The 71,631-nt window shown below is 43.1% G+C and overlaps 1 protein-coding gene and 2 long non-coding RNA genes across 13 annotated transcripts; 2 read left to right on the forward strand and 1 right to left on the reverse strand.

The window, feature by feature from the left end:
* Positions 1–4,587: 4,587 nt before the first annotated feature.
* Positions 4,588–14,983, reverse strand: NR2F2 (nuclear receptor subfamily 2 group F member 2). Of its 2 annotated transcripts, none has more exons than XM_072345411.1 (3): positions 14,807–14,983; positions 7,927–8,454; positions 4,588–4,887 (listed from the first exon to the last, which is right to left on the reverse strand). In XM_072345411.1, exons 1-3 carry the CDS (start codon positions 14,847–14,849, stop codon positions 4,613–4,615), a joined length of 846 nt encoding a protein of 281 aa, XP_072201512.1. In that variant the 5' UTR covers positions 14,850–14,983; the 3' UTR covers positions 4,588–4,612. The 2 variants fall into 2 exon arrangements, with proteins under 2 accessions (XP_072201512.1, XP_072201511.1); XM_072345410.1 differs by lacking the exon at positions 14,807–14,983 and adding an exon at positions 9,803–10,374.
* Positions 10,600–13,216, forward strand: LOC140256690 (uncharacterized). 2 transcript variants are annotated; one of them, XR_011904838.1, is made up of 2 exons: positions 10,600–11,254; positions 12,149–13,216. It is a non-coding gene; the product is annotated as an uncharacterized lncRNA (long non-coding RNA). The 2 variants fall into 2 exon arrangements; XR_011904839.1 differs by having other exon boundaries at positions 10,600–11,229.
* Positions 13,726–54,106, forward strand: LOC140256688 (uncharacterized). Of its 9 annotated transcripts, none has more exons than XR_011904830.1 (12): positions 13,738–13,970; positions 14,056–14,194; positions 21,945–21,992; positions 30,298–30,483; positions 33,064–33,306; positions 35,215–35,530; positions 36,589–36,683; positions 37,266–37,374; positions 37,996–38,128; positions 44,370–44,515; positions 47,054–47,245; positions 52,820–54,106. It is a non-coding gene; the product is annotated as an uncharacterized lncRNA (long non-coding RNA). The 9 variants fall into 9 exon arrangements; XR_011904832.1 differs by having other exon boundaries at positions 44,370–44,489; XR_011904829.1 differs by having other exon boundaries at positions 13,726–13,970; positions 44,370–47,245.
* Positions 54,107–71,631: the final 17,525 nt, after the last annotated feature.

Here is a 71,631-nt window from a genome sequence, read left to right on the forward strand (position 1 = left end):
GGAAAAATCATCTGAAGCACGTTTTTTAAACCCGACTTCAATAAATCCTGACAAGGCCTGCATTGCTCCGTGTATCTCTTTCCACCCTACAAAGCAAAGCGGAGCGAGCACGATCCCCGGGACCCACGAAAGTTTTAATTAAAATAAAAAGAACCCCCCAGCCGGCTTCCCACCGCCGGAGCGCCTCGCAGCGGCTCCGTTCCCCTTCTATCCGCAACCCCCCCCCCCCCATCCCCTTATTTTGTCGCATCTGCCGGTGACTCCCCGAGCCCACAGTGGGTCCGACCCGGGTGGGTCGCGCTCGCACGGGGGAGTCGCTTCCCCGGCTCATCGCCGCGGTCCGCGAGCGGCGCAGCTCCGCGGGGCTCCGCGCCCTCCGTCCCCGCCATTCCGCCACCCGCGGCCGCCCCCGCGCGGGTCTCGGGCCCCCCGCACTGCCGCTGGAAGCGACGGATCCGCGCGGCGCGCAAGCCAAGGCCGGGGCCGCCATGTTGTGGGTTGCAGCTCATCGCAATGCCCGGCGCAGGGCTTTTCCCACGCGCTTCCCACCGCGGGTTTTCCCTCCCCGCCGCGCGGAGCGGGGGGTTCTCCACCTCCCCCCACCCCTTCCCCAACCCCCCGGGTGGGAGCCCAGCGGGGCCGCGAGCTGCTCCCGGCCCCGGCAGCCCCACGGGCGGGCTGGCACCGCCCGCCAGGCGCCTCCTCTCGCCCCAGCCCTCCGCTTTTGTCTGAACTTGGGAGAGCCGCCTCCCCTCCGCGCCCCCTCCGCGCCCCCTCCGCGCCCGCGCAGCCGCCTCCCCCCCCAACCCCCCCCCCCGCCGGCGGGGCCGGGGAAGCTTCGGGCGAGCGGCGGCGCGGAGGAAGAGGAGGAGGAGGAAGAGGAGGAGGAGGGGAGGCGAATCCCGGTGCCCGAGCTGCTCTCTGCAGCTCTCGTTCCGGGTCGCCTTCGGGTCTCTCCCCGCCAGTCCCCGCGCCCGTAGTGGGGAAGGAATCGAGATTTAAAACCCAAACAAAAACAGAAAAAATGAGAGGAAAAAACAAAAAAAGGGAGAAAAAAAGAGAGGGAGGGTTGGGGGGGGACGGCAAGGGAAGAAAAAAATAGAGACTTAAAGGGAAAGAGTCGCCATGTTTAGCAGCTTTCTTTTTTTTTTCCCCCCTTCCCTCTTTAAAAGAAGATCTCCTCAGTTCCACATAGAACCAGCTTCTCGATCCCAACCCTCCCCTTTTGTCCAATTCAATCTTTGGGTAGATCTTTTGTTCTAACTCAGCATGAAAAGAAAAACTTTCTTTAAATGCTATAAACTTAAAACTAACTGCAGTCCCTAAACAAATCCCTCTCGGAGCACTGCAGACCCATATAGGTCTGCATATCCATGGGGCTCGTGCGTGCGGGTGTGCGTGCGGGTGTGCTCTGATTGAACCCTGGTGCTTTTCTGTTTACTATTATTCTCAGCGAACCAAAGCTTGCTGCGAGGAACTTATAAATACAGAGAGAGCTTACAGGCTTTACGACATAAAAAGCGGAGAATGTTTTGGATTTGAAAATCATAAATTATAATTTAATGCCAATAACAATTTACAACAAATGGTTGTTTACAATAAACTAACACAAAACAAACAAGTCAAGATCCTGTGTTCTTAGTAAGCATAAAAACTTCACACACACACACTCACATGGATAGCACTTGCAATAGAAAAAGCTAAATCTAGAGGTCAGCAATCCCCTGCAATAATAGTATATTTATATATTTATAGATATTTATATATTTATAGGAAAGGAGCCATGATTCAGATGGAGAGCCCAGCTCGGCTCACAGCCCTGCACCCTCGGCCCCAGCGGCCACAGCCCGGGCTGGAGTCCACTTTACGGAACGAGCCCTCTCCCTCCCCCGTCTGCGAGACCACAGCACGGTGTGGCCAAAGCGTGGCAAAGGGGAGAAGGGGAATCCTCAGCCGGGAAACAAAATTGCGAGCTTTCGCATCCAGAGCATCCGCCACAGAGCAACGGGAGGGCGGCCGGGGAGGGGAGGGGAGGTGAGGGAGGGGAGAGAGAGGAGAAAATAAAAATGACCCGCAGACGCACAAAACCAAAGAGCAAAGCCCTTCCTTCCGAACCACCTCGCGTCGCCCCGAGCGCTGCCCGGCTGCGGCTCTGCCCGCTGGGTGAGCGGCGCTGCGGGAGGCCCTGCGGGACGGGGCTGCGTGGCCGCCCGCGCGTGGCCGTGTACGGGGAGCGACCCGTGGGGAGCGTTCGTACAGTCCGAGGGCAAAAGCAAAAAGACCGATCCGCTGGAGGGGATATATACATGAAAAACCGACTCCTCAGTGCTAGAAGCTACAGCCACTCCAATTGAAGACCTCTCAATGACAACGATAGATGGCAACTACAGAGCGTTGTAAAAAAATCACACGTACTTCAAGAAAACTCATTGCAAACAACTGACCTATATTTACAATACTGCTATTACCTTGCTTGAATGATCTTGTGCGCGTATGTCAGACATTTACAAAAGATTTTCGCCCCATTCTGATCATAAAATAGATACCGATCTCCAGATTTCTAATACTTCTTCACAACAATACCTTTCCTACGCAGGCACTTCAGGGTGACAAAAATAAGGGCCTTTTTTTTTGTGTGTGTTTTTTTTCTTTTTTTTTTTTTTTTCTTTTTTCTTTTCCTTTTTTTTTTTTTTTTTTTTTTTCCTTTTCCTTCCAGAAAATCCATTTTTAATTACCAGGAGGATTGGATGAATGGGGGGTTGTTGGCTCACCGTTTCAGAACGGTGCTTCCTCAAACCACAGATCAACCACCAACTTCAGTCCTCCGCCCCCAGCCCGGAATTAAACAGGTAAATACACTACAATACATCTGCTACAAACTTACTGTGACAAGTAAACAAATCAATCGCCTATGGGCCTAAATGACTGCAAACTATAGAGAAGTAATGCGGTTTCTGAAAGACATTTATGACAGCCAAACAGGTTTCAGATATCAAATAATATTTTAATTTCTGAATACTTTCAATTTTCCTTGGAATATAACACACAAAGACTCGACCAAACAGTTCAGTTATTATAACTTTTACAGTATACAGAAATGTTGCACTTAAAAAACAACAAAAAAAACCCAACAACAAAAAAAAAGAAACAAAAATAAAACAAAAAAAAACCTTCAGTTTTTTTTTTTTTTAAACACAAAACTGTAAACTCTAAGATACTGAATCAATCACGTTATCTATAAGTGCCAACAGTGTTATTTTGTCATGCTGATTTCAATGGTATTTTTTAAAAAGGGAAAATATCAACAATTATTATAATACAAAGGGCTTGCAAATATACAAACAGATAGAGGAGTTTAATAACAATTCATGATGAACTATGTGGAACCCAATTCGAATTACAAAAGTTCACTTCGCTTGTTTGTTTGCTTTTAAATCAAAACCGCAGTGTGTCTTGGACACAGTTCCTTCTACCTAGAATATAATCCCCACAGTTCATTTTCTGTCCGAAATATCAAAAAACCGAGATTTGGGGGGAGCTGTATGACACGTGTGGTTCATTCGGGTCTCTATAATTATAGCTCTCTCAGCTTCAAGCTTAGATTTTGGGTCACCACCTTAAGTGCGCTTCCATCACCGTGATGTTGAGTTTGTGTTTCTCTCTCTCTCTCTCTCAATCTCTCTCTTTTCCTTCCTTCCTATACGATACGTTCGTGGACTCAGTTTTAATTCTTTCAGAACATATATTTTAAAGGATACACAGTTTTTTTTTTTGTTTTTTTTTTTTGTTTTTTTTTTAAAGAAGCCAAGATTATATAAAAAAAAAAATATTATAGAACCACAGAATAAACTGGTTTGAAACCAGAAAAATACATTAAAAAAAAAAAAAAAAAGAAAAAAGAAAAAAAGAACAGCTATAGGTACATAGACACATAGGACAATTCATCATTTGGAAAAAAAAAAAAAAAAAAAAAAAGACTTTCCTTCCTTCCGTTCTGCTCATTTTCTCCAAATTTCCTTTAAATGCACTTTAAGCGAGAATTGTTTCAAAAGTCGACCCCCCTCCCCTCCCCCCCACCAAAAAAAAAAAAGGAAGAAAAAAAAAAAAAAGAAGAAAAAAGAAAAAAAGAAAAAGCCCAACGCATCTCCTTCCTTCTTCTTCCTCCTTTTTTCCCCCTTTTCTTTCTTTCTTTCTTTCTTTTTTCTCTCTTTTTTTTTTTTTAGTTTTTTTTTTTTTTGTATTTTTTTAATTATTTTTTTTTTTTTGTACAAAAGAAACGATAAGAAGCAACTCTTATTTTCGGAGCGACACGGGAGTTTTTAATGCGTTCTGTAAAAGTTCACGTGACAGTCTCTCTCTCTCTCTTTTTTTTTTCCCTTTAATTCACAGTCCATTAATTATTTCCCTCCCTCCCCCCCCACCCCCCACCCCCAACCCCGTCTTCACAAACTTTGTAACATCCTTTTACATCCTTTCTTAGCAGAAGGAAATTTAAGAAACAACCAGAACCCAAATGTCATTTGCTTTCCTTTCACTCTCATCTCCCTTCTCAATTGTTATTTTATTTTTGTTTTTATTTTCTCTCTCTCTCTCTCTCTCTCTCTCTCATATTTTATTGAATGGACATGTAAGGCCAGTTAAAACTGCTGCCAGACAGTAACATATCCCTGATTAGGGTTTCTATGGGGGTTTTACCTACCAAACGGACGAAAAACAATTGCTCTATGACAGAAGAGGAGACAGTGCGAAGGGAGGGGAGACGTAGTAATAGCTTCCCGAATCGTGTTGGCTGGTTGGGATACTGGCTCCTAACATACTCTTCCAAAGCACACTGTGACTTCTCCTGTAAACTTTCAACATGGGCTACATCAGAGAGACCACAGGCATCTAGAAGAAAGTGTATTAAAAAAAATAAAAAATAAATTAAAAAAAAAATAAAAAGAAAGAAAAGAATAAAGAAAACAATCATCAGATTAAAAAGTTTTCTTTTTGATTTTGATTTTTTTTTTTTCTTTTAATTTCTAGAAAGAAGCGCGCATGGTGCGCCATCACCTCGCCACCCGAGACTCTCCGTGGGTATCACCCATAGGGCCAATGTCTGTCCTTATCCACACCTCTCCCTCCTGGAGGGGCTCCGCAGCAGCAGGAGCGGGGCCGTGTGCTGGGGGGCGCTGCCCGGGTCCCCCCACCTCCGGTGTGCGGGGAAAGGCCGGGGCGGGGCGGGGAGCGAGGGGAGGGGGGAGCCGCTCCATCTCCCCCACTTGGAAAAGAAGCGTGGGGAGCCTAAGCGTGCGATGGGAAGGCGTGCTGATGGCAGTGATGGAAATCATCATCATAACGCTAAAAAACCGGCCCAGCCACAGAGAATGGCGCCCCGGATCCAGCAACAGATTCTCCCCCAGAGAAGACAACGCGTTTTTCTTCAGTCTTTGAAACTGATTTAAGTGGCCCTTTAAAACTGATCTTGTCAGTTTAGCCTATTCAGAGGCAGCCATGCAAACTGTGATCTCTCTGTTCATTTGAGCTGTTTCTTTTCCCCCCTCTTTTCTCTTTCTTTCTTCCCCCCCTCGACTCCCCCTTCTTTTTTTTTTTCTTTTTCTTTTTATTTTATTTTTTTTTTTTTTTCCCCCTCTTCTTCTTCTTTTTAAACCTAAAGGCCCTTACAAGAAGAAAACTCCCTGATAGGGTCTGGACATTTTTTTCCTGATACGCTAAAATACAATAACTTCCCTTTAAATCAGAGACGTCTGTGCTGAAAGAGCACAGGTTGTGACCTGACCTCCCTGTGGCTTTCCTAGGCACAGGGCTAACACATGCATATTCTGCGAGTCATTAGAACCCAGTTGTTGTGTTTTTCCTTTTTTTTTTTTTTTTTTTTTTTTTTCTTTCTGCGTGTAAAAAAAAAAAACAAAAAAGAAGAAGAAGAAGAAGAAGAAAAAAAGAAAAAAAAAATAAATAAAAAGAGGCAGGAGCAAATCCTGTGTGTGTGTATATGTGTGTGTGTGTGTGTGTGTGCATCCCTGTGCATCTGCTTTCCATCAGTGGTGTTATTGGGGAGCCGTGTGCGGAGCCCTCCTTGTGCACGGGGCTATCTCCCCAGCATCGAGATAAGAAGGAGTGTTTATCTCGTTGGGAGGCAATTTACACGCCAGGCCTCACATTTGGAAAATAGCAATAAATTAAACAGTTACGACAGGATCGGACGATTGTTTTCTCAGAAGGCTAAAAATAATAATCATCATCATAATAAAGTGATTTGGGGAGAAAGGAGAGGTTTCGGCTCCGCTCCTTGGGGCGGCCGCAGCCCAGGGGCTGTATGGGGGATCCAAGGGGCGTCCCCAGATGTGCCCGGACCCCAAACAGAGCCGCACAGGCAGCGGTCCCACACTGGACCCCCCCAGTAGGTGCTCGTGGGTCACCCCAGGACCTCAGCACGAGTGGTTGAAGGGGGGAGGGGGGAGATTGGGAGGAGAAGGCTTTTTTTTTTTTTTTTAAATGTGTAAAGCAATAATATATAAAAGGAAGTTTAGGTCACGACCCAGAACCTGGACAAAGTCCAGAAAATGACTTCGTTCCCCAGACCCCCTTTAAGACAACAAGGAGCGGATTGTGAGCCCTCCTTTTCCCACATAAACTACATTTTTTTTTCCTGTTTCCTGATATCAGGCTTTAAAAAACTCCGATGAGTAATTATTTTACAGGTCCTGCTTCCATTCATATGTTTATCGCGTGGCCACTTTCCCAAGCTTCCCAATGAGCTACAGAAGAAATCTAGGGATTTTTAAACTCCATCCCCAAACTGGCAGGGCTGCAGCCTTCAAGTTAGCGATCTGAGATCACGTCTTACGCAAATTAGCGAGCAGATTTAAAAATAATAATAATAAAAATATTTAGCCTCCAGAGTTAATATCAGGTTTATTACTCACCCAGGTTAAACTCTAGTGCAAGCTAATTAGATTTCACAACGCACTCAATTATTGCTTTATAACTCATGCACTATTTCGAGGCAGCAAAAGTTGACACATATTTCCCCCCCCCCACCCCCTCCCCTTCGCTTTGATGATCCCAGCAGCGCCCCGAGCTGCTCTCCTCACATTGTGCCACCCCGGAACTGCTCGGCGGAGCACAGCTCCTGCCCTCTGCTCTGACTTTTTCCTGCTGTCCCCGACTGCTTATGGTAATGATCCCTCCGCACCCTCTCCTCGCTTTGCACTCTGCAGCTCCTGCTGGGTACAAATGCAAACTTTTCCCCTTTAGCTCCAATGACACAGAACTGCTCGCTGCCACGTTCTGTTTCAATCAGAGACAGCTCTTTGGGAAGTTGATTTATTTTATTTTATGGGATGGCAGGGAACGTATTTTAAACTCAGCTTTGCGCATTTAAGTTTTTTTTAATCATTGTTATTATTTTTTAATTCAAGTTTTAATCCTGCAGGGCTTTCCCCCCTCCCTGCCCCCCTTCCTTCCTGGCTGCCCATTAAATGATACTCTTTTTAAAGTGGTTTCACTGATAGGACGCCTTGTATTTAACAACATCAAACAGATTTTTGCTGCTGTTCGGATGCGTGTCATTAAATGCAACAACCCAGAGCTAGACTGTTAAATAAAATATTATTTTCAATGGGAAAAGCGCAGTCTCTTGTGGCGAATGGGTGCCTCCCCCCGAGCCCTCTCTATCCCCCTTCCCCAGCCTGATGCAGCGAGGCTCGGGGTGCGCTTCCCTGCCTATTTCTCATCGTTGTGATGGGTTATTTCCCCCCGCAGCCCACGCTTGAGGGCTGCTGAGAGCCGAGGCCCCGCGAGTAGCCCCCCAGCCCCACTCCTGGCAGGGCAGCGGGGCTGGCAAAGGCAGCAACACTTTGCAAAGAGCAAACACCTCTCAGAGGGGCAGGGGGAGGAAGGGGAGAGCAAAGAAACGCTGCCTACCTGAGGTGAAGAGGACTATGGCCTTTAAACAGCTATATTCTGCGGAGTCGACATGCAACGCTTTCAGTTTTTCTACTTGCTCTTGGAAGATTCGTATGTGGTCCATAAAGGCGACCACTCGGTCAGCAGACATTGGCGAAGCGTGGAGGCCGGCGGCTGCCAGCAGCGGGGCTACATGGAGGGGCATGGAGCACTGGGCGGCGTTGAGCACGAACAACTCGCTCCAGGTCAGCCTGAGTAGGGCCACCTGGTCTGTGATCTGCAGGTCTGGGAAGAAGGGGATATTCCTGGCCCACTCCACCGCGCTGAAGAGCATCCGAGCTGCCAGTTCGCAAATGTTCTCGATGCCCATGATGTTGTTGGGTTGCATGCACTGACTGCCAAAGCGGGAGGTGGGGTAGGGCTCTGCTCTCAGAAGAAGGGAGATATATCCGGATAGATAGGAATGGCAGTTGAGAGGGTCCCCGTTTGTCAAGGCGAACTGACCGTGAGTTGGCTGTGTGGGTGGCATTCTGCCCCTCTGGACCGCTGCAGTGAATAAAGAAGAAACTACAGCTATTAATATCTGAATTGCTCCGAGCGCCGCCAGACCCGAACCCGCTTCGTGCGGCCGTGCCACGGCCCGAGACCAGCGCGTCCCCGGCCCGGCACAGCCTCACCTCCCGCACACGGCAGGACCCAGCGAACCCCCCCCTACACACACACCTTCTACCCCTCCTACGACCACGCTTTGTGTTTTCCTTCATTTCGACCAAAGCAGCTTTATCGATTTGGGGCTGGGGGAGAGGGCCGTCCAGGGGGCAGAGGGCACCGACACTTCGCAACCCCCGAAAAGAATAAAAGAAAAAGCAAGCGAGGAACGAGCAGCCCCAGCATCACCTCCCCCCCAGGGCCAGGCTTTATCCGGCGGCACCTTCCCGTGGAAGCGGGCCTGTGGCGTTTTGTTCAGACATTGACACGGGGAGAGGAAAAAAGGAAAGAGAAAAAGGGGCCGGGGGACAGGGGGACGGCGGCGAGGGGACGGCGGACACCGCGCTCGGGCTCTGCTCGCTGCCGGCCGCGCTCCGAGCCCGGTTCCCCCCCCAGGAACACAAAGAGAAGCCCGGCAAGTCCCGAGCCCCCTCACCCTTAACCTACATAGCAGCGTCCAGACGCGCTGCGGGGCCGCGGGCTCACATTTCCCGGCTAATTTTATAGCACAAAGCCCCCATCGCCCCTCGCTTCCTTCTGGGTGCTGCTCACCCCCGTGGGAAGGACGGGGAGAAGGAAGGAAGGAGAAAAGTGGGGTCAGAGCGAGGGGAGAGGCAGGCACACGGCGATACACACACACACACACACACGGAGGGAGGGATGTGTCTATGTGTTTTTAGAGGAGGGAAAATCCGGTTGGGAATCCACAGTGGAGTGCTGTGGAGCCCTCGGGAGGGTGAGTTCCATTGTAACCGTAATTCGAACCGCCTGGGTTAAGCCGCGGGCCGGGGGCCGAATGCGAGCGGGGAGCCCCGAGCATGCAGGGGGGGAGACCGCGGGGACAGCGAGCGTCCGGCGGAGCCATCGGCTCCGGAGTGGAAATCCGTCCCCGAGCAGCCGCCCCCCGGCACACGGCGACGGCCGCAGTGGGTTCCGGGGCAGCATGCGGGAGCCCCCTCCTCCCCTCCCACGGTTCTTTCTTTCACGAAGAGAAAGTTTATTCGGGAGGGGAGGAGGGTTCTGGTGGGGTTGAGGTTGGGGAGGAGGGGGGGAGGGAAGGAAGGGAGGTTAACAATAAAAGCATAATCGTCATAATTCAAAATAACAACAATAATAATAAAAGCAAACCTAAAAGGCAGCGAGTGAGGAAAAAAATAAAATTGCAAAACAAATGAAATCCCAATACCTTCCCGTCTCATGCCAACTTTGAGGCATTTTTTGAGGCGGCAGTACTGACACTGATTGCGGTGGTGCTGGTCAATGGGACAGTTCCTGTTGGCACGACAAGTGTAGCTGAGATTCCTCCTTACACTCCGCTTGAAGAAACTCTTGCAACCCTCGCAGGTAAACTGGCCGTAGTGTTTGCCACTAGACTTGTCCCCACAAACCACGCACTCAATGTGCTGCTGCTGCTGCTGCTTGTCCCCTTGGCTCTGCTGGCTCGCCGCGTTGCTCTGCGCTGGCGTGCTGGGGGGGCCGCCGGGCCCCGGGGTCTGCGGGGTGTGCGGGGTCCCGGCCGGGGGGCCCTGCACCGGCGGGGCGGGCGCTGGCTGCGTTCCCTGAGCTCCGGGCACATCGTCCTGGGGGTCTCGCCACGCACCGACTACCATTGCCATATCTATTGGACACCGTTGCCAAACTTCCTGTTCCCCCTTTATTTTCAAAGTTTGTTTGCTTTGCTCTGCAGCTCAGCTTTTGCAGCAGTTCGCTTGGTGTTTTTTTTTTCCTCTCCTCCTCCTCTCTTTCTCTTTCCCTCTCTCTCCCTTTTGTTGCTCAAAAAAAAAAATAATATATATATATATCTTTAAAAATGTTTATTATTATTTTTTTTCTCCCCCTTTTTTTTTTGTCTCCGGAGCTCCTCGGCGCCGAGCACGGAGGAGAGAGAAGGGAGAAAAGGGGGAAAAAAAAAAAAAAAAGGGGGGGGGGGGAGGGATGGGGGGGGAGAGAAAAAAGAGAAAGAGAGGAAAAAAAAAAAAAAAAAAAAAAAAATCCCTTCGCCGCTGTGCCCGCTGCTCTCAGCGCCGATCCGCAGCGGAGTTGCCGGCGGAGAGGCGGGTGGTGGTGGTGGTGGTGCCGGGGGGCCAGCTCCAGGGCAGCTCGCCGTCAGCCATTCAGGAAAGCCATCAAGGCGCGGACGAACAGCCGGGGAACGCCGCGGCCGCGGGAGGCGCGGGGCGGCGGCGGGCGGCGGGGCTGCTGGGGGCCGCTCTCGCCGCGAGTCCTGAGCGCCGCAGCCACATCCACCGCCGCGCTCCGCTTTGTGTTGTGTGCGGGCGGCTTTTTTTTTTTTTTTTTCTCTTTCCTCCTCTCTCCGCGCTCCGTCTCTCCTCCTCCCTCCTCCTCCTCCTCCGCCGGCTTTAATTCTTCCTCTCTTTAATTCTTCCTCGCGCCGCGCTCGCTGCTTTCTCTCTCTCTCTGTCTCTGTCTCTTTTTATTATTATTATATATTTTTTTTTTGCTTTTTTTTTTTTTTTTTTTTTTTTTTTTTTTAAATTGGGGGGGGCCGCTTTATTAATTCTCTCCTCCGCCGCTCCGCCGATCGCTCCTCGCTGCCGCCGCCCGGGCTCCGCCGCGCCGCTGCTGCCTTATGCTGCTTGTGCCGCCTCGCAAGTGGGCTCTCGCCTCCGCGCCGCCGGTGCTCACGGCGCGGGCGGGGGGGGGGGGGGGGGGAAGGAGGGAAAGGGGGGCGGCGGGGCGGGGGGGGGGGGGGGAGAGGGGGGGGAGGGAAGGAGTCAACTCGCCAGCCGGGCGGGATGATAAAAGAGGGGAGCGGGAGGAGGAGGAGGAGAGGGAAGGATCACGGCGCGGCGCGCAGCATCGCGCCTCAGCCCGAGGGAGGGGGGAGAGGGAGAGGGAGGGGAGCGCGGGCCCTTCCCCCAGCGCGCCCCCCCCCGGTGGGAGGAGGAGGGAGAGAGGGGAGAGGGAGGGGCGCGGGGGCGCGGCCGGGTGGTGTGCGCGCTCCCCGCCGGCCGCTCGCCCCGCTGGCGGGAGAGTGAACTTTGACACGACTGCTGCAACTTAGCGCACGTCGCCATGGCGACCGCGCGGCCTTATAAGGCGAGCCGGCGGCGTTTGACTGGGCGAAAGCTCCGCGCGCGCCCGCCCCCGTCGGTCCTCATTGGGCCGCGCGCGACGCCCTCTGTGCGCGGCCCCTGCCATGGCCGCCGCCGCGCGCTCGCCCGCCCCGCGCGGTCCTAAAGGCCGCCGCTGTGGGGCCGCGCGCGGAGCTCAGCCCCGCTCCGGGTGCCCGCTTGGGGCTCACCTGGCGGCGGGCGGCGGCGGAGGGAAACGCGGGGGATAAAGCGGAGCGCAGGGACACGAACGCGCGGCGCGGGCCCTCGGGGTCACGCGGCGCGGCCGCGCGGGGCAGGGCGAGGCCAGGCCGGGCCGGGCCGCTTCGCGGCACCTGCGGAGCCCTCCGCGCGGCCCCGGAGCGGCGCTTCTCCCCGCACGCCTCCGCGCCCCGCACCGTCTCCTCGCCCTAACTTTGTGCTCTTTCTATTTCCCTTTCTCTCCTCGCTCCACGCAGTACCGCAGCCCTCAGAGCACCGCCGCGGCGGGAGCCATCCCGCACGGAGCGGAGCTCCGGCTCCGTATCGCGGCCGACGCGGCCGACGGGCGCCGAGAGCGGCGATCGGACCGAGAGAGGGCACGGAACCCGCGTTAGCGCCCAGCGGGCAGCGCGCAGCCGGAGCCGAGCCGCCCGCGGGGCACGGCCGCAGCCCCGCAGGGCTCAGTAGGATCCGAAGGGCTCAGTAGGATCCGAAGGGCTCCGCGCCCCGCGCTCCGTCCCGGTGTCACAAGCAAGAACACGCCTGGCAGCCGCAGGTGCTGCGGAGCGGCGGGCTCACCGGGCACAAAGCCGGGACCCCGCGGGTCGAGATGCTCTGCGGCTCCGTTACACGGAGCTGCCCGAGCACGACGACCCGCGCCCGAGGTCCGGGAAGGGGAAAAGGCGTCTGTCCCCGGTAAAAGGGTGTGAGCGCCTTCTGGTTCGCGAGTGGCCCTAAGGACAGGGGCTGAGCCCCGGGCAGGGATGGAGCACAAGGCGCGGAACGGTCCCACATTGCTGCCGAGGTTGGATTTCCAGAGGAATAAAAACAAAATAAAGGCTTTCCTGCCTCGAACCTGACAAAGTAAACAGGATTAATTCGCCATGTGCAAAAACATTAATACCGTCCTCGGCGCGGAAATCAGAAGGGAAAGCGGTTTTCGCAGCACCCACGATATTAATACACGATCGTAGCAATGCAAAGCCACTGATACACGCTCACACACCGCCGTGCCGCCGACCGCTCGAGCATTAATGAAGAATGCCCCGCATTAACTGTTTGCTCTTCGAGGGATGGAGCGGTGTAACTCTCTATTAGCACCGTTCGCCGCTTTGCCATTTGTTTGTGAGTGGGCTGAGGCAGAGCGGGTGAATGGGAAAATGAACTACGGTTCATTTTGCTAAATCCTATTTGAGACCCGAGCGCCTCGCGAAGAAGGGGACGTTCTCCGCTGTCCTTCTCCGAGCCCCGTCACAATAGAGATGCTCTGTTTAGAAGTAAGGCTCTATTGTTTTTATTCCAAATAAATAAGCGCATCCCTCCTGCCATTTTACTGCAGATGTAAATTTATTGTAATGAGAGGGAGAGGAAGGATTTATTTTGCTAAAATAGAGTTGGGGATAGAGCCGGTGTAAATCTTGGGGTTTTTTAAACAAGGAGGAAGAGAGGGAAGCTGCTTCCCTGGCAGAAAGCTGCCTTGCAGCCCTCTAATTCTTTCTAGATTAAATCGCAATATGAATAGAGCATCGAACAAATACCGAGTTTCGCTCTGAACTCAGTGGAAAGCAGTTACGTCTAACAGAATTCAATGAATTCCTCTTCTCCCTCAATGTAGTATGTGTGTGTTTTTCTCTTCCACCACACTGAAGTTCCATGAATAGGGAAAGTGGCTCCTATTGTGTGCCTCTGAACTTCCAAGTCAATGCAATTTTTAACCACTGGCTTGTGGTACTTTGAAAATCACCAGGGGCTGTCAGAGTTGGGTCCTCTGAAAAATTTACAGTGCTAAATCAGAGCATATGCTGTGAGAGAGGGAAAAAAAATTGCTTAAGATTGGAGCAAGTACAGTATCTGGCTGCCCCCTAGTGTAAGTCTCTTATCTGCCTAAAATTCAACTTTAAAAGAAAAGGATCTCTTAAAGGGAAACGACTTTTGGCTCACGTATGCATACGAGAATGAAACTTCTGTACATTTTAATCTGATTAATTCCTAAGGATTTAAAATTAATTGGCTTGGGCACTCCTAGACCGGACTATAAGATTTCTGCGTCAGGGTTCCTGCCAGCCCTGTGCCGAATAGGTATTTTTAAGGGATAGTGGTCAGGGATGGGGGGTTGGGGGGTGATCCGGTTTTGTGATTTTTTTTTTTCTTTTCTTAAAACGAGGAACCGTGCCTCGCACGCGGCTGTCAGAGCAAAACACTTTTGCTGCTTAAACTCAGATCTGCGCCTTTTTGCCGTAATAAAGCAAGGATAAATAATTGCCATAAAGCCTCCGCCGCGCCGCCAACCACACCTTCGGAGGGTGAGTATATTCCAGCTTCTTTCCATTGTACTTAACCAGGGAAGCTACCGGAGGGGGAGAGAGAGGGGATCTTAGCGCTATACCTTCCCCACCGACCTTTTTCCTTTATTTTATTTATTTATTTATTTCCCCCCCCCCTTCCCCCTTAAATATATCTATATCTGTATCTATAAGCTATGCCAGCCGCAGCCCCGGCGCGGTCCGATCGCGGAGCCCCGTCCCCGCCCGCAGCCCCAGCCCCGGCCCCATCCCCAGCCCCGGCCGCCGCTTTGGGAATGACTTTGAGGCACTTCGCAGCCTCGGACCTGGGAGCCGATCCCGGTCGTTGGGTTTGCTGGCTTGTTTGTTTGTTTGCTGATTTCTTTATTTAGCTAAGGACGTGCTAACTGGCGGTGCTGCGATTACACAGCCTCGGGTCTTCCCCCCCTCCCCTCTTCCCCTCCTTAGAGCAACCCACGTAACCTTAGAAACGATCGTTTAAGACGCACGTTAGCTAACATTTGCTTTTTTGGATTTTTTGTTTTCCTTAAAAGAGAAACACAAGAATCACAACACATTGCCCGCAAAAAAAAAGTGTCAAAGAAGAAGAAAAAAAACTAGAAGTAAACATACCAAAACCATATTTGCCTTGTTCAAGGTCCCAAATCGCTTGCATCTTCCTTTTTCTACCTCTCCTTTAGTTTGGCAGGTGAAACAAACAAACAACAAACAACAACAAAAAAATGATCAGACCGCTGTCTGCCCCCCAGAAAGATGTGCGTTGGGTAATTAAAGAGAAGTCTCCTTCGTGGTGTTTATCTAAGCGATTGTGCAAACTGATAAAAAAAAAGGAAAAAAAAAAAAAAAAAAGGAGGAAAAAAAAAAAAAAAAGTAAAGTTACAGCCTTCAGGGGGAGAAAAAAAAGGAGGCAAGGTGAAGGGAATAGATTTCCCACAACCTAAAGGGAAGTGCTTTCGATGTATTATTAGCGATCAGCCTTGGGAGAGAGGAAAAAAAAAAATCCTGAACACACTCTAACTTTACACAGACAAGGTTTCAGGGGGGGCTTTGTACATAGCTGCTGAGGAATGTGCGCCTCGCCTTTAAGAAAAAATCCCCAAGCCCAAGGTAGGAGATGGCTTTGAGTGATCCTTGTCTCTCATTTCATTCCTTAGAAGGAAGAGCGTCTCGCTACACCTTGTTTGGAGCTGGAAAGGCGAGACTTAGGGGGGTGTGGGGGGGAAAATCACAACCCACCCTTCCAATTGGGGAGGGAAAAAAAAATAATAGAAGAGGGAAATCTCCTAACTTAATGACTGTGGGGGGAGGATGGATGCGGCCGATTTCAGCCCCCCCTTCCTCACCTTCCCCCTCCCCGGCAGGCAGGGGGGAAAAAAAAAGAAAAGAAAAGAAAAAAAGCCAACCGCAAACAACTACAGGCTGAACTATCAACACATGCACCGAAGGGGAAAAAATATATAGTGTCCTGTGTAGGGTCGGCAGGGAACGCAAGCACACGCTACAGCAAGTTGGGAAAGAATCCGAGCTAATCAGCAATCTCTTTCTCTCTCTCTCTCTCTCTCTCTCTCTTTCTCTTCCTCTCCCCCCCTCCCCGCTCTCTTTCACTGCCCCTGAGATCCCAGCTAGAAAGAGGTACTCCACATTTTTTCATTACCAAAAATCCGTTGCAATAATCATTTGTTGCTAATTGAAACCCTTGGAGACATTTTCCCCACCCCCTTCACAAACATGGCAACTTTTAGACATGGCAAGCACGTTTGTTTTATTTTATTAAAAAATACGGTTCGGGGGAGGCTGAATCCTTCACCCACGAGAAATATCAGCTCACAGCCCCTTCCCCAGGGGGGAAACGGGACCCCAGTACAGTGAGGGCTTGGGAAAATTTGGAATACATTACACCGCCTTTGGCAGGAGAATACTCTCCAACTAATGGATTCCTGCTCCTTTTTGTGTGTGTGTGTGTGTGTGTGTGTGTGTGTGTGTCAGTGTGGGGGGTTTTCTGGAAAGAGGGGTGATGGTCATGGTCGTGGGGAGCCGAGCTTTTATTTTAAGAAACTGTTATGGTAAGAAGTGTGTCATACTTGACAAATGGAACAAACGCTCTTCCATTTCTTGCTTGTCCTTGCCTTAAAACGGGAATTAAGTTAACCACAGTGCTGCATGTTAATTGCATGTTTACTGGGCTAATGAAAATTACAATGGGGTTTTGCCACCTCGAACAGTGATGAAAAAGTATGAAGGCAATTGTCATTGCAGCCCTCGGGGAGGGCCGGGGCCGGGCCGGGGGGGCCGGGCACGAACAATATTGATCAGAAGAAGGATAAATCTTTTAACTGCTCGTTAATACCATAAATATGGGCTACACAAGTTTCCACTCCTGTTAAGCCTAATCAGTACATGGAAGATGGAGACGTATCCTGCTCGAATGCATTTTTCTTCTTGCCAGAGGGATGCTCGCAGCTGTGGGTGCCCTCCCCCGGTTCCCCCCGGCCTCCAGATGCCCCCTCGCAGATGATGAGCTTGAAAGGTGTGAGGAGGTGAACCCACACTGCCTGTCCTTTCTCCCCTTTTGCAAATGCTCCTTTCTGCAGAGCTCGACGGCCCGTGGTGGCGGTGGGGATGGACTAAAGGGAGGAGGTCACCCCTCCCCGTGCCCCCCCCCCCCCCCCACTCTTTTATTCCTGAGCTCTGTGGAGAAGAGGAGGATGACCTGGGAACTCAATCTGGGGATGACCATTTTCTTGGTGAAAATCAAACCCAAATGACAAGCGCAGAGGGAAAGGTGGTGGGAGAAGGGCACTTAGAGCTTTCTTCTCCCACACCTCTCCAAAAGAGATTGCTGGAACAGAAAAACAAACAAACAAACAAAAAAACAAACCCCAAAAACGGAGGGGGGAAAGTCAATTAAATAGCCTAAAGATGATTTAAATCCCAACCAAAAATAATGCCAGAGAGAAGTCACCCTTTGGTGCCGCACAGCCGCACATTTGGAAAGTTTGGCCCAACTTGTGGCGATAGCTCCAACTCTGCTCTGCAGGGTCAGAGGTGAGAGCTATTTTAACCCCAAAAGCCTGCGAGTGACCAAGGCTGCGGCCGGGCTCGCAGCACTAATAGCCATAATTACCTCCTCCCTCACAGGGACATTCCTCACAGCAGAAACGTTAGACGCCGAATTGAAGAAAATCCTGGAGCTGAAAATATCTTGGGGGGGAAATAACAGCGATATGAAGGAATTTCAGAGCTCTCCCTTTCGCTTGGGGGGATTGAAGCCTTTTTTTTTCTTTTTCTTTTTCTTTTTTTTTTCTCCTCTTTTTTTCCCCCCCTTTGCCAGCATTCCCAAGGCGCTGGGTCTTTGTCTTAGAAGGAATGGAGTGTCTGAATGGTGTGAAAGGGACAGAGAGGGTCGCTTCAAATCGATTTTACTTGTCCTCTCTGTCTTTTCGGATCAACGCCCTTCAATGGACACATAGGTGCTCTTTCAACCAAAAACTTGTGCAACATTTTCTGCCTGTATTGGTGCTAAATACAATAAATGCTGGGCAGATTTTTTTTCCTTTCTTTCCAAAGCAGAAAGCACCCTAATTAAATTGTTTTATATGGACAGTCGAGACAGACCAATTAAGTATGCATTAGTATAAAGATATATTCGAGAGATAAGCGCTCTATAGGAGCCCTGTCTGGGCAAGGTGTGTAAAGTGTCCTCGCGAGGAGAGCCTGTAAGCAGGTTTTCATATGGATTTTTCCCCTCCATTGACTCCTATACTCGAGTAACGGACTGAATAAGTTAGCGAAAAGCCATTAGTGAAAGTGGTTTCTAAACAAAGTTAACAGGTGGATGTAGCCGGTTTTAGATCTGAATAACAGTCGCACATCTCTAACACACAGCCATGTATTTATGGAGCGTGCATGCACGCAGCGTGCGTTTACACAGAGAAATGCCTCCGACCCGGGGTTGCTGTGTAAATGCACATGAAATAAAGAAAACAGCTGGGCGCTGGCGGGGGCTGCGGCGCGGGGTGCGGGATCGGGGTGCGGGATCGGAGTGCGCAGCCAGCGCGGCGCCAGGGGCGGGCATCGCGCGGCCGGGGCTGCGCTGCGCTCCGCGGACATCCGCGGGCACTGCGCGGCGGCGCGGCGTGACTGCAAGGGGGAAAGATTTCCTATCCGAGGCACGGGCTTTCCCAGGAGTGAAATAACAGATCAGGGTAAAGCACACACACGCGCGCGCTCGCGCGAACTTCTCGCTCTGTCCATTTTATCACCCTGGGAAAGCTCTCGCGTATGGGTAACCACAGGAACTGAGCTTTAAGCTCCTCTACATTTCCATTTTATTTTCTTTGCTGCAGATTTTCCAAGTCGTTACAAATCTCCCCCTCCCAACCCCCCCCAAACCAACCAACCGGAGAAACAAACAAACAGAAAACCCTCAGCCCCAGCTCTGCCTCGGCTGAACCCGGGGCTGCAGAGTTGCGGGAGGGAGAGCGGGGAGAAGTGGAGGGGGAACCTCGTATCCCGCACCCTGCGGACCCCCGCGGGATGCTGCGGGGTGGGAGCGGGTCTCGCCCTGATGTGACACCGCTGTCACTCCAGGGGCCGGGGGAGAGGAGACAGCAGGATGCAGGGATGCGAAGTGCCCGTGCGACGGCTGCCTGCCTTCACATTCATTTGCTAGCAGCGTTCTGGAAGTGCCAGACCATCATGTAGAGATGGGAGATGGGGATGAATAAGGCATTCTTCGCTTAGGTGGCTTAACGCCACGGTAAACAGGTTAGAGACAGAAGCTTTTACAGCCTCAATTTCTCTCTTTGCTTGTTACCTTCGAGGATAAATCATAACAGACGGTATGGGGGCAAGGAATGCATCTGAAGGAGATCTCAGCGAGTCACTGCCCGGACAATAGTCCACCTCCTGTTGGGTTGTGTATTGATCAGGAGAGGAGCTGAAGATGTCGCCACACTAAATATTTACTGATCACACACAAATAGCCGGGACTTGAACGATTTTCTCCTGTGAGGAGAGCAGAGAGAGAAGGGTAAATCATTTTATTAGTGTGTATAAAGCAAAGAGCACACTCTGGCTTGGAGTGTTTTAAGATGTGTCTTCAGCTGGATGAAAAGAGTTAGGGAAATCGATATGGAGTGATTAGATGAGCCAGTCGTGTCAAAGAGAGAGGCTGTGAATTTCATGGATTTGGTTATACCGGGAGGGGGAAAATATATCGAGAGATTAAAGGGAGGAACCCGCTGTAGCGGAGCCAATGAAAAAATAATATCTAATCAGAGCCGGCAAAGGTACGGACAGGATAAGCCCCACATTTCCAAAGAATCGCATCAGCTGGAGGGGAACAGGGGACGCACATGAAAGAGGCAAACGGGGGGTGAGCAGAGCCTAGAAATGCTACAGAGCAAACAGAGGCAGAGAAAAGTCGCCTCTGTAGAGCAATGCTGAGACACTGCGAGCGTGGGGACAAAAGGGACAGGAGCGAGGGGACGGCGGGGCTGTAGCGGGCGCTGGGTGAAGGTGCGGGATCCCAGCCCGTGTCCCCAGGCGGTGACAGCCCAGCTCCGGTGCGAGGGGCTCAAGCCCTCCCCTCCAAGTTTGTTCTCCCCTCCTTCTCTCCCTCCTCAAGCAAAATGTGGTGAGTAAAATGGATTTTAGGGTTTAACCACCTCATTTTATCCATCCCCGTAATGACAAGGCTCGCAGTATATAATCTACAGATTACTACCATTCGAGGGAGACCACAAGTGGCGTAAAAATAATAATATATATATATGTGTGTGTATATATATATATATACTATATATATATATATATATAATCAGTATTTCTGAAAAGGACAAAAAGACAGAATGCAGCCCGTGCCTTCGGGCTGAGAGCGGATTGCCAGGCGCAGGCAGCTCTGCTGTGCTCCAGGTGCCGGGACATTAAGGCACATTAAGGCCAACTTCGAGCAAATGTGAAAGTGCCAAAGGGCACGAAGCAGGGCAGGGCTCTGCTCATCGCCGTTAAAATACGTTCTTAGAAAAGCTGTTTTTTTTTCTTTTTCTATTTTTTTTTCTATTTTTTTTTTTTTTTTCTTTCTCTTTCAATCTCTCTCTCTCTCTCTCTTTTTTTCTTCCCCTTCGAATCAATGATGTTTGGACCATCTTCAAGCGCTGCCTCCTCCCTGGGTGTATTCTCCTGTAGCAGCAATAGGATGCGACTGCAGGGCACTGAGTCAGAGCACCGGGAGAAAGTTGGAACCGTAGTTTAACTGATACTGAATGCTGGGAGGGAAGAAAGGCACCCAAAGAGAGGAAAGAGGAGTAGAACCGATGTGGAAACAGCTTTTCACTTCTCCTCCAAGTGCTAATTTTGCTACTGTAAACAAACACTGAAGTTAGAAACAGCTGCATATAGTCTGCCGGGCACTGGAGGTTGGAAGAGAGGAGAAAATGGCTTTTGTCCCCCCGTGTCCCTCTTTTCATCCATGCATGGCACCCAGCCCCTGCCTTTCCCCAAAGCCGGGGCTGATGCTGCTTTTAGCTGCGGAGAAGGGGACAAATAGAGGCATATGAGGAGCATTTCACATGAGCCTATGGAGCTCAGGCAGCTCTGCTGGATCACCAGTGCAACAGGAAACCTCGGGACAGACACAGCCTAATTAACAGTTTTTCATAGCTGAAGCGATTTTTAAGAATCCCAGTGGATTAGACCAATATGTTCAGGTGTAAGGCTACGAGGGCCTATAACTCCTTTTGCTATAATCTTATAACCTCCTTACCTAATTCCTTAGATTGCAGATAGGAAGAGTCTGACCCTGGAGGTCGGAAGGAGCTGGGTTTCATTAACCCTTCCCTCCTCAGCCTCGCTCCAGGGTTCACTGCACCGAGTGAAGGACTGGGGGCAGAGGGAAGGGTTTGGGATTGGGTTTGGCCCAAAGGGGTGCCAGGGCTTCAGATGATCTCTGCTCCCCCTCCAATCTAAAGGGAAAGGGAAATGAAAAGGGAACTTCTCTGTGTCCTGTGCACTGGGAGGTGCTCTCATGTATGGACATTCGGGAGATAATTCTTTCCCTTTACATCACTTCAGAGCTTTGCTTTTGTTTTTCTTTCTTTCTTTTTTCTTTTTCTTTTTTTTTTTTTTTTTTTTCCTAATTTAAGAATCATTTTATTTATTTATTATTATAATAATTATTATTATTTTTCCCAAATGTGAAGGGAATGAAACATGCTGGATAGATCAGATATTGCAAAAGGCAAAGCAATCTCCATCTCTGGGATCAGCAGCAATCTCTTAGCTTGTCCATAGGCAAGCTGTAATCTTTAAGGGGAAAAATAATAATAAAAGAGAAATCTAGGCTAGCTTCCCAGGCTGTATTTGGCTGCTAACATACCTGGTTTATGTTTTAATAGGTAGTTGCATTGTATTGATTCAGGGTACATCATTGATGTTGAAAGTTAATAACTCTCAAATTATATCTATCTGCCTATGTACGTAATTGCATACACAGTATAACACTGTAAGAATTTGCATTTTGCTGCACATTCTTTGTTCATAAATCTTTTAACACATTGAATTGTTCCTTTGAAGAAAATGCTATTGAACCGCATGTTTAAGGAAAAGATGCTTCTAAACTATATGTTTAAGCAATGAAATTGTTGAGTGAAATACAGGTTTCTTTGTATCTCACACAAACCTTGCCATACGCCAATCTTAACCTGTATATCCGAAATGCCTCTGTGTTTTTTTTTTCCCTTTCTCCCAGTCAGAAGGAAGAAATATGTGACCTGCTGAGCGAGGTGGGTACTTTCTGGTAAGTATGTTTAGATATGATCTTCAGATACATGTACTGTACTTTCAAATTCTTGGGATGCTAATTGAGCTAGCAAACAACATCCCAGCTGAATGTCTCAGCTCCTTCTCTGTTCAACACCCGCTTAATACAGAGTTATATTGTAGCCATCCATCTAGCAAACAATATAGCCGAGGAGTCAACAACAATGTTAAACCCAGATCAAACTTGCTGCCTCCTATCAGACTCCTCTTCCTTTTCACACTTCTGAAAATGAACTCTTTGAAGAGATTTTGTGATTTCCGAGAGTCATAAAAAATAATCAGCAGAATCAGAAGAGGACTGAAAGTTCCAAACAACGGTTCTAAATATTTCATACTCCCACTTACAATTCGAGCCCATCACTTGTAAAAAGGAACTACCCCCTATTTAGTCTTCGGGTTTTTTAAAATACAGAAGGATGGATTATTGAGGCTGGCAGCTCCTATTTTTCCAGGGCCTGCCTTTGAGATGACAGAAATAGAGACTGAACTGTGAGGAAAAAACAAAACAAAATAACCCCAACAGCCCCCTCACCCCCCCAAAGGAAAAACACCCCCCCACCCAAATAAAATCCAAACCCTGGACAGGAATATAGACAGACAGCTATAGAACTGCATCTGAACTGAATCATACGTACTGCAATAGGGGATGAGCAGGAAAAATAGATCGCATATTTATAACCTCATAATTAGAATACATCCTTATCTCTCTCTTTTGAAATGTTGCAGCTTTCTTGGAAATATTTTGAGTGCATATTTTAAGCTCCATTCTCCCAAACTGAATTATGATGAGGTGTTTCACCACGGAGTAAAATACTTGCTTGCAATTTAAGGTTTAAGTTTCAGATCCCAATCCATCTCTGTATCTTTTTTTTTTTCTCCTTGTGTTTGCAGACCTTATGTAAATTGGTGATTGTTTGTATCAAAATCTGATTTATCTATGCAAGAAAACAGTTAATGTTATTCAAAAGAACCCCCTGTGTTTGACTGAGGTAAATTGGATGAGAATTTTTCACGCTCAAAGAGTTAAAGCTGAACCAAAAACTTTAAAGCAAAGGGACAGCAGCAAACAGTGAAAAATGGCACGTCTGCTCCCTCTGACAAGCTTGCGCTACATCACATGTTAGGAAGCACAGTTTTTTGAATCTAAGACCAGTTTTAGTTTTTAATAGGAAATAATTACATGGAACTTTATTTCCAGAGAGAACATCCCTTCCAGCTACAGTGTTTTGCTTTGATCTGAGCATTAACTGGTAATAAAATAACCATATTTTGGATCCTAAGCATATTGATGCTTAAAGGAATGTTATGCTTTCAATCAAACTCTAACGTCAGATTATCCAAAGGTATTCATCCTCCTTTTGTCAGAAACCAATTTGTTCTTTTACTCCCGCAGCCCCTCACACGTGTTTTTATACATTTTGTCATCTCATAGCAGAATTTGCACTGTCGAGGTGGAAAACTTGTGCACGGAGCGAGATCACATTGCAATCTGTGCTGTGTCCCATGCAGCCCCTGGTGTGGCTGTCCCTTACACGTGCACACCTCCAACACACCGCTACTGCGAATGAGTGTTTAGTGTAAAATCCCTCCATTTTTATTGTTTTCATTATTTTTTACCTGGGGAATCAATCACTGGGATCCATCCCAAACAATTAACCTCCCCTTTATATGACAGACCCAAGCGCAGTGCTTCAGAAAGCCATGAAAAGGACATCCCAGATACCAGGACCTGAGCCCAGGCTTGTCACGGAGCATAAAGGGAGAGCCAAGGGGAGGTTTTATCTCTTTGCCCCACCAACTCTCACTAGTTCTAAGTTTCAGTGTGACAATAAACCAGTTTTGATAAGGCAGCTCATGGGTTTCTCTGCCACATAAAGTTTTCTTAATAATAAAAAAGAAGAAACTTTATCCCCTCTAAATTAAAATAGGGCAGATGTTGGATATGGTTCATATTAGCCAGCCCTTCACCCCTTTGCCCCTGGCACTAAAGTCCTGACTCTTGTTTTATTCCATGTCTGTTTCTAACTGGAAGGTATTATTCCTGCCCTCGCTCTCTTCTCGTATTTATTTTTTCAGCGTCTAAAATTAAACCTATTCATTTAGCAACATACGTTCTACTTCGGATTGCTAAACCTGGCCAGAGAGGGGAAACATTTTCCAAAAAGTGATGCACCGCTGACCTTAAAACAAAACATAAGGCAGGGAAAGCTGCTCTTAAAAGGTTTATTTCTAGAGAGTTTTGTAGCTCTGTTGACGTTACAGGGATAATGGCTGTATTGCGACAGGCTTTCAAGGCCCAAGAGGTTTACGTTTGCTTCTGACCATGAATATAATAACATTTTAAAGGTGCAGGAAGTCTCATCACTTTTCAGATATTTAAAACAAGATCGGAAAAGAAACCCTTGGGAAACATAGACGATGGTGGGCGGTCCTGCTGAGAAAGAAGAGAGCAGACAACCTAAAAAAACAACCATCCCCCAAAAAGCCCAAATAAAAATCAATATTAAAAAATCCCTAGCTTTGCCAGCTTTTCCCTGCTAGCTATATGAAAATCCTGGCTATTAAGCTCCTAGGATAGTAAAGCTCTTTTCTCTAGGCTTGCAAAGATAGAATTTATTGTCCATTTGGAGAGCTCAAGTTTAGGCTAATAAAAGGCCCTCTGTAAGCAGAAATGCCAAAGTTGATGTTTGGCGTAGTTCTCAATGGTGGAGTTTATATAGGATGGGGCTCTGTGCTATTTAGAATTACTCATATCTCAGCAGCTGAAGATGATTTGACATACAGGAGTAAATGATGGTAGGCAACGGCTGGAGGTTAATCAGCCCGCCTTTCTGAACTGGGCATTTGAAAGCAAGAAAAAGTGAAAGCTGCCCTCTCTATCCCTTCCCTTTTCTAAGGCGCTGCTAACTTTTATGATTTTTTTTTTTTCTCTTTCTCTTTTACTATCTGTCTTTGTGCCTGAGGGCCAGTGAAAGAACACTGCAGATTCTAGATTGCTTTCAGAGTTTCCCTTTGCTGATGATGGATTACCATGTCAATTTAAACGGCATAGGATTAATTTGTTTCAATGATTTCTCTTTAGGCTGAATGCCAGTCTTTTTTTTTTCTTTCTTTTTTTTTTTTTTTTCTATCTCTCTCCTTGCTCTTCATAATAATAATAATAATAATAATAATAACAGCAACAATAACAATAATAATAATAAATCCTTAAAAACCCCAAACGCTTTTGATATCCAATGTTAAAAAGACAATAATAGAAATAGACAAGTTAGGTGTAATGTTGCAACACAGTTACAGGTTTGAGTGTTTTTATCTCATTTTAAGGGGCTGAAGCATACAGTCAGTCACATTAAAATGAAATTGGATCCAACGTTTATTCAATAAATACTTGTCTTGTAGGTAATCCAGAGCAGAGTGCTTTTGACACATAAGGACTTAATTTGTCTTGGATAACAAGTTATTAATATGGCACATTTAAACTTGCCACCTACAATAAGGTCATTTAGATCTATAATATGGCTCATGAGGGAACTCCATAAAGCCAGAAACAAAGTTAGGGACCGCCCTCGCATAGTGCAGCTCCAAGTCAGCGCGGGGCTTTGCTCTTTCCACAGAAAGTTCCAAGCAGGAGGACCCATCTAAATCCAATGGTTCACATCTGCTCCTCCCTGACAGGTGAGCAGAAACAGGGAGGGAGGAGGAAAATACCCAAACACACCTTTTCTGAATGAGTAATCTTGAATGCTGTGCTGCATCTGCAGGCAAACTCATTGCAGTGTTGAGTGAAAGAAACATTTGGTTCTGAGGGGAAATTTGCCTGCATTTGCACTCTGTCTTGTTCACGTGCCCCGTGATTTTCTGGCTTTTAATAATAAGTGAGGAAGTTGGAACATAATCCACCCATAAATGTTATTGCTGTAATTTGACTGTGCCGTGTTTGTTCACGCATTAGCCGTGTACGGAAAGAGAGGTGGGGATGTGTGTTGGCGGTCCTCCTGTAGCCTGAACAAACAGAGGTCTTTGGGAATAGATAGGATTTCAGACCCCCAGTTTGCAATTGCTTTAAAATTTGGAAAGCTGGGGAAGGGGTGTTCAGACCCGTCCTCACTGAACCACGCCTGCAAGAGTCCCATGGGGACAGGAACCCTGTGGGCACACTGCATAGAACGTGGTTTGAAGCTGGCAATGCCTTCCCTGTGCTTCATGTGTGAGCCTTGCTGTGCTGCTGCTTGACATTAAGTTCTTGATTGCTCTTGCCCTGGCAGATTCTGTCTCTTTAAGTAACTAAATCTCATTTTTAAGCTCTTCCTGGGAAAAGGATGTTACACATGAGTAGAAAAATGCAGGCAAGAAAGGCTAATTGAATGAAAAGGGAGAATTAGGTTAAAAATAGAGTACAATCTAGTATCACATTTTCACTAGTGTAACCTGAAATGAAGGTGTCTCCAAGTCCCTAGTGATGCCAGAGTGTTTAGATGTTGGGCACAGATGGAGACACCTATTGAAATGTGTCTGAAGAAGATTAATAGGACTTGTCAGTGTTGGGAAAGCACTGCTTTGCTGTAAATTTCTACTAGCACAAGATGAATTACCGATGAATGCTCAGTTATCAACCCCATCACTATCATTGGACACTAAATCAAATTGAGCAGTTATCTACAATCAGAAAATTTCTTTTAAAAATAGGCATACACCTTTAGGCTTAAACTCTTTAATAAGACAATAGCCTCTGTGGTATGTGTGTGTTCATGAAGGGATGTAGCTGAAAGTTTCTACACAAAAAGCTTCTGTTCTGAAACGAACTCTGAGTTTAGTGTGAAATCGGGCTTGTCGAACAATAGGAGATATTCAGAAATCCTGGTGGTACAATATAATGTTCTGCCGGAGGCCGGATCCACGCCATTAGATTTTGGATCGGGCCCTATTTGTGAATGGCTTTTTGTCATCGCTGCTTTCTCTTTATTTTTGGTGATGATAAAAAACTTCTCTCTACCTTAAAGACTCAGCATCCTAATCATATATTAATGCAAAATAGCTGTCAAGACACAGGGTGTAAGTATAATGATAACAGCCCCCCCCCCCCCAACATATTTAGGAAATGACAGCTTAATATAATGAAATACACGATGAAAGAATAAATGAATAAAATTGAAGCTAGGAATATTTCTTTTTACTCTTCTACAAAAGGGGGAACTGTCACAAGCAAAACTACGGCGAGCGTTCACCAGCCCCGTGGTACCGCATATTAGCTGCATTCACCATGTGACGCCGCTGATGACAATGACATTAAATAAGCACTATATATTTTTAGTTTCTAGGACTTCTCTCCCTCTCACTCAGGCATAGCACTGCTTTATCCAAGGAGATTTATCGCGGCATGTTTTCAGGAGTCAATTTTTCCCATTTATTATAGACAAGGGCAGTCATTTATGTATAGGGAGGGAGACAGGTACAGTGCTGTTATCTGATCGGTGTCCTCAGCACAGCCACCATCCTAATGGATGGCAAATTCCCGCTGTGTGGGATTGGGCCCTGCTTGGGCTCTGCAGCCCAGGAATGCATCCTTCCCATCTCCTCCACATATCTCACCTGTGATGCGTGCTGCTTTGTGAGGAGCCACTTACCACAAAGCACAGCTTCAAATCCTTTGTGTGTTTTGCATTGCCAGTTTACTATTTACCATCTTAAAAATGTGACCGGGTAAGGGACAGCAGCCGTTATCACCTTTATTTTTACACCCGCATTTTCAGGCAGCAAGCACCCAGTATTTGGGCCGGATTCTCACTCAGATGGAAGTTATTACCTTCCTGCAGAATAGAGCCGATCTCAGCCAGCTGCAGCCCATGCCCTGCTCATGCGGGCTCTACAAAGCATCCCCTTCTTCATTTTTTTCCTTTGGAGGGCATGATTCCTTGAACATGTTTGTTTTACAGAGAGCAGTGGTCAGTTTCTAACTTTATTTTCCCCCCAGCAAACACAGACAGAGAATATTAACAGGGGTATTAATAGAGCTGAATGCGGCACAGTGCTTGTTAGGTGTAGTAGCTGAGAAATATGAACTAGTGAGCATAATCCATAAACTCCATTTGGTTACTATAATACTCCAATCTGTATTTATTACATCCCCACTCTGATGCTTATACAACAGCAATTGCTAGATTTATACACTCTAATGGTTTCACAATAGAAAAAACCTGTGTTCTTTATCTTTCTTTTCCTGTCCAAAATAACCCCTTCCACATATACTTCAGGCTTCTCTGGACCTTGTCTGGGTTTAATCACAGGCTGTGGGACAAAATGTGCATTATTAAGAAATATAAATATTTTCAGAAGCAATCAAAGGGTTGAAAGATTGATTCGGCATGTAGATTGGATTTAATTCGAAGCAGCTTTGTTCTAATGAGTACTACTGGGATACAAAGACAGCAGCCGCTTATGGCCACCAGTTGGGAGCTTGAATTCGCGGCAGTAACCTGTCAAGAATTTCACCCAACTGCCAGGTATTAAACAGCAGAGTGCTGGGGAAGTCGATGGTCAGCCTCCTCCATCAGAGGCTGGAATAGGATTTCAGAGCTCCTATTTTGCCGAAATGACAATTAAGGATGATTTCTCTGCATAAGAAGGTGATTTCTCCCCCCCCCCCCCTGAAAAAGTGAACTGTAGCTCACTGTTGGCTTGGAAGATCATGTCCTTGCTGGGTAAGCCAGCAGAACTGCCACGCTCACCCTGTTTCCCGTGGAAAAAGCCTGCAGTGTCCTATAAAACATCCGCGAAGAGGAAGCTGAGCAAAATGGGACACTTTGCTGCTTTACTTTCAGATTAAAAACAAAAACAAAACAACAACAAAAAAAAACCCAACCACAACAAAAAGCTAAAATTTTAACGTGTGCTGTGGGGGGGTCATGTTGCAGGTACTTCGGGAGTGCAAGACCCTGGCAGCTCTCCTAAATGTTGAGCATACAGTTGGAATCACAGCACATACAGGATCAAACACCCACTAGCTTCTCTCTCCCCGTAGCCCCCCCTTGCCTACTTTTGTCCATAAAAGCAATAGAAAGAGAGAAAGCTTGAATTTTCTGAACTGTTTCACCCATCCACAGCTGGAATTCCAAAGTGAAATGAAAATGCCTTTAAAATCAACCCTACATGGGAGCCTGAGAGAACAAGTTTTCCTTTGTTGTAGGGTATAGTATTATTTGCTGTAGGTTTTTGATATACATTCTAAATTAGGCCTGCAAAGGAATGCTTCATCTTTAATTCATCACTCTCAGCTGAAAGAGATTAGCAATGTCTAGCACGCACCCTTCGTATGGTGCTGACCTCATCAAGTATGGCCTGAAATTAATTAGCCTCATTCATTCCAAATGGAAAAGGATAATGGAGCTGCATTTTAGAGATGACCATCACAAATTGTATGCAGCATATTTAAAATCCCTCCCCCTTCGCTCCCCTCCCCATTTAAAAAACTACGTAGATTAAAATTCTTTCCAGAACTTGCAATATGTCAGAGTTATCAAGGCATCGGGAGCAGAAACCACTCTGCTTTTATTTGTGGAACTGGGAGCCACATTTTGTATGTGTGGCTGTAAAAGCGGCGAGTCTGTCTTGATGGCAGAACACCTGGAATTAATTTGATATTTCCAGGTGCTCTGGAAAACCGAGGCATCAAGCACTTGATGTTTAAACATTCTTCCAACCGCTCACTTAAATCAATATGAAAGTGGTGTCCCTTTGTCATTCATACATGCAAAGTGCTAGCACAAACTCCAGCTTGGCTTCAGAGTCCTACATCACTCATAATCTAATTAGAAATCAGAGCAGAGCTGAAGCAGCATTCTTTGTGGATTCTTGGGCAGCAAATAGGGATACTTGTCTTTTGTTTCCCTCCCCGATAGCATTGTTCACAAGCTTTCACACCACATCTCTAAAGGTGGTTAGGTGCCTCAAGATGTTGACAGCCCTGAAGGACAAGATTATTTAGGTATTCAGGTGCCAACCCTGGGAGGTTTCAAACAGAAATTAAGCAATTGGACGTTACTGGGGGGAGAAATAAAAGAAAAAAACATCCAATGTGAATGAAAAGCTCTAATCTAAAACACAACCGATGTTTTTCCGTGGTAAAATTGCCTGCAGGGTTATTCTGCTAAGTTTGCTGATTCTACCATGGTCAGCAAGCACGTGGCTCCAGGCAGCGTCTCTGGGGCTGGGCACCGCACTGCCCTCCGCTCTGGTCAGTTTCTCAGAGACAGGGAACACAACAAATAACTAAAACTTTCCCACAGGATTTTGGAAGATGCCAATGGCTTACAATGGTGAGGAATGGGCCAAAAGCAGATCCAGCCTGGATTCTTCCCTCTGTGCACTCCTCTTGTGAGCAACGACTGCTGATGGACCCCAATAGTGTGGGCTTTTCCCTCTTCCTGCTCGCCACCAACAGATCATCAGGAAGGCCTGAGATAATTCTGTAGGTAAGAGATACGTTTTTCCTCACACCATTGTGCAGATCGCATGCCCAAGGCTGGATACACTGGGAAAAGGTTTTATGAAAACTGACAATTAGTTATTTCTTTTTAACACAAATATTTCTCTTCCAAAGACCTCGTTCATAAAGGCTGCCATTGAATCCAGGATTGAGCCTGTTATTATTAATCCTAAACGAATTCACATTTGTCCACCATGAACAAAGCTGCTGGCCATCTGATAATCCAAATTTACTCAGGAAAAAAGAATGAGCAAACGTTAGAAGCAGCAGGTGAAATCATACCACAGTTATTAAGCCCTCTTTCAGGGGAAGCATAGGACAGATTAAATTGTTATGTTAGGCCATGTTGTGAGACCACGTCAATTTTGTTTGAGATCTTATCTTAGCTCAGAACTGTTTCCTCCTAAATTAAACCAAATGCTGAAGACATGAGAAGCATATTGAACCAAAGATTCAAAACTTTGGGTTTAGAAGCCTTCTGATCTTTTATCCACACAGTATCAAGTTTTAGAGCTGCTGAATATTAAACAATAACGATTAGCTTCAATTTGCATAAATTCATTTGTCATGCTGCAACACTGGCACAGATTTTCCTCACTGTTTTTTTTTGCAACAAGGTGTTGATTTTACCTGAAAGCTGGTTTCATTCGCAACAGATCTTACGGACTCTGATCCTACGCTTATATTAAGCCTCATGCACTAACCAGAAGTGGTCATTTATTCTGTCTCTGGTGCCCTTAATTTCCCTTTGCCAAACACTATTGTCCAACACACAAACAAACAGAATTTTACAGTCAGAATGAACAAACTGAGCCGGCACTTTGTCCAGCTGTTACCATGCACAAGCAGTTTTTGAGATTCAGAAGTGCAGTGTAATTCACCCTGGATAAGAAATCAAATTTAAAAATGAGCTGAACAGACATTTTCAGGAATAAGTAAGTTTCTGAATAAGCCAGCTTTTTAGCTCAGCCTTTTCTATGTTAGCACTGTTCATCAATATAGTCTGCACTCAGAAGAACCCAGATGAGTTTGAATTATCATAATTAAATACTGTCCTATTTCCCCCAACACAGTCAGACCAGGAGTCTCACTCCTGACACAGGACTTTTCTCAACTAGGGACAACTTACTTACTTCCTACATACAATAACAATGATTTAGGCTCCAAGTGGTTCCATACTTTTTTAGGAAATAAACCATTACCATGAGGCACAATGAGCTTCATCCCTGGTGTCAGGGCACCACAGAGACGGAATAATAGGAGAACTAATATTATTTAGCTGCTTCTAAAGACAAACATAATGACTTTACGTTAAATAATGCAAACTACTCAGCTGAACTTCCGGTTACCTACATGCAAATTGTGTTCATCCATCACTTCATTCACCCCAGCTGTAACCACTGGTTAATGCCCAACTGGTGGGTATTAACACCGAGTTGTACATTTGAATGGGAAGAAAAGGGAAGTGCAAAGCTGTATATTAGCTGAGTAGGATACCATTGCCAGCCTGAATTTGTTGATGACACCAGGCATTAAGCAAGTAAATCTTTATCCACTGAAATAACAGTTCACTTGCTTTCAGGAATGACATCCAGGAGGTACCTATACACTGCTTGGAAGTTCTGAGCACAATATAATGATTCAAAATGAAGGCTCAGCTTTACTGTGAAAAGCTATAACTGTTTCTTATTTTAGTCTCATTGCAAATGTTCAAGTGTTTAAGTTTGGTCTCTATGTCTGGGAGTTAGGATCTTGTCCATGCATTTGGGTGATTTCCCTTCTCATCTAGCAAAGACTAAGGAGGTGCTCAATGGCACCACTAGGGGTTTGTGTGTATGGCTGGGACCTTCTGAGAGTTATAGCTTGCTCCTATTTGCATCATAAATCATTTACCAGTAGTAGTTTCTCCTAACCTGCTGAACATTACATGTCCACACATACACAGTGAGCAAATGTGCTGAAAACTTTGTCTACCGAGTAGCTATTTCTGCTCTTTATCTCAGATACATTATTTGGCTTTCCTGTAAGGTCTTCTTTCCATACATCCTAATGCCACCATCCTTTTCATGTAATAACAACATAAATTAGTACTCTATAGGTGTAATTACAATAAGAGTTATTTTACTGCAAATACTAGAAGCCTATAACCTGTAATTCTCTTTTTCTGATACTCCTCTATTCAAACACTAGACATGTTATTTTAAACTGTCTAGGACCTGAAAGCTAATTTTATATAGTGACATGTAATGGCAATGGAAGCTAGGCATCCTCCTTAGCCCAGGTTTTGGAGCAATATTGCATTTCTTCATTAATTGGTGCTTGGTTCACCTACAAATACTATACCTGCCATGCCCATTATTATTGCAGTATGATAAATAAACAAGAGGAAGCATGATATGTCTTTACCTGTTTAAGGCAAGAGCCTACGAAAACTTAACACTTACTAGTCTGGAATAAATAATCTCTTTTACTATTCCATGGCAGAGTCAGGGGTAACAAAAGTATTTGTGTCCTCTACCATGAATGTGCCATGCTTTTAGTGATGCCAGCTACCCTTCTCTTACAGAGATGAGCTACCACAAGACAGTGTGCTCATGAGGACCAAGCATGTGAAGACAGAGTTGATGGATCTGGAGCCCTGACTGCTGCCCAGCAATGGCTCAGCATGGACTGCTCTCATCCTGGCTGCTCTTCAAAAGTGCTTTGAGCTGCATGAAGACGTAAGAACCAAGCCAGCACCAAGTGCATGACCAAGTGTTTACTCCTCTTCCAGACCATACCTGAAACATGGCGTTCTGTGCTTCTGCAGGTAGGAGCACTTTGTTCTGGCTCACATCATTCTGTAGGCTCACTCTAGTTGACAGGCTTTACTGTTAGCAATGAGCAAGTCAATGACACTAAAATAATCCATGAAAATCTCTGTCCTCTTCTAGAACTGACATTGTTTTATAATTTTTTCTCCATTTTCTGGATAAATGCCTTCAGCATGAGAAGGGCATGCTGGCTCACATACCACTTGATAGCTGAAAAGAACAAACTGACAAACATTTTTAATATGCTGCTGCTTATCAACATCCCAGTGAATAAAGGCTGAACGATATTTCCCTTTGGTTATTCATATGTGTACATGGATATGCTGATAAATTGCCACTTAGTCCAGAGGCTGTACAGAAAAAAAATCGCCAGATAAAATACAATATTCCTAGTGAAAACCTTTATGGAATATGCTCCCGCCCCAAGCTCCTACTGGGAGATGCACAATAATGCTCCCTGAGACCTGGCAACCCTTCTACGTGAGCATATGGTCTGCTCAGCTCTTGTAGTACCAATGTACAGAGAGCGAACATGCAGCAAAGTCAGAGCAAGCAGAGGGCTGCTTAACAGCATGGATTCTGTGGCTACATAAAACTTCCAATACTTCAGGAATGCATTCTTTTTCTCTGCTATTGAAGTGAGGGCTGTTTGCAGAAGCAGGAGAGAGCACAGACAATCTCTTTGGGGCAGAGGGAGTTCACAGCCATCTCCTATAAAGCCAGTGCTGCTGTGGAAGGGTCCTGCCTGATATGTCAGAAGTTGTTTTCTGATGGCAATACAATGCCTTCATTACCTTTTTGTCTCTAGATGCTATGTAAGTTGCCCAGTAATTGGAAGAAAGAAAGGGACCCGAAGATAAAAATCCCACTGCTGATGTAGACTGGTGCAGGGCAAAACATCAACTGCAGTCGCTGTGTTTCTGAGGGAGTCAGCAAAGCCAGGCGAGTCAGTGCTAACAAGCAGATCTTGTCCTGCCTCCGCTCCTCGCGCTGGCAGAGCTCTGTGCTGAAATCACTGCAGCAGGGATCGGGCCAGGAATGAGCGGCTGAGTTGCAAAGCAAATTAATTCCTGCCAAAAAAGTTCAGCTATGCTCAGAACTATGTAAAGTGTCTGATTTGAGAAGTGTCAAGTAGCATTTGTGACCAATTATCCAAGATGAAGGGGGCAGAGCTATGTTTATATGTACTAATCTTCAGCCAAAGTTTGAAAACTCCAATTCATGGACACGCATCAGATTTCCTTTCCAGGCTTGGCATTTGCCTGTACACACGCACACACATTGCTCGGGGATGACAGGAAAACATGATTACGACTTGCAAATAATACAAATAAAAAAAAAACAGTGAAGGGAGCTGCCATGCAGCAGCAGCATGGTAATTAAGCCTATACAGTGATAAGTGGAAAAAAAATCATAGTGCACCGTATGAGTAAAATAGCTTTATCAGCTGAGCTGAAATATTACGGGTGATGTGTCTGCATTGTTATTTTTCCACAACCTGAGAAGCCTTGGGAAATGATCTACATAAAGGAATACGAACTGAAAGCTGCCTCTGCCATCTTCTGTTTAATTAACACAGGTATACCAGTTTAATGCAATTAATCAAGATAGTAGGGATTAAACAGTAACTCACAGCTGAACACAACAATGTTATCAATTCTATGGTGCGAAAGGGCTGGAAAAAAAAAAGACTGGTGACTAGAAGCACTGTGGGCAAGAACAAGCTGACGGGAGTTTTGGGTGGTTTCAGAGGTTTATACCGATCTATCAAAATTTAAGAGTTGTTGATTTTTCATGTGGCCAAGCAGTTACCCGCCTTGCCCTTCCCTTTCCCCTCGCAGACCTTCCAGGGTAATCCCCCGAGTAGCAGCAACTCTTAAAGCGATTCCTCTCTCTCCTAACAGGTTCCTGATGCCAAAGGTCTGACCTTACAATGAGCAGCACACGGGGTGAGATCGGGCACTGCACTGAGTTTCACACACAGCTATTTTGGTAACCAGAACTGTGTAGTCAGGAAAGCGCAAGCACAGAGATTTATCAGCATATTAACTCTATCAGTGCTGTGTCCCTGTACAGGTCCCTGTGCCTATTTCAGATCATAAATACAGATTTGCAGAAATCTTTGTCTGCAGGAGAGGCTTAGCCTGGCTTACTACCACACCACCACCCTTGCTAATGCACATACTTCCAGCCCTGATGCACTGGGACCACCACTGCCGGGTAAGAAGTTGGCTGTGTTTTCTGGGATTGCTCTCTTGGCTTAAATTGGGCGATAACAAGGAGCAACCATGTCCCTTTTTATGGTTAAGTTGACACTTGCCTTCTAGTAAACAGATGCAGCAATGACCCTCCTCATTTTGCACAGGTCACCAAACAGCCCTGGGATGGGAAAGGTTATTGGCCATTTACCAAACTCTGTTTGACTTGGGTTCATGGGTGAGAGATGAAAGTGCTATACCGCATTACCCATCCCCAGGGCCAGCCAGGCTCCCTAAAGCAGTGTTTTATTTAACAAAGCAACTGCAGACCTACAGGAACCCAACAGTTAAGGAAGAGAGGACACAATTTCAACTGCAAATGCTTCCTTAGGGCAGACATCTTAAAGCAAGGATAAAAATCCTAGTTTCAGTGCTGCTCCAGTACACTTAATGATCAGCATACTTCTAGTATAACAAATCCCCCTTCTTCCCACCAAAACATCCATTGGGCTACTTGTGGTGTTTCAGTGTCTGCACTGTTCTGTTTCACTTCAGCTCTCTGGGAGATGCTCCATCACTGGGGCAAGCCTGGACCAGCTGCTTGCCCATGAACACCTACTAACAGCTTCAAAGACCAGTCATGGTGCATCTTGCCTCTTACCCAGATGAAACAAGCAGTCTCAGGATCATGCACGAGCCATTCTCCTGACCTGAGCTACCCAAACATTTTGAATATCCCAGTGCTGAGATGGTGACAGAGCTTCTTCTTGGCTCTGGAGGACCAGTCCTTGCCACTGGGATAGTTGAAGTCCTGCCTTTTAAAAGATGATAGGTGCAATGCTTAGATCTGCTCAGATCAAGCAAGAACTTAACCTGGACTCATGCTTTATTTCTAAAGATCTCAAAATCCCATATTGTTCCAAATTCATTGGCACTGATCAAAATCCTCTTTTGCTTTACTCCCTTCCTGTTGAACCACGAGACATTCAGAAGTTGCATTTGTTGTTTGGTGCTATTACATCATTGTGGCAATACTGCATCTTCTGAGGCAGTTCTGTTTTTCTTCTATTTTCTCCTTAGTTTAATAGCCAATTTCCAGCAAGATCTTGTTGCCTAGATCCTGCCAACAACCAGGGAACAAGCACAAGCCAGCAGAGAAAATGAACGACCAGAAGGTAGGTGAAGACTGATAAATGCAGGCCATTCATGTGACAGGATCTGATTCATTTTCATGCCAGGGAGATTTTTAAATGGGACTTCTCCCAGCGGAGGGCTCACACTGCTCAAGGCCTCCTTCACTATAAAGACAACACATAATTATTCAGGCCTTATGATTACTTTTTATTACTAGTTTCCCAGTCACAGGGAGCAAGGGCAGAGGTGAGCTCAGGACCCAGTTTACTACCATACACTGTACAGACTGTACAGTAGGAGCCCTATAAAAGGTGCTAACTGTCTGCAAATGCAGCCAGGCTGAGTTGAAGTCCAAGATTGCAGATCCTATCAGCAGCAAAGCTGAGGACCCAGCCCAAGTCTCTCTATCCCCAACTCTACTTGTTCAGACACTTTTTATTTTTACATTTATTTTGAATCACCAAAATGTTAAATTGAGTAAGTGCCATGTCCTTTGAAATGCTATTTATTGTATTTACAGAAAACATTTTGTTTACTTGGGCTAGTGGAGATTATTAAGTGATAAATTCATCAGGAAAAAAATAGGCTGGGTGTGACTGAGAAACTTGTGCTGTATTCTGCAGTACCAGGATCCTGTGCCATCCTATCCTCCGCTGTCAGGATGGGGTCACAACTGCCATTTGGAGAAGCAGCTTCCACGGAGATGCGAACAGAATATGAATACAGCTCTGTGTAAGTGGGTTTTTGTTCAGTTTTATGCTATGTAAAAAGTCTGTACAAAGTCTGATCTTATTCCCAGTCTCGTCATGAAAATGCAGATGACCACTACTTGTTCAATCCCATAATGCATACCTGTGTACCATACCATACCAACAACCCCTCTCCATTTACATATTAAAATTATTTTACCAGGTCAGCCCTTTAACATTTCACATTTCTTTTGTAAAGGATTCTATAACACACATCAGTTCTGCTATCTCTCTTTTCTCAAGGCTATTTTTAACTTATTGTAACATTTCTCTACTTTCTTATTTGAGTAATAGAGGCTTTCACAAACACATTATGGCCTAAAAACAACACATGGATACTCATTATCACTTTCTATTTAGTATTTGCAAGTTCTGGGTTATCTTATGCAACCTTTACACATTACCTAGTGTTACACCCTTTGGTAGTTTTGCTCAATTACAGAAGGTAGTGATAATGGATAAATGCGTGTTTGTAGGTTTCTTTACAGATGAAATCAATGTAATGTCCTGAAGTCTAGTAGCTACTCAATACCAGTTTATACAGCCCTCTTTGCTCCTACCGTTGCTTTGAACCAATTTAATTAGTCATTTTGACTTTACTCAGGTGCATTCCTTCCTGCTGCAACAGCAGTTATACAGGATGTTTGAAACCATGCAGTCATTTCCATTCTGGATTCTGTGAGGATTTATTCTTGCCTGAGTGATGAATCATCCATACAGCCCTCTGTGGATTCCAGGTGAGTTACTCACACTAGGTGCTTCCAAGTAATACACAGAAAGGTGCTGAGGAAATGACAAGTCTCTGCCCAGTCAGAAAGCCCAGCAAAGGTAGATGAGAGAAAAATGCCCTTGACATTTTTTAGAGGAAGCCCAAGGCCAGAAAGCTTTTGCCTTCAAAAAAGCATGACAAGCAGGGAGGTGGAGTTCTTGCACTACTGACTGACCAATGGCTGCTCCCTGTCCTCAGAAATAGATTGGGAAATAACTGAAAGTACCTGAAGATATCAAAAGGATAATTAAGTTTCATTGTGAGAATAAGAAGGTAATCTGTCTGGACAAATCTAGGGCCTAGTATTGAAAACTGTAGTATCTGAATATAAAAAAAAAAAAAAAAAAAAAAAAAAGAAGAAGAGTAATTTTGAATAAAGATGTCTATCAGGACTGTAAATTCATAGAGTAAAAAGAGTAGCCTTGCTTAATAGACCATCTCTCCATCTTCCTCTAACTCATTTTCTTGTTCTGCTTCTTCCTTTTGTGTTCTTGCAAAAAACACATGTAAAATCTGATACTGAGAATGCTTTAGCTTCATTTCAACCTTTTCTTTTCAAAAGGTTTTGTTCCACTGGGAAGATTTCCCCTAGCCCAGACACAGTGGAAGAAGGCTTGCAGAGCCAATTTGCAGACAGCTGTATTTTGAGGGGTACAATTTTGAGGACCCTGCTCTTGTGGAGCACTCAAAAATGTTTTTGAACTGGCATGAGAAATCACCTGGGACCCAGAGCAGAGCACAGGGAGCATAGGACAGTATTTCCTCTGCGCCTTTTTTGCTGAGCAGAACTGCTGCACTATAAACAAATGTGAGTTTTGCCTCTTTCTTAGATAGCGTGAGTTATGAAAGCCCACTCCAAACATAATGAATGTATAGATCATTTTGACCAGATCATAATCTATGAGTAAATAATGTTCTCTGAAAACGTATAGGTGAAATAAAGAACTTGCTACTATTGCTCTATTGGTATCAGGGATTACTGATGAGGCCAGCATAGGTCTAGAGTCTCTGTGCTGGTATTTATATACAATACAGAACTAACGGCCAGGTCTGGCTAACAAATTCCATCCCAGATTGGGATATTCAGGGATTATACAGCTACAAACAGAACCTGAAACTATACAGAATTTATCTGTCTCCAGACTTTATCACAAGCCCCAAACTTAGATTAACCAGCAGACACAAAGCATTTGTTAAACTCTTCCATTAGGCTCCCCTGGTTTTAGTAGTCATTATTAATGAGGAAATCCCATAGCAGTTTTCAAAAGGAGCAGAACTCTGGTGCACCTAATCTAACACCTATGACTTCACTGCACAGAGTAAGCCTGAGGACACCATGCTGAGGACCCAATAGCTGGCTGCTATCATGGTTTCTACCACAGGAGAGTTAGTTTTAAAGACAGTGGCACTTAAGTGACATCTGTGGGACATGTGCTGCCCTGTCCAGAGAGTGGACTCCATGTATTTTGCCCTGAAACCAGAGAGGAAGTCACTGGGAAAAAAAAAAAAAAAAAAAAAAAAAGGAAAAAAAAAAAAAAAGAAAGAAACACGAGGGAATAAAAGTACTTTTGAAAGAGAAGAAATCTACATTTCAATGAAAATCCTTTCAAGGCATTTCAAATAAGAGTCTGAGAGAAATAATTACAAAGTTTGGAGAGAAAGAACGTTAGCTTTGATATCTTTTTCTTCTATGAAGCAATTAAAATAAGCAATTTTTCAAATACTAAGCAGAAAATTACTAATGGCTGAACCCAAAAGCTTTCATTTCCTTCTTGGGGCCTTTATTCTTCTAAAAAAAGACAAAAAATGTGAAGGTGGTTTTCCAGATAGATTAATGCATAAAGCAGTCGCTAGTTGGATGTCATAAAAACTACAGCAGCATAGAATAGCTGAGATTAAGAGCTAGATCTAAATCATGCAACAGTCCAGTTAATATCAATGTCTAATTAAGAAATGCATAAGAAGTCTGTAATGTTGATTTGATGGGGAAAAACTCTAATAGGGTTTCTTTTGGAATTTTCCATTTCAATTGCTGTGTAGACTTTTAATGGATGTCCTCTCCAGTCTTTGGTATTAGCAGGAATCATCCTCAAATTAAAACCAGGGCCTAAAATGGAACACAGGTAGACAAATTAGCTTGTCTGGGAAGCAGTCCGGATAGCATGACAATGTGAGCTCAAGCTGAAATTTTAGTACAAATAAAAGAGAACAAATGTCTCAAATCTGGTGTGGAAACCCTATCTGCTTATCGTTTAAACAATTTTAAACCCTGTAATTTCAAACAATGCTACGTAACCTGTTTCCTCACCTCCCTCAGCCTGCCAAAATGCGACAATTCATACGCAGAAAGCCACAGACCATTAAGAATTATCAATTAGCCTTTTTAAACTGGAAGAGCTACCATAGCCATGTATTCTTTCTGTAACCATGCATATTACTGTCACCTAAAGGTGGGATTTTTTTGGCTGCTAATAGCATTCAGAACACATGGTTCCCTATCACTATCAACACTGCAATTAGTCTCCTGCGCCTTCCAGGATAACTAACACTCAAACTTTGAGGAAAATGAAACCTATGGCATCTGTCCCAGATTATCCAGGATGTTTGGTCTCTAGGTATGAAAGGAGAACTGGTTTTACATTGTGTGTTACAGATACCCTGAAGTTGTTATGTTACAAGCAGTGTAACTGTTAGCATGCATAAATCCTCACAGCAAAGAGGGAGAAAGCATAGCACTGGCTTAAAGCAGCAGTGTATTTGTTATCTCCACTTTGTTGTTGACCCAACAAATCCAGGGGGAATTATCTCAAGAATCCAGGAAGACAGCAAACTCGAAATAACCCCTACGACCTAAGGAGCAAGCACACTGGGGAGTCATTTCTAAGTTCATTAGAGCACATTAAAATACAATACACTGACCACGGTAAAGGCAAAGCATATTATTCCTTCTGCCCACATATTTCTTTCAAGTACTAAATCCATCTAGAGTCCTTTCAGAATCATACCATAAAGCCTTGCCACTTCACTTTACAAACAAAGTGGAAAAGTCCAGAGGTAAAATCAGAACAACAGTGAAAGTTTGGCACTTCCAAATTGCTGTCACTGCCGGAAATGTCACAGTCTAAATCCTTATCTGGCATTTTCCCACTGATCAATGAGGCACAGATGCTTCATATTAAAAAGTGATACCATGGGACTGGGGATGCCCCAAGGATTTTGCTCCTTGAACAAGGAAGCTATGACATTCTCAGCAAGGCACCCACCCTCTGAATGATGAGGGTCTAATGATGTGACATTGAGCTCATAAGAGGAGTCTGATTTTCCACAAATAATTCCGCTTGACTGTATGACTGGGGAACTACCAGGTTTTCAAATTAAAAATGAAGCACAGCTTTTGCAGGAGGCTTTCTCTGCAAACCTGGATTCACGTACTACATAGGAAATGAGAGTATGAAGCTGGCTGCCTTCTGCAAAAAATACACAATAGAAAAAAATAAACAGAGCTTAACTTGTCCAACACACTTGAGAGCCACAAAATTCCCTTACTGCTTTACTAAAGGAGAGGATAACTTCTTCATAAAACTATCCTTTCAGACATTACTACAGTCATGACCTCACTGCGGCTCCTGGATCCTTTCTGAAAAAATGAAATGAACTAATCCACCAGTGATCTCATCAAAGCGTAAAGGACATCTTATACAGGAGGAAGAAGAATATCTGGGGAGCCTAAATGCTCCATCTGCATAAAGACAGTAGAAAAAGGACTGTAACATTGGAGAGAATGAAAGTTTCAATGCCAGAGATGCATTTTTCCATCTTATAAACGATTAGGATTCATCTTACCTATCACACAAAATATATTTTTAGGAAATAACACAGTGCTGCTACACAAATATTCACAACCTTCATTCATAGCTTAGATAATTCTGGCTAAGGACATCTTTCTTCATGTTCGTATAGTTGTGAGGCCAAGGAGTCCTGGGTTATGGGAACTCCCTTCTATTCTGGGGCCCTGGTACCTTCTGGCAGTAATCAGAAGGGCAGGCAGGGAGAGATGCTGTGTTTTCTTTGGTTGGACTACCTGTGAAAGAGTATTGGTAACTGAGAATTCCACTGCATTTTTCAAACTGAGGCTGAAAACAAGAAAATCTGCAAAAGCTGAGTACAGCATTCATGATGAAATCTTATCTCTTGCACCCACAGGTGTGCCTCACTCTGGTCTGAGATCACATGTTAAGCGATGCAATGACAAACCGGTTTCCTCACCCCACAGCTGAATGTCACATGGCTGCATTGGGTGCTGGTCAGATCTCTGCCATATCCCTTCTCCTCTAGGAGCATAGTGCCAGCACAGCCCTTTTCCCATCCCATCACCATTGCCCACTTCCTGATTGCTGCAGGCTTGGCAGGAGGAGACAAACCGACTCCTTCCTACTATCTGCAGCACTGCTCAGCCAGGAAAAAGTCATGGGGCTTTCCCTGCAGGGCAGGAGGCTTCAGAGCAGCCATCTGGTAGACACTGACACAAAACTTCCAGACCTATCAAGCAGAGATGATTTCATCTGATCTAGAAATACCTTTCAGATTTCCAAAGACTTATTTTGTGTGCACGTCTTTGTCAATTGTATTTGGCCTTTTAATGTCATCAAGATTCTTACAGGATACTTGCAACGCACGCATCCAAACATACATTGCTATGTATTGTGCTTTCCCCCTCCCCCCTTAAAGTTTTCCTGAAGTTTTTTTTGGGATAGCAGAAGCAAAATTGATCATCATAATGCAAGTGAGAAAACAGGGAACAAGCAGATGACCAGCAATGTAACTGTTTAAATGGAATTTACACCTGCCATTCCCAGAGCAACTTGATTTAAATTAAAAACCAAGTGATTTCAGAAGTCCATTTAAAACTGGGAAGGCTATGAGCAGAATGCATAGATCAGAGCCATGAGATTACATATCTTAAAACAGACACCTCCTTAAAGAGGCTGTTTTAATAAAAACACTATGTAATAATCAGAAGAGATGTACTGAGGGGAGGAAGCACCTGCTTTGCAATGAAAGGTTTGATTCTGGAAAAGACTCATTAGGTTGAAGGAACTGTACTGTGGCAAACAGCATTACTTGTACGGATCTTCAAGGAAGTGACTATTTAATTAAGGGGTAGACATCTCAGTTTTCCTCTGAAACTTACACTAGAGATTGAGTACAAAGGTTTGCTGCATTTTATCAGGTGAACTTCATTACCTTCTGGAGTAACAGAAATTGCATTTGTTTCCCTGGGCTGAGGAATACAAGGAAACCCATGAAAAGAAATGGGGAAAAATAAGAGATGCTGATTTTCTTCAGATGAAATACAAAAAAAAATATGGCTTGAAAAACATGAGCATAGCATGCTCTGGATTTTTGACAGAAGCTCAAAGAAACAATTTTAAAGAAACATTTTCTAAACGCATGTCTGTTAGTTTATTTTCATTTTTGTGTTGCCATGTATAATTACGAGAAACTTACAGAAAACCCAGAAGGCTCTCAGTTTGTTAGAAGTGACTTTTCCAAGATTATACTGTAAGCTATTACTTCAGCCCACTGGGTATCATGTGTAGGCAAGGTGTAAGATTATGCACATGAATATTTCTGTCTACCACTTCTGTGTGCTGAGACAATACCAGCTTACATTTTCTTCTGTCATTGGTCCTTATTCTACTGAGGATATTCTTAATTACCAGCAAGACAATTGGGTAATATCATATAAAGCATCACAGCATCATTCCTGTGATGATTTACACCTGCTAAGAGTCTGATTATTGATTTTTAAATCATATAGTAAGCTCAGAAAGTAGTGAATATATATATATATATATATATATATATATTTCTACAGGACACTTTCTATTTTTAATATAATTACTCTCCTTTTCCCAGTTCATTGGCACAATTCTTCTAAAAGATACAATTTCTGTACACAGAGACACCATTTCTGAACTTCTGAGCACTTCTATTGTAGTTTAAATCAGCTCAAGTCTAAACACTGAATTTGACAACATGGACAAGGGCCATGGGGAGCACATCCTTCCAAGGGGATTTTAAAGAACACAAATAAAAATACAGAAATAAAACCAAGTTCACTGCATTCCTTGCTCCACTTTGAGGTTATAGTTTTATATATCTTTTATTTGTATTTATGTATGTATTTATACACTCAACCCTTGCAGGATTATCCCAAAATCTTTGGGAATTATGGAAATTCTGTTGACTCCAGTCTCTGCTTTCCACTGGATTTCAGAAGATGTTTGGGCAACAGGTTTGCTGAAGATGGAACACTGATGAAATGGGTAATTTTATAAATGCATCGGGGAGGGTAAGTGTCCAACAGAAAAGAACAGAGAACACACAGATGCAGAAATTAGTCTGCTTGAAACAAATAAACCAAGGAATGCCTGCTAAAGAGTCACGAATTTCTTTGTAATTGTTGCCACTCATGGAACACTTTTTTTTCTTAAATCACCTACAGAAACTCTGCAGCTGAAGGTGTTTTGATAGCGGTTATGATCAGAACACCACCACTGCTCCTACGTGAGATACAACATTGGGAAGGATTTTTTCCTTCCTCAAATCACTCTTCTGAGGCTTTATATCAATCTCATGCAATTTGCCTAGCCATTTCTATGATAAAATAGATGTTTTTATCCATTTAGAAAGAGCAATAAAACTAAGGAAAATTCAGGCAGAACATGGTCTTTCTTTAAAGCTCCAACTCAGACAGTGAGAATCTGATTTGTGCTGTATTTCCCTCATGAACTCAACTTTGCGTAGTGCATTAAGTGTTGTAATAATGCAAATCAAATACAAATTTTAATAACTCCTTCCATTAAAATGATCTATTAAAGTTTTAAGAGTCCAACATTTATGAGCATTATTCTAATTGCATGATTTTGCTCGGGGCAGGTTTTACAGATCTGCCTGATCATTGGATATTTGCACATTTAGGATTATTTTAAATTAATTTTTGGAAGAGTTTCAGTCTCAGTAGCAACAGTTGTTTGATAGTTGTGTAGCTACGCATATGATTCCACACGAGAAAAAAATCTACATACATTTAGAACTCTGGGAAAGGAGGTGGCAGAGGTTTATAGAATGACAAGCAACATGAAGTACGTTCTGCAGAGGAAAATGTTTGCTCACTTTAATACAAGGAGCAAAAATTTGTTATGCAATACAGTTAAATGGTGGTACTCTCTGCCACAGAACACACACACACAAAAATAATCTTATTAAGAAAAACTTTAGAACTCAATGAGTACAGCTCCTTTGATACCATTAACCTTTCTGGTTTCATGCAACTTCTTGTAGGATAGATTTCTAATAGAAGGATGCGCAATGGAACTCACACACTGGCTAAGAAAGTGGGCAAAAGCTGTGCAGTTTCCTAACATTTTTTATGTCAACAGAAATAATTTAGATCAGTGCTGGGGGACAAATTCTGTTGTTCCTCTTCAGAATCCATCCCAAACAAAACCACTGTGAGATATTTGATGATATACGCAGTCTGTGTCTGAGAGTTTCCATGAAAACTTTACATGGGATAATGCCAAACAGGCTTAAAGGGATGGAGACAACAAATCAGTTTTCAAGAGGCTTCCAAACTAAAAAGAAGCTATAGATATTTCAAAACAATGTAAAGTGTCTCAATTGATGCTCTTCTAAATTATCATCGGCTTTGCAAAATGCTTTAGTTTAAAATTTTAATTAAATAAATTAAAAATTAAATATTTTGAGATTACTGAAGAAAATAATTTGGCGCTTATTCCTTTCCTTTTAAATATATTGGTTAGTTACAGAATTAGTTGGAAAAATGAAATCTTAAGAACTCCCAAAGGATAAGATGAAGTATTTCTCCACTAGCTACAGAATGAGAGAAAAATCTAATGCCATTTTCACTAAGCACAGATTTAGTGAAATACTCACATTCTCATTTTAATAGCTCCTTCGTAGAGGAGTCGCACATACTGAAACTCAGGGTTTGGGTTTCTTTCCAAGTGTGATGCTTACACACAGTAAGTGATGACTTATTTTTATTAGACGCTGTCATCTACATTTCAAGATAAATACCTGGAGGTGATCCAGTTTCCACGCAGGCGATAGTCTTTTTTGTTTCCTTATAGAATAGAACCCTAGAATTCTTTGAATTGGAAGGGACCCTTAATGGCCATCTAGTCCAACTTTCATTCAATGAAAAAGGACATCTGCAACTCGATCCGGGGGCCCTGAGCCCAGTCCAGCCTGACCCTGAGTGGCTCCAATGACAGGGCATCATTTTTCTTACACTGCCACAAGCAGGACAGGAAGTCTGAGCAGAGAATTTCAGCCACATTTAGTTCACAGACTAACATGTTAAAACAAAAAGGATGATTAACTCTTAAGTAATTTAGAAGTGAGCTATGCAAGGTGAAAGAGCCCTAGATGCCAGGAAGGGTTAGGCTTTGGTCAGAGGACAGGGCAGATGACACAGGGATGGTGTGTACAGCCATACCATGCGATGATGATGGTGTAGGGCAGGAACATCCCAAGGTGTCTGCCCAATTTGTTAGGAATTTCGCCTCTGAACTATTACCTCCAGGTCTTTCCAAAGCACCCTCAGTCCTTTTATCTCTGAGCTATCTCAGAGTTTACTGCCTGCCTATTGCCTTAGCTGAACTACACTAATAGTGAACTAATTACATATGAACATTCTAATTTGCTTTATGTCTTTCTCAAAAAACCACGCGTGTGCAGGCATGCACACAAGTAAACTTTTGCTCATGCTATAAAACTGCAGCATGATGTAGAATCAGTACGCTAGCCCAAGCATTACAAAACATTGCATGCTCACTGCCCATCTACTGCTTGTCCCTATCAGGCCACCACCAGTGCTTGTCATTCCTGATCTGCAACATCACCTGCTGCTCCAGACCAGAAAAGGGAGCAAAGAAGAGAAATACGTGTTTGTCATTGAACTGAACTGAGAAGAAGGAAGACGAGAACGATAAGATCATCGCCTGCAGCACTTTGTTTATGAGAACATCCTTCCAGTGATATATGCCTGCACCAGGTGAAAGTATTGTGTCACCCCTAACATATTTTAAATGCCAGGGCTGTCATGCAAGAAGACAATGATGAACAAGTTTAAACAGAATATGGTATTGTAGCCATGTGCAGTGTTACCTTTAAAAGGTCTGCATCAGTAGTGTTTCTTAACAAAGCATTTCCGAACTGTCACATTCCCCTACAGAACATCTTTCACACACTCAATGAAATTATTTCTATTGTAGATGAACCATATGTAACAATATATATATATAAAACAAACTAGAACATCTTCTCATGCAAGTTTTCCCAACCACACTAATCTGATCTTCTCCTAACTCCTTGGATAACAGTTTAGGGACTACACCTCACTTGGCAAACAGGTAAATAAAGGGACATTCACACTGTGCTATGAAGAGCAGGAACCTGCCCCAGGTCATATTGCAGGCCAGAGGTTTGTTTGGTTGAGCTCTGGTGTGTTCCTGTGAGTTGAAAGCCCATTAACTAGCTGCTGGAGCTCCCAGACTGCATCACCTAGTTTAATTTCACACAAAAGGACTTGCATGCTGTGGAGCACAGAATGCAGGGTTAGCTGGAGAATTCATTTAAAATACACTCCAGTCCCAAAACAAAACGCTACTTGAGAAACACCTCTTGTCACAAAGCAGGTATGCACAGAACTATTGGCATATGGCAGTTTTCTTCCCAAATAAATATCTCAAGCTTAACTGCATGAACACCATCACTGTGCTACAAGGTCATTGCACAACATGACTCATTTTCCCAGACTGACAGTTCAGTGAGTCTTCGGAACACCAGCATCCAACACATGATGCTGAACACATGCATGACCATATCCACCTTGGATTCAGATGAAAGAGCTTTAACCACCTATGTCTCATGGAATGAAAGCAACCATGACATCAGAGTTTGCCATCTTTGAGGTCAAAGCTGTTCTGTGAACCATCCAAGACAGTACTAATTTACAGGAGAAGAAGGGCATTCCTGATTGCCTGAAAAATGCCTGCAAAGCTAGGATTCCTTCAGCACTGACTGACTGAGGGGGTCCTGCATGGGCCTGTATAACCTGTTCAACACCTTCCCATTAGTTTTCCTTTCTGGAGAATAGAGACACCTGATGTTTTTTTACTCACAAGGTTATTAGAAGGACTTTCCAATTAAGGTTCTTTACAAATGAAAGTGTCTTGTGAACAGTATTTAATCATCCGGCTAAAAACAGCCTCCAATTTCTTTAGGCAGATCCTCAGTTTTCATGGGGACTGGTCAAGGTGTTCAGTTTACGTAAGGCTGCAGGGTCTTACGCTGCATCTTTAAGACATAGTTTACTTCTGAATCAGTAAATGTACTAGACAAAGCAGCCATTATTTATGCATTCCTGCATACATGGCAAGGTGAAAATAATAGAATAAACATCATATACTTCATTATGATATCGGTTTACACTTCCAGGGTACACAAAAAGAGGCCATTTCATCAAGCTAATTGCCTGAAAGTAAAAGAGAGAACTTTAGCTATTAGTCTATTATGGGGCTTTTTTCTTAATCACAAATAGGGGCCGTGTGTCCCTAGGGGGATGTGTATTCTAATTTACAATTGAACTACAGATCAGAGCAATCAATCTTGTGCAGCACTTTTACAGTGTAATTGCTGCAACATAACAAATAAAAAAAAGCAGCCTAAGTCGAGTTTCAGCTTGAGGTGGAGATATTTACCAGGCATTGGGTCGGGGTGGGAGGGAAGCAGAGGCACCACAGCCATGAATATGCAATGAGGGCTCATTAGTGCCCCAGTGTTGCCATGACGAATGGCATTATCCCCAGCCTGGTGCAGCCTAAACATGAATTTTATAACGATCCATTTATCATGACTTGTCATGGGGTTCTTTACTGTACTTTCTACTGGCTCTCACACCTTCCTCCATTATCACCTCAGAATTCCTTTTGTTATTTTGTCTTTTTGGTAATGAAGCCCAACTTATAAGGGAAGATGACTGCAAACAGCAGTTTGCTGGCGTGCCAGAGCAACTTAAGGCTTCCTCAGCTGGAGACCTACAGCCAAATGCTTAGGTGGTCTTCAGTCCACTTACCAGTGGATAAGTATCCTCATTGTCACAAATATCTGCAATCTTGTCAGTTGACTCAGCAGAAAGGTCTTAGATTGACCGAGCATCAAGACAACTATCTTTCCATTCTGGCAGATGTGATGGATGAATCTGTTTTGTTGACCTAGGCCTGTCTAAAAGTGCTCTTCCTCAGCCCATGCCAGCAATGTGCGCAGTGTAGAAATTCAACCTTTGCCTCTACATTGATACAGGTACTGAACCAGGTAAATAGACAAAAACTGCATTCCTAACTTCTGTTAAACTGGAAAAAATACTGGATGCAAAACTGAAGTGACAGAAAAGGCATTTACTCTCCAGGAGCAAGAGCTAATAACCAACTCCATAGGAAAACAAAATTACCAATAAGTAATTAGTGTGTCTGGCTTGAGCTCATTTTTGGTCACTGCACACTGTCTGTTTTACCGCTGTCCCTTTGGCCTACCCGATTCCACATTTAATATACTACTGCTTATAAAGAAATCCCTGCGGCTCAGGAGGCTGAATTGCCATGCCGGGGTAGGGCCTGCTTTCCAGTATATAGAAGATTTCATTTCCCAAGTTACAAATCTGACATCTCATGGCCAAATCCATGCCAGTTTATTTCTGGGAAGTCTGTCCTCATTATTTACCCCAAATAGTTTCACTGTCAGTATGCCTTTTTTCCAGTATGAAGTGACTGCAGCATCTGAAAGTATCAAGCCTCTCTTTGTTGGATTTTACACTTTTGCTATTACAAGAATTTGTCTTTGGGGACAGAAAAATCAAGCAACTTATTTCCAGCTATTACTTGGATAGGACTTCATGTTCTTAAACAAGTTGTGAGCTCCCATGATCTCTGAAAACAACTCTCCCGAGATCTCACATCAGGATAGTCCTACAGTTCTTTCATTACTCTACTGGATGTTTGAAAATATTAAAAGGCATCGAACATCCCAGTCCAGCAATTTATAGACTCGGAGTCTGGTGCTGTAGCCCTCAAAGCCTCTATTTCTTCCACAAAATCCGCACTTTGCTATTACCGTCACCAAGACAGGCATGTGTTTCACTAGAGGAGCAGTTTGTCAAAGCAACAGTCCATTACCTAGAGATTCATCACAGGTTCTCACTTCAGCACACAATGGGAGAGAGTCTGCATGCCAGAACCTAAGGGGGGGAAGGAAAGCTTCCTTGCAACGAGGTGCATGAGGTATGAGGCACACTGATTTAACTCAGGCATAGCTGATTAAGGCAGCAAATGCTGATGAGTTTGTGGTATCCTTTCTTTTTTTTGCCTGCCAGGAAGGTCAGACTGCCATACCTGACTACAGAGTCACTAGCCACAGCTTATAAGATGCAGTAAGCAGATGGCCATGTTAGTTGGACTTAGTGATTTGTAGTCCCACACAATGAGTTTTTTCTATTACTTTTATATCAATAGCTGGGGGTCCTTCAGGGAAAAATACTCATCTTTCACCCGCTCATCAAAAAAACAGACATTAAAACAAGGATTATTAAAGGCCAACCAATGCAGATGACATCTATATCTATGTCACTGTAACACCCCGTGCCACTACAATCACATTGTAGATTTCTAGGTTGAGATCAACAACCATATGGAGGGCAGCTGCCTGAGACAGAACAGCATTTACTGTTCCTCAGTCAATCTACAAATGGCAATAATTAAAATAAAATTCCAATCCTCCAAATATTAAGTCCTTGGTTCTAAACCAACAGGCCTCAGATTATAGGAAACACCCAAATTTCGGGTGAAAAAAAGCCTCTGTCACACGAATTCAGATCCCAATATAAATATCAAATGTGAGATCTTCTGAAGAGAAATGAAAAAAAAAAATAGGCAATATTTTTAAAATGGAAGATAAGCACATAGTCTGGGACTAATTGTTTATCCAGAATTCAAAGGAAGCTTAATAACTGACTGCCTTAGAATCGGAAGCTGTGAGCAAACTCACTGGAAAGTACTGCACCATCTTAATGCAATCAAACCTTACCCACAAAAATATGCATACTTACATCCAACAGTTTGCTACATTTACAGACAGAATTCTTTGGACGCAAGAAAATATGGAAAAGAACTGCAGGTGTGATTGCTATATAATGGTGTTCAGTATCTGTTCAACTGATGTATTTACAAGAAAAACAAACAAACAAAAAAAGCAGATACTATTTCCCCATATAAAGTAGCATATTTTAAAGGCATTGGATAAAATGCATGCTTGGAATGAGTTTCGTATTCTGTAATTTGAACACCTAGACAGTGCCAGGAACACATCCCACCATGCCTGCAAAGACTACCTAAACTACAGAAACCTGAGCAGCCTTTTTTTGGGCTATTTCTTTTTGTGGAGAAATCTCTCCCTCTTGTCTTAACTGTATTTCAAAAGTGGCCCAGTAATGTTTTCCCCACTGTTCTCCCTCCAAGGCTTAGCTATAGGCACCCTAATAAATGAATATACATTCCCCTGGTTCTGTTTCAGTTTCGTCTTTAAGCTCTGTCTTTCCTTATCTGGAGCCAATGACTCTCTGCTTTCCACTTTTAAACAAACAAACAAAATGTCCTTCTCCACTGTCCTCCTCTTATCCCTCCACTTTCTTTAATGACATCTTCAGTCATTAATGAGTTAATAAAAATCTCAAAGTCATCTGGGAATAGATAAGGGGAAAGAAAGAGGAGTATTGTACACATAATGACAGGCTCCCTGCTGGCCCTAAGATGTCATGGGTCAGCCATGTTAAGAATGTGTGTGCCCAATCATCTGCTGATTTTTATCAGCAAGGCCTCAAGCAGAATCTGACACGGCCAGTTTGGGAGTTACAATGAATAAACAATGACTTCTTGGATTGTTGGCGGCTGTATGATAGAGTGAGAGGGTTTATATATACTAAAACATGATGACATTAGCAATCAATATACCAATTACTGGACAAGTTATTGGACGAAGAATGCACATGTCTTGAGCTTTGTGCACTTTGAACATGCTACCAGTGATGGAGACCACAAATAATGGTGCTTAACCCTTCCCAAGCTAAATATGCTATTTCTTGACAATGCCTATAAGTTTGATTGCATGCTGAGAAAAACAACAACAAACAACTGGTCTTGATTCAGCATAGTAAGTCTTTCAGATAGAAGACACGAGCTTGATAAATTTATTTTTCATTAGGACTTAAAGAAAGGAATAGATTTTTTCAAGTGAGCCTTTCGATGCTCGAACAACAGATAATTTAAATTGTTCCCCATAAAATTTCAGAGGAAATCAATTTCTTTTCACCCAAGCACCGCTAGCATACCACAAACTTCATCACTGAGAAGTTAGAACACATTTTTATAGGGTCATTTAGACAAATACCCCAACATGCTTCACTTGCTTACTCCACAATAGAGGAAGGAAGACAGAACTCTAAGATGCCACTTTTATTCCTGTGCTACCAGAAATATGTTTCTGCATCTGTTCAATGTCATTTTCTTGCTCTCTTTAGAAATCTCAAAATATTCAGTGTCTACAAGTTTATCTTCTATTATTCTGGAAGTGATTGTGAAGATTCAATGTCAGTTTCATAATTGAAACCAGAATGAAATGTGGTTAAGTCAGTCACCTCATTCAAAGAACAAATGCAGAAGACAGCTGACATGGAGACTGAAGATGAGGACAAAGCTGCCACATCTGGGGCTCAGCAGAAGCACTGGACTAGTGGTGTCATCTCTCCGTTCAGATAGACAAGTATACATTCCAATGGAAACTCATGGGCTTTGCCTTGAGATGAATCATTAAAATTATGTGGGAAAGATTTTAAGATTGTTCTCCTTTTTTGCATAGCATTACAAATGACAGCTTTTACTGAGATCTGGGAAACAGAGCTGAGGAGGTAGCAATGCCACATTCATTTTGACTTTTGCTCAGGTGAGAGCACACAAGTCAGCATAAACATACAATGACTTTGTCTCTTAGGGAATCAGGCAACAGTAGAAATTGTGCAAGACAACCCAAAATGTTCTATGTACTTTGTGTAGATGAGAGGCCAAATAAAATCTTAAGATGTATCTCTTACAGACTGCTCTTGTGATGCAAAGCTAAAGCGTTGGTCTAAATTACGATCATATCTGCTCCAGCTTCTGAGCACTAAGCACCTCTCAGAGCTGTGTTGGACAGTAATGGCAGAGGAATCAGTCCCAGACATAGGGGAAAAATAGATGAGACCACATCTGGTTTTAACTGCTGCAGTTATGAAATGCTCAGCTGCATCCTCTCAAATGGCTCTTCCCATTAAGTTCATGAAAAGTTTGGAAGTGAATTTGTCCAGCACGTCTGATATGAATAACAAAATGCTTTTAAATGTAAATGTTTCATAAAATAGCACCATTATCATACATTACAGTGAGTACAGTTGAAAAAACTCAATCCCTCCTCCGTAATTTACAATTAACTTTTTGCCTCAAGGTAACAGCTACATTCACAAAAATAATGGTAATAGATTGACCTTGTTATGAATGGATAACAAGCTGGAAACAATATAGTTTGTCACAGAGCATTAACTGTTACTGTTGAAATTGTAAATAATGCGTAGAGAACATACAATGTAAATGGCTCCCCTTAAAAATATTAATTATGTCGATTAAACACTTGATGCATAATGGATTACTCTGAAATCTACTTAAGTCCATGTCAAACTGAATACACCACTTCCTAAGATCCTTTTCTGCCCTGACTGCTCATTGTGAACATAGCATTTACAATGAAATACGGCCTTAAATAAAAGATATTTGGCCACTTTTTTGTTGTTGAGATTGCTTGCATGCTTTTTCACTGAGTACAGCATCAGAATATTCGACTGTCTAGAGACGCTAGGCTCTTCTGAGATGCTTTTAGGCTGTTTTGGAAGCTAATGAAAAGAAACCCTCATCCAACAGTACAGGCCACTCACTGAAGGATCTCTATGGGATTCAGAGCACACCACTGGCTTTTATGCCACTTCGTAATCACTGGTAATGGGACAGAAGAATACAGATAAGTTTTTACACCTGACTGGTTTCTTACACAAAAGTGGTGTAACTCATCACCCATAAGGAAGCAAAAGCTTTGAGAGCTGAAGCTACTCAGCTGATGTGTGCTTTGTGTCTCCTTCAGAGCCTGGGTTGCAGTCATCTGGGAGAAGATTGCTATCACATGGCTTTAGAGAGCAATCCAAAAACTGGTACATAACACACGGCATAGAAAAGATTAGACTTTTCTGCCAGTGCCCTGGGACCACTAATTCACTAACAGGAGACTAAACCATATTTTTTGTGCTTTCCAACCACAGTAAGTGCTCCTCAGCTGTGGCTCAGTGCTGGACTTAACAGCACAATACTTCACTGTTCTGGCTAATTACCATGTATAGACTGTTGCATTATAAAGGAGGGATTCCCGCTAGATTATCCACATAGAGAAAGTGATATTAAAATGACAAGCCACCAAAAGGTCAAATAACCAGTTGCCAGAAGTTAGAATAACTAGACTGCAGAGCAGCAATATCTGGGGAGCTGGCATGTGTCCCAGGACTCGTTGTCATACAAATGGAAAAAAAGACAGCTGGAATCTTTCTGGATTGACTGTTATTTTCTCTGAGCATAGTGTAAATCTGTCACTTTGGTTTTTCAACCAAACGCCTGAATGGGGAGTTCAGAAACTGATACAGTAAAATACAAAGTTTCTTTATACATCATTTTTCCATGTGTGAGCTTCAGCTACTTTAAGTTTAATCCTTTGGTATCAAGGACTGTTCACGTTGTAAGCATAAAGAGTCTGATTAAAGTTAGGTCTCTTCAGTATGCCTGTAAACCAAGCAAATAGCCACACTTGCCAAGAGGTATGTTCTCCTGTCTTAGGAGAAAAAGTCACTGCAAATGAGCAACTGAGCATGCACCTCTTTCCCCATAATGGGGACAAAATCCCAGCACATGTCTGGTCGGTAGGGAACACTCAGGTTTCCCTCCGCTCCCTGCTTTTCTCTAGGCAGCTCTTGTTTCACCTTCAGTTAAAGTTTAGATGTTTGCTATGTTTGGTGCCATCTCTTTAAAGATGTACATCTGAATGGGCAAGAAAGTGAGAGATTAGCAATGGGCAGAGGTCAAGTCTGTCAAGACTTTAAGCATGTCATTGGTTGTAAAAGAGATTACATTACTGGCAGCTCTTTGCCAGATCAGTACTTCGATGCCAAATGTTAATCCTTGCTGGGGACATGATGGCTTGTAAATGTTACAGGAGAACGTGGCTTTTCCTGTAGAAAACAGGCATTTATGGTTAAAACATTGATTATTTTCTCATGCTTATGTTTGCATTTCATGCCATATCATTCTAGCTTGCTATGAACTTTGCTTCAAGTATCTGTATGTATTCAAGTACATTTAATCTCTTCAGATCTTCATTTCTATAACTAAGGAGACCATGATGGAGTTCTTAAAACTCTAGGAAGCAGAAGAGCTAGAGCTGAGTCTCAGGCTTTGCAAACTAGGCAAAGCCTGCTCGCTTGCTGAACCTTAGCTTTTACATCTATAAAATGGAGCTGCATGTGAAAAGGATCTGGTAAGATTTATGATTGCTGGAAGGGCAGTATTTACCAGATTTATAATAGCAACTAGCCTTTTCTAGTCTCCAGCTATAACTAGTATGTTTAATATCTGACTTTACAAGTAACATCCTTTCCTACAATTACACAGGCTTAGGCAAGCTGAAGTTTTTAAGTCAGACTTTTATACCAGGACAGCCAAGGCACAAGTCCATACAAGAATTTAGAATAACAGAAGCCTCACTTGACCAGATGTTCATTCTACTGCAGACCAAGAGAATAACTCTGTGTGTAACCAGCAGCTGTTAAGCATGTACAGGACACCATATGAGAGTAAGATAGACAGGAAAACACACTGCACCATATTCTGTAGCAGCTGACTATGCTTGTACAGCTTTACCTCAATGCTCAGCCCGCAGAAAGTTATCTGTTTACAGGACACCAAATGAAAAAGAATTTAGCAGGTACAAGAGCAAGTTGTGTTCCCACCTGCTTTTGGGATCTTGAGATCCTCAGCATACATGCCTCAGTTTCTTCCTCACTTTTGGGAGGTAAGGAAAAATCATGCTAATGTAGAAATTAATAAAGCTTTACTACAAAGGGTTTGGTGATGTCAAAACCACCAGTGCTTCCCCTGCTTGTGAGTTCAGGAGTAAAGGAGATTGTATACCTTCCCACATAGATTTGATAACAGAGTATATAAAGAAAACCCAATCAATTCAGCCTAAGGAAACCTGAGCTTCTTTGATTTCATGCCGCATACGCTTAGTGCCTATAAAATTATAAAATTCTAGTAGAGGGGAATTCAACATTTTTTTCCAGCAGTAATAGGTATTAAATTATGTTAGTTTAGTTTTGTTATGCAGATTATTTTTTTCTTTCACTTCTACTCTTTGAAATGTTTTGAATTAAAATAGCTTACTCAAGGTCACTGAAGGCATATGGTCCTGCTCAAAACTTTAAACAAAACATTAGTTTTTACAACCTTTTGTAATTTGGTATTGTATACAACATGGTTATAGACGAGTTTCTGTAATCTTTGCAGTGGGTGACAGAAATATGAGAGTCAAATTTATAAGCCATTTAGTGAAGCATTTAATCAATTTCATGCATAGGAAATAACGCCAATTGCTTTGCTTTATCAATCTTGCTTTCTCAGAGACCTGCAGTCACCCCAACCTAAAAACACTCAAGTGTGGGGGGGAACCATATGCAGAAGTCTAATGCTGTACACAAAACATCAGGGACTTCAGAGGGCTGCTTAAGCTTACTTGCCAGCATCAATAAGGCTTCTTGAAGCTATTAATATATTTCAGAAAGAAAGCAGAAAGCTTAATATACATAGGGAGTTAGAAGGCCTCTTTGTACAGTTATTCATTAAGCACTCTCTGCTTAGAATGCCTTTTACGCCGTCTAGAGTTATGCAGATTAAATTTGCTTCTAATACTAAAATACTTCTGTATGCTGCCTCTAATCATTTACAAACACTTAAAAAAAACCATCCTTTCTCCAGAAGTCCTCACATTTCCAATAAAACATCAGTGGCAAATATCATCTGACAGACTGAGAGAGACACTACTCAAGACAACATTGCTCACTACAGCCTTAATAAAAAAAAAACAACACGTTGAGGTCCAGACTGCTTCCAACAACATAAGAATTAAAAGTCACACTTACCCATAGATGTAACCTGGGGGCTGGTTTGGAGCTTCATCTTGCAGGAAACAGGACTGAAGGGTTAGAATGGCTCCTCTTCTGGTCTCCATACCATGACTCTGAGTGGCATACTTGGATGCCACTTGGCATGAGATGAGCAGAAGGAAACGACACTCCACATACCTTCTGCAAGGCACCTCGTGGACTGGAAGATCCCCAGCAATGCCATGGAGATGGAGCAGCACCAGCATATTGGTGCATGCCAAATACCACCACTAAGTTATTACTCTTTCAACAGAAAAATAGCCAACCACACTTTGCGTGTCCTGTATCTGAAAACCTTCACTGGATTAAGAGGTAGGGCTAAAAAGGCTATTTTAGAGCACACTTCTTTCTTGTGTACAACAGCTAGTACAATACCCCAAGCAGAGTTGTACAGTGACTTTTTTTCCTAAGTGAAGAATTCCTGAAGGAGCAAAAAGGCAATCTCTCTGATAATCATCAGCTGCTCAACTATATTAAATTTAGACAAGGCTACAATAGTGCCAGAGTTGTCCCCTGCCCTCTAAAATTAGAACTGAAAGAATGGCAGGCATAGCGCTAAATATATAACTCATTTAAAAATAATGTGCTCTCAGGCTTTCCTAATGCTTGAAAAACTGATCACCATAAATCCCTACAGATGTGCTTGCAGCCTGCCTGCCTCCATCAGCCCCAAACACGTTCCTGTGGGATAGGGCCTTTAGGAACATCCTCTTTCCACTGCAGTGTACAGGAAAGAAAAAGCAGTAAAGGATCTTCGCAGTTAAACAACATGTTGCCCATTTATCTGAGAGGACAAAAATGTAACCTGCCCTCCACCTCCTATATAGAAGAGGGACAAAAATAAACCAAAGAGAAATGAACATTTAATACATCTTCTCAGACCTGGCAGGCTGGAGAAAGGCCTGCTGGTTGAAACCCTTAGAAGCAGTAGCTTTAACTCTACAAGCTACAGGAAAAAAACAAATTAAGATGCCTTATTCTTATTTCTGTTTCTTAAAACTCCCAACGTATAGCTTTAATAACTTCAGAACAACCAGAAGCAAGACACACAAACAGCAGATCTGTGGAGAGGCTGAGGTACAGAACACCCTTACTTCCAAGTTCAGAGCAGCTTCTAGCCATTAAAAAGAACAAAAACAACCAAAAAACTTCCATTTTCCTTTCCAGCTTCATTTTAACAACATAAAGTACTCTTAAAAAGCATACACATGCATATATATTTAAAAAAAAGTATATATGTGTGTACTTACGTACATAAGAAAGTGGGAGTAGGTTGAGGCCTTTGCTGAATCTATAGCCGGCTGCGACCTGTGGTGCAAACTGGCCCAAAGGAATGCTGGGAGCTTGACAGACTTAGAACAGCCTCCATCTTGGAGCGTGCGGGTTTTGATTTGCCATCTGTTTTTCCTTCTCAGTTAATTTGGTTATTAGAGAGGCCGTTGTAGCAGATGTTAAGCCTCTGAGAAGAGTGATCTGAAGAAGCAAAAAGGGTTTTTGTGAAGGAATCTGAATGTCCTTACCTGTGTGGAGTGGCTCTAGGAAGGTACTGAGGCCAAACACGGGCTTTGTGAAACTCAGATGTCTCTTAGCTGCAAAGATAAGATGTGCTGGTCATGCATGAAGTAAGGCTGCTGCTCTTAGAGGTAATTCTTTTTTTTTTTTGCTTTAAATTTGTTTAGAATTTGTTTTTCTTCTATCTGCTCCGCCTTTCATTTCTATCTTGGGGTTTGCTGGAGAGGCCTCAGCAGCGTTTGTTTGGCCTCCATGGGCTCGTCAGGTGCCTGGAATGGCGTCTGGACTTGATCTGCTGCAAATACAAAAGTTTGTTACTGATGCAAACAGGTCATATTACGCTATTCTTGTACCTTAAATAAATCAAGAAAGGTGTAAATGTGCTAGTTGTGAACTTATTTCTCCCTTGGGCTTCCTACATGAGATGTTTCATTCTCTTCCTTTCCTCCCCCCCCCCCTTTGCTCCTGCTTTTGCTGCCTTGGCATCAGCTTATTGAAGGATTTTCTGAAAATAGCAGTATTGGAAAGGCATGTTCTCTGCTCATCTGGAATATTCTAGGAGGAATTAACTCCCTTAATTCTTCACTCCATAAATTTGGGGTTCCCTTTCTAGTTTTATCGTGGAGATATGTTAAGGCAATAGCAAGTATAAGTAAAAGAAGCTGTAAGGTTTGGCTTTATTTTTCAGGAATGTGGCGTGTGGATCCAGCAATATGCAGGCAGTGCTGGGCTCCTGCCTGGGGCTGGTGGCCGTTTGCACATGGGACATCTTGATTGGTGTCGGGGACCTGCAGCCAACTGATGCTCTCAAGGTACAGTCTGAAACTTTGCTGGCAGAAAAAGCCACTTTATCCTACTACTTTTAATCCTCTCTGTTGACAAGGAAATAGAGGTTTGGGTTTGTTCCTTTTCTTTGCTTGTGTGCGTGAAAACTTAAGGCATTATTCTAGCAATAAGATTTAGCACTGTCAATGGGCTGTTTCTGGGGAACCTTGTATTTCTGATAATTCTATTCATAATATTGTTCCTTTGCTGCTCCCAGGAGCTGTTTGTTGCTTTGTGGACTCTTCTGGGTTTGGTCTGGAGTTGTTGGATTTTTACCAGTGAAAGTAAACTAGAGTAAAAGAAATGCTACTGTCTACTCAGTCTCCAAAGGTTGTTTTCTTGAACCAGAATAGACACAACAATTTGAAAACCTCAGTTAAAGATTGGTTGTGTTTTGGCTTTTTTTTTTTTTTTGGCTGTTTGAAAATCACAATATTTTATAGATGTAAGTTACAAACAGAAAAGAAGAGGGCTATTCCCAATATTATCTTTATCTTCTAGACATAAATAACAAACAACTCTTGTGATCAAAATTTACTGCGATTGTAATAGGTTTTGGCATCGTTTATGTATCACAGGGAATGTTAACATAATGTTGACTTTCAGGACTGAGGCCAGTTTCTTTTTGTTGTTGGCTTTTTTTCTTTTCTTTTTTTTTCTTTTTTCTTTTTTTTTTTAATGCTGAATTCATTATAAAAAAGCTCCAGTATATCTGTGGCTTTTATGGTATTCAAGAGATTAATTCTCATAAATAACGCTGTTTATACCTCCTTCTAATCAGAAAGTTGAAATTATCTGTGACAATATGAACACTAAAAAGTTGTATACTATGAAAATATTTCAATAATTAATGCATGCACTATCTAGAGCAATTGACAGTGAGGTCATAAACATAATGGGCCATCTGTGTTTGATTTGTATCTGAAAGTGCTTAAAGGGAAAGGCAGGTAATTCAGGCTGCTCTTGCAAATGTAGACAGGCAAGATTTTTTTTACCTTCTCAGAAGGTTGTTGAACCATTTCATTGCTGTAAAGAAGGAGGAAAAAAAAGTCTTCCAGGTTACAGTCTTTTAACATGCTTGCATTTGGCTCCTGTGCTTTCCAGCAAGCAGAGCACACCAGTGGGACTTTCGGTTTTCCTTCAGAGTACCCAGAGGGCTGTCATTCTCCCTTATTTACTTTGTATTGTTTGCTCTATAAAAAAAATGCTACTCCAGGCTCCTGAGCACACTCTGCATTCTGGGACATGAGTTTAAATAGTTTCCTTTAGACCTTTCCAAGTTCAAATCTGTACTGGCCTGTTGAAAGGCAGAAAAGCTTTTATGCAGGGATCTGGCTCGTTGCACCTTTATGACCCTTCTCTGGATTTGCCCCAGCTTGTCTCCTGAACCTTTTCTCCTTCGTGAAAGTCAAGGTTCAGGTTACCAGCATATCTGGGATAGGATTTAATTTAGCACTAGACTTCTGTGCTGTAATGGGGAGAAATGGATTGTCTTGCAGTCACTAGAAATGACTCTTTATCTCTGGACGTATATGTGTTGGCATAAAGCCAATATCAAGCTGGAATGACTCAATAAACAAACAACCAAATACCCTTCTTGTTTTCGCTGGCTGATTTGATGACAGTCAGACTCCTGCTCTTGGCACTGATTAAGGCTCTACCGAAGGAAATGCCATTATCTCTCTTGTGCCAGGCAGAGATTAATAATTTCTTAGAAATTGAATCCAGACAGGACTTCTAAATGATTTCATGTGACCTCCTGTATATCCGAGCTATTAAATACTACAAATTACCTATGATAAACCCAGAGATTGCTACCAATTTAAAACTGCAGTTTTCCCCTCTGCTTTGCACTTCCTTGTTGCCCAATCTGTGTAGGCAGAGAAAAAAATCACAGCAAGGTGCCATCAGTGCATGTGGAAACCAACTGAAACGTGTACAGGTAATGCCATGCTTTAACAATTCCTTCCCTATCCCTGCTAATTTGGTCTGGGTTTACTTTCCTGCTCAGGTCTGAGTTTGGTGATCAGTGTGATCCTGAGCATGAGAAGAACAGACCTCCAGCTACCACTACCTGTGAGATTTCTTCATTGTCCCTGAAAATTTGGACTACCTTTTCAGAATCTTAATCTTAGCACTGTAAAATCATTAGTGTGCATCAGGAGAAAAAATATATATGGAAGGAAGCAAGACCAAAAACTGAATAATATCATGAAGATGTGAGAATTGCTCTCAGGATTTAAAGTGTCTGTACAAAGTTTAGTAGCTTTCAGTGCTGGGGAAGTCCATCTTCATAGCTGAGTTTCTGCGAATTCTGGTTTTGCATCTTGCCAAGTTGACAGCAAGGTCAAATACTCCATGCTAACCAGTGTTCTCCTTGCCCACAGGTGCCACTGCTCAGAAATAAGTCCTTGCTCATCCCCTTTGTCAAACTACAGAATTTCAAGTGGGGCGTACAGAGCTTGTTTTTCATACATAGTTTGTTTTTAACTCTGATGGTTTTGCTTCAATATTGCTTTCTCCTTTCTGAAAGTAGAATTGGACCCAGATATCTAATGAGCTATCCTAGCAGTTTTTTTTCATAGATGAGATAGTTTTCTGTTTTTTCTTTGGATTTTTTTTTTCTAGACCTGGACTCCAGAGACTTCTGGCATCTTTATGCTATAGCATTTAACACAGGTGAAGATTAAACTCTAAATCCTTCTAGTTCAACTGTTTTGAGACAGTTTTACATTCTATAAAAATAGTTGTGTTCCTTGACTTCTGTTGTACGAAACTATGTTGCACTAAATAGAGATTAACAGGCTGCTCTGAGTGAGCATCTTGTCCTCTTCCATCACTTTCTGCCATAATAATTATTTGTGTTGTCTATAGATTTTATTAAGACAATTTTGTGTGGCATGTAAAGATTTAATAATAAAGTTCATTATACTGTAATTTAGTTGCAAGTTGGGTCAAACCAAAGCAACACCTGACTCATGCATCGTTACTGATGGATGCTTAGGAAAAGATTTAGAAGCAGAACTCTGTGCCCTTCTGATTTGAACAGTCAGCAGTTAAGGCATTCAAAGCCAATGCTTGGTAGCACTTAGTGATTTAAGTTTCTTTAAACCTGTATGCACTTTTGTTCTCAGCAGCATTTGTGAAAATTAGTTCCATCATTTAATCTAGACTGAGGAGGGAAATACTTTTTTATAATAGGTCCCACAAATTGTACCATGAAAAATAGTGAATAATCATTCTCTATTTACCTTCTCTATTCTGGATTTTGTAGGGCAGATATCATGTCCTTTCTTTTTATCAGGTATTCTTTACTTAAAAAACAGGGAAAGTGTTATAATCTGTCCATCTATTTCCAATTAGAATGACCAGAACTACTGTGGATTTATGCATGGCATGGGGTATTTTTTGGGTCTTCGTTCTCTACTCATATTCTTGTATCCTATTTTCCCTTTTGTGGAACATAAAATTGATGCTTTATGGCAAATCATTCACAATCACTGGGATCTGTCTGGCATAAATGTCTAGTGCCTGTGTGTTACACTTGCATTGCTTTCCCCTCAGTGACACCAAATTTCTACAAATTATGTTGGTATAATGCCCTGATACTCAGTACAGTGGGAGCTTTTAGCTTGGACTGTCCTGAGTAGTTCTGTGTCATTTGCACATATGTGATCAGCATAGCTGGTAAGATAGGGAGAACTCTGCTGAAAAACAACAAAATAACACAGGTATTTATTCTTTTGATTAGCTCAACTTATAAGAGGTCAGTATGAGGGCCTTTGCTATGACACCTTCTCAAAGCCTTTCAGGAGATCTGTGTATTCTCCCAGAACAGATATACATGCATTTTTTGCTTCTTTGGGAACTTGGATCATTATTGAAAGAGGTTTGTGCAGAATATCACTTGGGATTAAAAACTGCAGAGATTTTGTTGTACTTAGTTGACTATAAGGTCTCTGAAAAGACCATGGATTTCTGCTTAGGCCTGTAGTCTGCCATTTGGGATATGCAGGTTGTATACTCATCTTCTGCCAAAAAGTTGTTTTACTGAGCATGCTGTTTAATCCTTCTGTGGTTTAGCTGGTCAGGGTGCAATCACTGCTTATTCCTTCCTTCTTCTCTATGTAGCTCCTAAGCTTTCCAGGATAGGAGTAGTGTATGTGCTTGGCTCTTTAAACAGTTTCATTTGGTAACTCTGGATAGTGTTGTAATCCAAGCTGATAATGCATTAGTTAAGGTCAAATAGTTTGATAAGGTCACTAGGTTACTGATTTTAATCGGGCTCTGTTTCACTCCCTCAGTTAATATATTTTTTTCCTAATTTTGGTGATACATTATCTCAATGGGGATGTTTGTTTTGGCTACTAAATCAAGCAGCATGCTGTAAGCACTTTTCAGATTCTATGTTATTTCAAGTGAAATATTCTGCTGTTTTAAAGAAGCTGGTTGGACTCTGGCACGAATGTTGTCTGCAAAAAAAAAGCCAAGGACTTTTTTTCCCCTCAGATTTCACTAAGATGCTGTAATTAAGAAATGCAGAAAGAACAAAAAAAAAATCTCAGAGCTTCTGTACTGAAGATGCTGTGCCTTAAAAGTCTGAGTAATAGCTGTTGGGTCAGTGACCATAAAACAGCCCTATAAAAGCAGAATATAAGATCTGAACTGGGGCATTGCCTTGCAACAATTATGCCAGCAGCTAATGGTAATATCCAGTGGGGTGCCCGTCCTTCCTCCTTCCCCACTTAAAGTGACAACATCCCCATTTTCACTCTGCATCTATCATAAAGACACATTGATTTCCTTTTGGAGGAAAACACATATTTCTTCCCTCCTGCTAAGAAGATAAATCTGACAGATTTTAATCAGATGTAGTTGTTCACAACTATAGAAATGTTTCCAGTGTCATAGATGAAAATCTTTTTTTTTTTTTTTTTTCTTTTTTTTTCTTTTTCTTTTTTTTTTTTTTTTTGCTGTTTGTAAAAGGAGGAGGTTTCTGGAAGCAAGTTTATTTGGAGACTACACCTGTGCTAAAAATCTTACTATATGCACCAGCAGTTAACATTTCAGGATGCCCTATGGGCAGGTTTAACTTTACTGCCCTCCAACATAATGCCTGTCTTGTAGTGGTAACCATGAATACTGCTATAGTTAAGGGTCTGTCAGTGGTTCTATCATAAACTCCCCTGTTTCCAGGATTTTTATAACTCAGTCATAAAAACTCTCTCCAAGCTAAAGCTTAGCTTACCAAGACAGACCTGATTCTGATCTTGGAAAGGCAGATGATACATATTCCTCCATCACCTCTGGAATTAGCTGTGGTCCCTGAGGAAGGGCTCTCACAAGCCATGGGTGCCATACGTGCCCAGAGATGTATGAAAGATGAAGTGTTGTAGGCTTTCATCCTCTTCAGATGGCAAACAAATTGGCCTTCGTACTTTGAAGTGAGAGGAGTCAAACAACGCGCTGCTTTCCAATTTAAATTGCATTTTTACTTCAGTCTTTTATTTCTTCAAGTAACTTCAGGAGTTCATTACTACTTAGCATAGGCCACAGGCAACAATCTGATAGCACTTAGAAATGTGGAATATTATTCACAGTTTGAGCTCTGGATTTAAATCAGTGGGCATGAATGTAAAAGTGACTGTCCTGAAGAAAGAGATCAATCAAATCTAAGAAGAGACAGTGTCGAGAGCAGCATAGAAACCATGGCTGTTTTGACCCAGAAATAAAGGAATCTGTCTTAAAAATGGGAAATTACAGTTCAGCTTTCTGCTTATATGACTGTAGACTTAACCCAGCTTGTAAACCAGGCTGGGTGCGGTGAGCTCTGGAAGTAGAACAGATGTTGGTACATAATTATCTTTAAGGGCAGATAGTATATGTTCAGAAATACGTTACATGCTCCTCAGTCAAATTAGAATGTGGTAAATGAATGCTAGCTGTGTTATGGATCTGATGATGTGTCAATGACCACAAAAAAATGCAGCAAATTTTGGATATTGGAAGTGTTTTTATGGGAGTACGAAGAAATGTTTCTAAGCACCACACCAGGAGTGAGGTGTCTGTTGGTGCCTGTGTAGGTGAGGTATTTTTGCTTTGCCCCGTGCTCTGGTTGTCACTATTAAGGCTCATTTGGTGTGAGCTGGGAGAACAAGAGAAGCTGTGGCATAAGCTGACACTGCCCCTGTGCCTTGCAGGGAGCAAGGGAGAATCAGGTCCATAATGTACTTTAGTTCCTATTCCTCCTGGGCAGGTCTGTTCAGCTTTTTGCTCCTACTGGGGGAGCAAAGGAGTGGGAGGATATTCCTGATCTGTCTCTTCCAAAGCAGTATTTACAACAGCCTAAGGAAGAACTATGGAAAGAGAAAACAAATGAAATGGGAAGGGGAAAAGTGCCTTTTCTTTGCTATTACTACCCTAATAATGAAACACTAATTTAAACCAGGACCCTTTTTGGAAATGAGTCAGAAATGAGCTATGACCAGCTACTTTTAAATAGTATTTCTGCTTCTGTGCTGCAAGGAGCTTTTACAGCTCCTTGTCCCTAAGTGAGATCATTAAGGCCTTGTTCTGGAGATCAAGCTTTTCTCTAACACTCGTGCCTGTATGAATCTTCTCAAGATCTCAAGGAAGCTTCCCTTTTTAAGCAGTCTAGTCCCCCAGTGATCTCCGGCTGGATTTGCACATTTAACTCCCATCAAATGCTAATAGGAATTCCTTGGTGAAATCCTCTCTCCTGTCCCTCTTCATGCCTCACTGGGAGACAAGAGCCATTAGTGTGTTTAAAAGTAAATTTCAAGGTTTCCTTTTTTGTGTGTTCCAATGGCCAAGGTTTATTCCTCTCCTCCTTTTTATTTTATTGTAAGGCACCTTGAGTTATTTGCATGATAAGACACCCTGTAAATGGATTATATTGTAATGCATTGTGTAGGTTTAATGCTGACAACAGCTCGGTTTGGAAGTAAGATAGCAACTTAGATTTTTAGTTTCTGATGTGCCATGCAGAGAAATGCCTTTTGAGAAAACGGGAGGCAAAGCAGGAGGGATGAGGAGGAGGCAGCCGGAGTTAAATTGTATGAATAAGGCAAGGGAAAGCTGGCGTTAAAGAGAAGATGAATGCATTAACTTCTCAGCCTCTGCACTGTGGAGAATCAATGGCACGAACTGGAGTGTTGCTTTCCTCTCTGCCCTAACAGCTAATGTAGTTTTTCCTCTCCTTTTTCCAAGGATAGCAAAGGAATGGCAATGCTTTCTGCTAACAATCATTCATATATGATGAGTGTACCTTTGCAGTTGCTGTGCCCAGAATGTTATGTTGTTATATACTGCCTACTTATAAACTGGAACTGGTCCCTTAGAGAAGCCCTATATTTCATAAAAAGTGTTGGAATGAACAAAAATCTGTTTTCTTCTTTCAGGGGTTGAACTGGACTATGTAATAAGTGCTGGTGTAGGAAGTTTGGTAGCCTAGCATAAAGCATGGAAAACATACACTACCCAGGAAGAGTGTGCTTAAATCCTGGCAGGGAACAGCTTGGCTTTCCTTTCCAAGGTAATCCAGCAGCTTTCATTGAGTGGGTATTTTAGATAATACCATAAAAATATAAACGTAGTGTGGACACCGAAGTACTCGTCTGAATTCCTGCACATGGATACATTTAGTTTTACATACTCAACACATTATTTGAAAGTGGCAGATGTACACTTTGTGCTCCATCTCTTTTGCAGTGGTTGCACTGACCCGTCCATATATATATATATATATCTTGGCTTAATTCTGCATGGTATTCCAGCACCCCTGTGCTGATCTAAAGTCTTGAACTCCTGATTGATCTATTGACTTTAAGCTTCAGCTTGATAGGTGTCAGTAAATAATTTAACAAACTGTTCTTTACCTCCAGTGGTTGAATGGTGCAAGTTGAAATGCAGAATTTATACCTTCCTTAAACAGAGATGAAATGCAGTTTGGAATTACTCTGGATTCCTTCTTTTTCTTTTTTTCAGACTCAAAGTAGTCATGAATAGCATCTTTTAAAAGCACTTTGATCATTGCTGTGGTTATTAAAAAATAAAGGAGGGGGTGGGGGAGAATCTTCTCAAAAATGGGAGTTGGAAGCCTTTGAAATCATAAAGTGTAAGCAAACTTAGCCAGCATACTGTGACCTGTCAGGAAGGGACTGATCCTATTAAAGCTCCACTGCATGTAGCCAAAATACTTTAAAGAGAACTCTATAGATTTCTGTGTTTACTGACGTCAGCCTGGCACAAGAGAGCAATTGGCTGCTCTGTGTTTTTTAATAGAAAAAAGAACTGCCCAGAAAAGCCACCAAAGCATTCCCGATTTATGCCGCTATATCGATGACGATGCAATTTCTGGGACATGTTGTCACTTGGTTCAGCCCCCTGAATCTGCGACGGTTCAGACAAAGGGAGTTTTTGATTTACCAGTCCATTCTTTTCTGTTAATATACACAGAGCTCCTTGTCTTTGCTATTTGAATCAGCTCCACAGTTCTGTGCGAAGAAATTGGGCACTAGTTGTTCTGTATAGATGAGTGATGCGTAAATCCGGATTAATTCCAGCAAACCGAGGGAAGTAACTTAAGGAAACATATCACTTGAGTGCATGATCTTAACGCTGTGGCTCTATTATGTTGATAAAGAGCTGGCTGTATAGTGGTATAGCCAGTTCCAGACTCGGGGCAAGAAGCTTTTAATATTAGTTTAAATTAAAACAACTGGTGGCTTTGAATAGAGGAAGAGGTTCTTTGTAAAGTACAAACAAATTCTTCAGCTCTCTCTGTGAAGACGTCACTAACAACTCATTTAAGCACTTCTAATAAAAAGAGCATTTGTGTTCTAACAAGTAATTCTGCAATATGGTACAGAATGTTACTGATTGGGAAGATGTGGATCTCAGCTACTCCTGAATGACTCCAGATTTAATTCCACCCTCGTTTGTGCTATTTTTCTGGATTTGCTTGTGGACAACAGAGCATGCTTTAGAGAAACTACCATTACTGACCATTTTTTGGTTAAGTAAATAAAACACCTTTTGTCCCAAGAAGCAGTACTGCTACAACCATTTGCAACAGATAAAGTCTGAAGGAGGTGAAAGCAAAGCCATGCAACTGGTATTTCATTGCATGAAAGTATCTGAATTTACAGCTTCCTTTCTTTTTGTGGGTCCACCTGTTTGCACAGCTCCTATACTACGTGGGGTGAGTGTGGCTGTGAAGGAGCAAGCACATTGCAAAATAAACCAGCCTGCATCTGAAATCAGAAACTTGGATTTATATACTGGAACACAGAGACTGATACAACATTGTTTTCTGAATGAAAACCAGCGATAAAAATTGATGATAATTCTTCCATTAAGTGACAGATAAAACTTTAATTAAGACAGCCTACTCGAAGCTCATGGTGCTTCATGTGTGACTAATTCTGACTGGCAAAATATTAATTTCAACAAACATCAATTAGCAAACTTTTGTTTGAATTGGAGAAGGCAGTTGCTGCATGTATGTGTGCATATCTGTGCGTGTAGGAGTATGTGTGCCTATGACGTGTTGGGGAAAATGCTCAGAGGTTTTAAGTATCCTGCAACGTTTGATATATTTGATTGTCTGGTGTCTAAGTGATGTGTGAGCCTACTGCTTTAGGCTACTGCCAGCCCCAGGAAGAGGTTACAGCTTGGCTCTGACTGCTTTCCACTCCATCTGGGGCTGCTTCCACCTTCCCAAGCCCCAGCACTTCCTTGTGTCTCTCAGCCCTAAGATTGTGCAGTCATTTGTCCTAGAGCCAGATCAGACCAAGGTCGGCTGTGTAATGTGCCCTCCAATTTTTAGGGACTAAGGTTACACTGCTGGTGTTACAGGAGAAGCGCTAAGTGGCAGAATCAGCTGGATGTGGCTGCTTTGCAGAATTTTAGCTGTGGCCTGAGCATTTGGTTATATTTGAGCAACTGAGATGACCATTATTTACAGATATTAAGAATGCAGAGCCTTGTGAATAGCGGAAAATTTAACATTTCATGGATGTAACAACTCATGCTCTTTTCCAGTACAGCTAGCATGTGTTGTAGTTGTGTGGGTTTTTTTTGCCCTCTGCTACAGAATGTACTTTCATCTTTTGGAACTGACCCCTTAATGTAGTGACTAAAATTTAATTTAGGATATTTTGCTCTAAAAAGTACAAGCTTTGTTTCACAAGAGTAACGCTGGAGCCTCCATAGTATTTACTGTATCTTATGGAGCAAAATTGCAGCATTTGAAAGTTTTTTTCCTCACTGTTCAGTCTGTAAACTCTATTTAGACATGCAGACCATGCTGAGTTCCTCCAGAGGTGCACATTGCTGGCAATACAAATTCTTACTTCCTCTCCTTCCAGTGATGACTGCCTTGGCTCTTCTGTGCTAAAACAAGCAGAAAGTAATTAAAACTTAATTTTGTTCCTAAGGTATGTAGGGAAACATGTCTCTGAAGCACATGGGAAGAATCTTCTGATAAAAGTTTTTTGGAGTTTTTTTTAGTTCCCAGTATAATGCAGGACTTTGGATTTGGAATGAAGTTTTCTCTCTTCTATGGGCTGTAATATGAAAGCTGTTGTCTGCCCTCATGTCTTGGAAGCATCCAAACCACATTTAAGTGGAATCTCTCACAGTCCCTTCAGCTGCCTGAAGTAATTTCAATTTCAAGCATTTTCATAAAGATGTGCAAGAGCAGAGTCTTCTCTTGTTGTTTTAGTGCCTAATTTTCTTGACTTGTAGCTACAGAGGATTTTTGCCTGTATTACTATAACTTTTTTTCTGTGTAGTATCAAAGTTTTGTTCCATTCCTGCTACTGATTTTATTGCCTAATGCTGGCAATACTCACTTATCTTTATCTCATCTTGATCTATGCTTTTTATTTGAGTTGCAAAAGACCACAGCCACAATTCAGCCTAAGAAGATAAACTAAAGTAATTCAAGCACAGTGAATGGTTTTATTCTCTTGTGTTCATACTTTCATAACTTACTACTTGTCTGATCCATTTTCAGCTGTAATGTACATATAATCAACCTTTTCAGAGTTCTCACAAGAAAAGCTTTTGTTCACTGTGCGGTAATCAGTATTAAAGGCCTTTAAAATGGTGGAAGTCAATGACACTGGCACATTGTCCAGATACATTGTTGTTGATGATGTGAACTGATATTGCTGTGAAAGACCAATTTCATCTCAAAGTTCTTTCATCTGTGGTGATCACAACATTTTTCACATATTGTTCTTCAGAATTGTATAAGTTGGTACACACCTGATTTTTCATTCTAGCTGTGGATTTTTTTTCTGCTCTTTCCCCCAGAATAGCTGCAAAATAGCTTTAATGGCTTGGAAAACCATTGAGTGCTTTAGACCATTAACGGAGCCTCTACTGGCACCATTTTACATGGACTATATGTATTATAATGTTGGAATCAATGAAGAAAGCATCTTGCTGTATTAAGATACTGATCATGAGCATCATTGTGTCACTATTGGAGTTTAAATCTGAAGAGTAACTATTTAATAATAATAATAATAATAATAAAAGCAACAACAGTGAATTACCAAATCAGATTTTTTCTAGGAGGGTGCTGTACTACTTCATACCTAGTTAAAAACATAGGAGAGGTTTCAAATCATTTAATATAAAACTTGTGATTAGATGCTTCAGTGTGTGGAACTGCA

This window comes from Excalfactoria chinensis, chromosome 10 (assembly GCF_039878825.1).
Source record: "Excalfactoria chinensis isolate bCotChi1 chromosome 10, bCotChi1.hap2, whole genome shotgun sequence".
Lineage (NCBI taxonomy): Eukaryota > Metazoa > Chordata > Aves > Galliformes > Phasianidae > Excalfactoria > Excalfactoria chinensis.

What these genes read in the sequence shown, in the direction of transcription:
- NR2F2 (XM_072345410.1), bottom strand. Translation starts at nt 10,232, where the DNA reads ATGGCAATGGTAGTCGGTGCGTGGCGAGACCCCCAGGACGATGTGCCC. An exon ending in AGTTGGCATGAGACGGGAAG is followed by an intron (nt 8,455 to 9,802) that starts GTATTGGGATTT and finishes TATTCACTGCAG; the next exon opens with CGGTCCAGAGGGGCAGAATG. An exon ending in CATAGTCCTCTTCACCTCAG is followed by an intron (nt 4,888 to 7,926) that starts GTAGGCAGCGTT and finishes ACTTTCTTCTAG; the next exon opens with ATGCCTGTGGTCTCTCTGAT.